At 40.7% G+C, this 67,981-nt stretch overlaps 4 protein-coding genes across 4 annotated transcripts; 3 read left to right on the forward strand and 1 right to left on the reverse strand.

The window, feature by feature from the left end:
- Nucleotides 1-607: 607 nt before the first annotated feature.
- On the forward strand, nucleotides 608-6,316 carry LOC135161810 (uncharacterized). The gene is made up of 4 exons (XM_064119734.1): nucleotides 608-670; nucleotides 722-2,123; nucleotides 2,193-3,167; nucleotides 3,240-6,316. Exons 1-4 carry the CDS (start codon nucleotides 608-610, stop codon nucleotides 6,314-6,316), a joined length of 5,517 nt encoding a protein of 1,838 aa, XP_063975804.1.
- Nucleotides 6,317-31,660: 25,344 nt separating this feature from the next.
- LOC135161811 (uncharacterized) lies at nucleotides 31,661-36,923 on the reverse strand. Its single transcript, XM_064119735.1, has 2 exons — nucleotides 36,332-36,923; nucleotides 31,661-36,266 (listed from the first exon to the last, which is right to left on the reverse strand). Exons 1-2 carry the CDS (start codon nucleotides 36,921-36,923, stop codon nucleotides 32,086-32,088), a joined length of 4,773 nt encoding a protein of 1,590 aa, XP_063975805.1. The 3' UTR covers nucleotides 31,661-32,085.
- Nucleotides 36,924-41,815: 4,892 nt separating this feature from the next.
- On the forward strand, nucleotides 41,816-43,298 carry LOC135161490 (uncharacterized). The gene is made up of 2 exons (XM_064119094.1): nucleotides 41,816-42,198; nucleotides 42,395-43,298. Exon 2 carries the CDS (start codon nucleotides 42,473-42,475, stop codon nucleotides 43,295-43,297), a length of 825 nt encoding a protein of 274 aa, XP_063975164.1. The 5' UTR covers nucleotides 41,816-42,198; nucleotides 42,395-42,472; the 3' UTR covers nucleotide 43,298.
- Nucleotides 43,299-45,145: 1,847 nt separating this feature from the next.
- Nucleotides 45,146-46,591, forward strand: LOC135161489 (uncharacterized). Its single transcript, XM_064119093.1, has 2 exons — nucleotides 45,146-45,698; nucleotides 46,203-46,591. The coding sequence occupies exons 1-2, from the start codon at nucleotides 45,146-45,148 to the stop codon at nucleotides 46,589-46,591; spliced, it is 942 nt and encodes a 313-aa protein (XP_063975163.1).
- Nucleotides 46,592-67,981: the final 21,390 nt, after the last annotated feature.

Raw genomic sequence — 67,981 nt, forward strand, 5'->3', positions numbered from 1 at the left:
TCAACGATTTCACACGAGTGAAAATCAACAATTCTATACATTTTTGTATTGCATTTACAACAGATGACAATAAATCGCGAAGGTTTTACATCCTAGTGCTTTAGTGTTATTCAGTCATCCTCACGACACTAATCCCAATTTTCCGACGCCCGACCACCCAAAAATCACGTTCCTCAACTAAACATTGGTCCTTCGAGCCGGATGGTGCGCGAAAAAACAGTGAAAATTGTGAAAGTGTCGTGAAAATTCAACGATATACTAAAAAGGACGCCAAGTCCTATAGTAAAATCAACTACCCGTGGAATATTCTAGAACATTCCAACGATAAACCCAACAACATTCCAACGATAAACCCAACGTGAGAACAATAAGAATTTATTGCCCTCGACCCTTTGTATTGAGTTTGTTTACATTTCATCGGGTCTCAAATTTCTCTGACCGAGCGTGTGACCATTCGGGAGTGCTCGGCCCACTTCGCTCAACGTCGTCAGTAGTTCCCAACCTATTGGAACTGTGCCCAACGAGTGAGGTCGCACTCAACTCAACGCCAACTCAACGGTCGATAATACTCAACGGTCGGTAAAGTAGTTATATCTCAGTTACCAACATGGCAGATGATGGAGAGTATAAGTCAACGGAACATATCGAAACCAACGTCGAGGTCAACCCAGTACCTCCAATCATCAGCAACGCTCCGGAAACGCAAGCTTGAAAAACACAGGAGCATGAAGACTCGGCAAATGCTGTCGAAACTCTCCCTCCAATCAACCCCTCAACAATTAAAACGAGGAAATCAGAAATTACAACGATGCCATCAACCATAAGCACACCAACGCAGCTCTCAACAGGAACAACCAACCAATTAGAGTTTCTACAGGACAGAATTAGAGAATTCAACGCAATCAACGAAGAACTGAGTGAATTAAGAGCCTCAGATACAACGCTGGAAGAACTCAACGGCCAAGAGGAGTATCTAAAGGACGCCTGGATCGAATTTGCTGATCGATCACAGGCATTGATTGCAACTCTACCCGCAGATCACAGCTATATGACGGGAAAAGTATTTCTCAAAACAGGAGAATTGAAACGTCAGACGCTGAAGAGGATTTGGAAACTCAAAGGGGAAGTATCAACGAAGGAGAAATTATCTGCTGGGAGAACAACAAATAGTCAACTTAAACGAATCGACCTCCCAACATTTCAAGGTAGATTTTCTCAATGGAAAGAATTTTCTGATCTTTTCCAGAATCTGGTTGGAAGAAAGCCAGACGTGTCGCCTGCAGAAAAGCTGGTGAGGCTGAAGGAGGCTCTTAAGGGACCTCCAGCTGAGCTCATCTCATCCTTTACCGCTACGGACGTCAACTATGAGAAGGCATGGGACAAACTTCAACGACATTACGAAAATCCACGTCTCATCGCCGGACACTTATTCAACAGGGTGGTTAACTTGCGACCAATGGCTAAGGGAGATGCCAAGGCCATGATCGACAACGCTCATATTGCTCGTGAGACGGTGGATCAGCTGATAAGCACCGCCGGGATTTCCAAAGAAGATCTGGGCGAGCAATTCGTATTTCACTTGCTCAAACGTTCCATGGAGGCTGACATACGCACCACATGGGAACAGAAGCTGGGAACTTCAACGAATTTCGTACCTCTGCAGGAGTTAGTCAACTTCCTGGAGTCAACAGCAAGAGGCATGACTCCAGATGATCAACATGACTCAACAATTCCTCACAGGCCTAAGGAAAAACCTCAACGCGCAACACCAACTAGTGCACGTGTTTATCATGCCGCCGAAGCAACAATTCAACGTAAGGAACCTCAGCATATTAAGCCTGCTGATTGCTGTGGGTACTGCAACGCCAAGCACTTCATTGAAAAGTGTCCAGTATTCCTCAACCTCCCACCGCAGAAAAAACTGGAGCATCTCTCAACAACACGGCTATGCTACAACTGCTTCGGCACACACCTGGTGTCGAAATGCAAGTGCACTAAATCTTGCATGAAATGTCAACACAGGCATCACACGTTGTTGCACATGGACCCAACAGACAGAGAGAGACCATCGACATCAGCAATCAACAGCAGTCCAGAGCAACAACCAACGAGGGAGGAATCAGGTTTGAGTGTTTGATTTATTATAACTTCATTCATCACTCAGATCATTGATCCTCACTCGTTTTCAACAGGTCGTCCAACATCAACTCAGTCAACTAGATCCAACGAGAAATCAACAGATTCAACGACTGACAAGGGGATTTACGCCCCCCGAAGTCAAGTCGAAGAATCGACTCAACGGAATTCGAGCAACGTAGAGGACACTAAGTTCTCCCACAAATCAACGGATCAACGATTAGTGCTCTTGGCTACGGCTAACGCCAGGGCATTCTCCAATAGCGGGTTCTACACCATCGCAAGAATCCTCATCGACCAAGGCTCAGAGCTTTCATTTATTTCGGAAAGCCTGGTTCATCAACTTCAACTACAACGACGACATTCAACGATCGAACTCATCGGAATTGGTGGAAAACACGCACGTTCAACGAGAGGGATTGTGGCAGTCACGCTCCAATCAACGAAACAGCCATTTCAACAAGTTGAGATCAACGCCCACATCCTACAAAAGCTAACCTCACGGTTATCAACGTTCTCATGCTCATCTGCATCAATCGGACCACTGCAGCAGCTTCAACTGGCAGATGAGAAATACTCAACACCTGGACCTATCAACATAATTATCGGAGCTGACAACTACGGGAAAATCATCGGCAACGGGATTAAAAAATCCAACGATGATCAATTAGTTGGCCAACTAACAACATTCGGATGGATCCTATCCGGTCCATTATGCAACACAAAGTATTCAACGAGGACCTCCTTACCCGCGGCAAGGGGATCTTCTAACGAACATTTAACGGAGCTTCTACAAAGATTCTGGGTCCAGGAAGAACCACCAATCTCAACAAATACAACCAACGAGCTCACACCAGACGAACTAGAGTGTGAAGAACACTTTCAACGCACTCATCAACGAAACACGTCAGGGCGCTACATTGTGCGATTGCCACTTCGCACATCAACAGCAGCGCTCGGAGAATCGAAGAGTAAAGCGCTTCGTCAACTCCAGTCGGTGAAACGAAGATTAAGCGCTAATCCTGACTACAGCAAACTCTACTATGACTTTATCAACGAATACGAAGCACTTGATCACATGTGACGTATACAACAAACATCAGAACCAGCAACAAATTACTACCTGCCACATGATGGGGTTCTGAGAGAAGATTCGCTAACCACGAAGCTTCGAGTAGTCTTCAACGGCTCCAACAAGACATCAACGGGTATCTCACTCAACGACATCCTCCACGCGGGCGGAAAGCTCCAAGTGGATGCAATGGATGTACTCACATGGTTAAGACGACATCGACTCGTCTTCGGCACCGACATCGTTAAGATGTTTCGACAAATCAACGTACACCATGACGATTGGAATCTTCAACGCATTCTTTGGATAGACGAAAATCAACAACTTGTGACATATCAACTGACAACGGTCACATATGGACAGAAATGCTCTCCATGGCTCTCTTTGAGAGTTCTTCAACAACTCGTCAACGATGAAGGTCAACGATTTCCTGCAGCAGTGCTACCGTTAACTAAAGGCCGTTATGTCGACGACATTTACGGTGGAGCGGACTCTGAGGAAGAATTCAAAGAAATAGCAACTCAACTTCAACAGATCTGCCAGGCAGGCGGATTTCCACTTCAAAAATGGACCAGCAATCACCCAGAGATACTCAATCAACTCAACTTGTCAACGGGACCGGCAGGTACAGTGCAATTCGAGGAAGCAGTCATCAAAACGCTCGGATTGTGCTGGCATCCAGCAACAGATTTATTTCAATATAAATCGAGAATATTCAACTCAACGAGCTTCACCAAGAGGGTACTGCTATCGGAAATACCTGAAATTGTCGATCCTCTTGGATTCATCGCACCAGTCATTGTTGGAGGAAAAATATTCATCCAAGAACTATGGCTGCTCAAACTTAATTGGGATGATCAAGTTCCATTCGACTATGTTCGAAGGTGGAAAGAGTTCAGGGAGGAACTCGCACAACTAAATCAACTTTCCATCCCAAGATGGCTAAATCTATCGCCAACTATCATCAACGTACAAATACATGGATTTGCCGACGCATCAACAGCTGCCATAGGAGCAGTCGTTTATCTACGAGTTCAACGAGACAACGAAACACGAACAATCAGCTTGGTGTGTGCAAAAACAAGAGTTGTACCACTGAAAAAGCTGACGATTCCACGTCTAGAGCTAACCGTGGCCCTTCTGCTAACAAAAATTGTGAGCTGGGCACAACAAACATTGGAAGTCAACGCAGAAACGTACCTCTGGTCTGATTCGTCTGTAGCTTTGGCATGGATCAACAGCCATCCATCGAGATGGAAGGAATTCGTTAACAATAGAGTAACGAAAATCCAGGAAGCATTACCAACAGCCGTATGGAGACATGTCGGTGGGATTTACAACTCTGCTGACTGCGCTTCACGTGGCATCTCACCGAGTCAACTCAACGAACATCACCTTTGGTGGAAAGGTCCTGACTGGCTAGCAAAACCGCCGTCAGCCTGGCCACAAAATACAACCAGTTCTCCAACGGAGGTGTCTCTTGAAGAGAGACCAGCAACAGCTCACCCAGTAGCTGCTGAAGCTAGGCAGCATCCACTGGCAGAGTTCCTCTACAGATATTCTACTTTATCCAAAGTATTACAAGTCACCGCAACGATGAATCAAGCCATACAACGACTTCGAAGACAACCAACGCCCGAATCACCAGTATTAACAACGATAGAACTCAACGAAGCGAGGACATTCTGGGTTAAGGTAACACAAACCCAATACTTTGAATCTGTGTTTCAGAACCTCAACAGAGACAGCCAACTACCTCGCCAACATCCATTGGCCAAGCTCACACCGAGAATTGATGATCAAGGAATTCTCAGGCTTGGTGGACGACTAAAGAACTCATTGCTTGATCCAGACGAGACTCACCCAATTATCTTACCACGACAATCTCGCCTGACAACGCTCATCATCAACGAGGCTCACCAGAAAACACTCCACGGGGGAGTTCAACTCACCATGGCTCATATCAGACAACGAAACTGGATCGTTGGTGGCAGAAAATCAGTCCATGCATTAATTCTGCGCTGTACTGTCTGCACCAGATTCAGGGCAACACGAGCCCAACAGTTAATGGGTCAACTTCCAACATCTAGGGCAACGCCTTCAAGACCATTCCTGCATACTGGAGTAGACTATGCAGGGCCATTTCCAATCTTCAAGTGGAGACCAACGAACGCGCAACCATCATCAGTTCATATAGCTGTTTTTGTGTGTTTCACAACCTCAGCGGTTCACCTTGAACTAGTCACCAGACAAACAACGGATGCATTTATCGCAGCATACAAACGATTTACTGGAAGGCGAGGCATTCCAGCTGTTCTGTACAGTGACAATGCAACGACATTTGAAGGAGCAGCCAACGAACTCAACAGACTCAACAACCAACAATCTCCAGAAAATCGACAAATTAAAGCTGCTCTTGCCTTCAACGGAACCCAGTGGCAATTCATCCCACCAAATGCCCCTCACTTCGGAGGCAAGTGGGAGGCCGCTGTCAAGTCAACGAAGTATCATCTACGACGAGTATTGGGAACAACAACGTTAACATACGAAGAGCTCAACACGATCCTGGTACAAATCGAGGCCTATCTCAATTCACGGCCTATTGTCCCGATGAGGGATGATCCAGATGACCTTCAGGCTCTCACACCAAGGCATTTCCTCATCGGAGAACCTCTTCAACTACTCCCGGAGCCATCTCAACTCAACACAAATATCAACAAAATCACACGATGGAATCTGGTGACCCAGAAAATACAACAATTCTGGTCGAGATGGTCCAGGGAGTGTCTTCAACGTTACCACTCCATATACAAGTGGAATCAACAGCAACGTAACATCAAGGTGGGAGACATGGTCCTGATGACCAATGATGATCTCCCTCCAGCACGTTGGCCACTGGCACGAGTCATTGTGGTAAGGCCAGGGGCTGATGGACTAGTGAGAGTCGCAGAACTGCTCACAGCAACCGCAGAGATCCCAACGAATCCAGATGGATCACCATCAACGCAGAACATTCGGGTGCAACGACATCAATACACCCGACCAATAGCAAAACTTTGCTTGCTACCAACGAACCCAACACCAGCAGACCAACAAGATGACAACTAGAGACTACCATCAACAGAGAATTCATCATGCTTGATGAATGCGGGCGGGATGTTTAAAGTAGACATGAAAAAACGCCCCCCACCTTAACGACAAGTGATCGATGAATTTCGGACACTTCCGGAGTTCATCGGGTCACTGGTCATCCGCCTCGGTAACGGACTTGAGACCCCCCCCCCCCCAAGTCAGTTACTCACCGTATAACCAACGTGTCAGTCAACCTATTTTGGATATTTTCTTTCCTCAACGACGCTCAACGTACTTTTTTGCAATTCAACAATCAACGATTTCACACGGGTGAAAATCAACAATTCTATACATTTTTGTATTGCATTTACAACAGATGACAATAAATCGCGAAGGTTTTACATCCTAGTGTTTTAGTGTTATTCAGTCATCCTCACGACACTAATCCCAATTTTCCGACGCCCGACCACCCAAAAATCACGTTCCTCAACTAAACACAGGATTTCCATTGACCATTGAGTTTCACGAATGTATAAAAACATGGGAAAGTAGTTCCCCAAAGATTTTACAGTGTAGGCTTACCATTAGTCACGATATTCTGAAATTTCTCGTAAATTATTACTTTTTCCCCGTTTTGCTGGAATTTACTCTTTCTATTTTTCTCTCCTCCCATACATGTCCAGCATTCCATCTACTTTCATTCTATTTGAGTATTTCTCCCAACTATTGTTATTTAATTGTCCATTATTCAAATAATATTTAATTTGAGCCTTACGCGCCCAAATATAGAAAAAGAATGGAGGAATCTGGGGAATTCTAGTCGCAACTGGCTCATTCTGCGACATCTTTCCCGTTATTTAAAAAAGGGGTTTTTGTAAACATCCTTTCTGCCTATTATACATTTTCTTATCTCATAAACAGAAATGATTTTGGCTAATAATCAAGTCAATGTAAATTTGAGTTTCTTAGACACTATCTTCATTGGTTTCTGGACGTATAAAAGCTAATTTAAGTTTATTTGTATGAACTATCTTTCTTTTTGTGTCATTAATGGCAAGTTCGGCATTTAGTTGCTCATGCGGACGAATGGGGAACTTGCATGATTTTTTTTAATTTTGTTTTTACATAGTTAATGGTCCTAATAATGGATTGTTCATGAAAAAACATTTCAAAAATCTATTAACAATTAATTATCGATTGTTCAAAAAGTGAAATTTTCAAATGCTCCAAAAGTTGTCATGACGTCATCAGGCGGGTCCTATACTGTGGCAGCTCGACCGTCGGTAACTTCGACTCCTGCCACAATCCTGACACCCAAGCGCCAACGTCGGAAGCAACAACTATCTCCCCGACTTGACTGCTAGCGCTGGGTGTCTGCCTTATCTATACTCCAGTAACGACGCCACAGCTATAGTGGATACTGGACCCTTTGTATTCCTAAGACTACTTACCTTTTGTGTTGCCTAAGTTAGATGTACAATAAATATCTAGTTTATCATAATCCTTTAGTGCATTATTATTATATACAGTGAAACCCAAAGAAACACTATAATACTTCCGCATGTGGCGCCATCTACCGGATCATAGATTCCTACCGTCGGTATATCAAATTTACCTAACCCTAACTGATTAAACCTATTTAAACTGATTTAACCTTAACTGATTAAAACACTCACAAATACTCCAAAATGTCAAATGACAGTCAAAAAGTTAAAAAACAACCATACAAATATTGTTTTGTACCATCGTGTGCGAACTCAACTGTGTCAACACCGAATAAAGTGTTTATAACAGTTCGTGCGTGCAAAAATATTCGAAAATTGTGGTGCGAAGCCGCAGGTTATTCTCGCCCATTACTGGGCAGAAGTGACATTTAACAATATAACCTCTACTGTTTGTTGACACCGGCTGACGTTTAGAATTTAGCTTCTTGCGAGGGTTCCCCAGGGTAAAGCAATCACCGCAGTATCAATTAACATTAATATTTATTATTGACAAACGAAAGGTTATTACACTAAACTTTGGAAGATACACGGAATCAAGTGCTTCACGTGTGGCGTATCAGTTAGGAATAGAATACTTTTGGTATCAAGGCTTGTTTTCGTGGGCGACGGATTGCGCCTTTAGCTAGATGGGCGCGCTGCGCCGTGGCCGGGGTGGGAACTGCTGCGGACGGGGTCGCCACAACCACTCCCCCCCAGTGTCCTTCGGAGGAAGCGAAGGGAACGAAACAGTCTTATCTCTCCTGGAGTATGTGCGAAGAGGTTGATCCATGTTTGTAGACGATAGCGGGGGTCTGATGTTTTCAGGTGGATCAGGTCTCTCAGCCTGCTGAGAGAGTTGGGGACTTTGAGGGTCCTTCTTAACCACGTAGGCTGGTTTCAGCCTCTCCACCGACACGACCTTCTCGATCCCATCAATCTTGATCTTGAAGGTGTGGTCGTCAATCCGCTCGATAACCTCGTGAGGTCCAGAGTAAGGTGGTTCCAGAGGTCGTTTGACTGCATCGATGCGGAGAAATACGTGAGAGCAGGAGTAGAGGTTTTTTAGGATGAACATGCGCTCTTTGATGTGATGAGCAGTAGGGGTAGGTCTCAGGCTTCTGATGTGTTCGCGAAATTTTTCGACAAAGATCTGAGGATCTGGTGGCATGTCCTCTGAGACAAAAAATTCTCCTGGAACGCGTAAACCTGTCCCAAAGACTAGGTCAGCAGGTGAGGCGTTCAAATCTTCCTTGTAGCAGGTGCGAAGACCGAGGAGGACTGTCGGAAGGATTTCAGGCCAGGGAGCTTGTGAGTTGCACATCAGAGCGGCTTTGAGAGTTCTGTGCCACCTCTCAACCAGTCCATTAGACTGTGGGTGATACGGTGTGGTTCTGATGCGGTTAGCACCAATGAGCTGAGTTAGGGCTTTGAAGAGTGCGGACTCGAACTGAGAGCCTTGATCGGTGGTGATGGTCAACGGCGTGCCAAATTGGGCAATCCAGTGGGTGTAGAAGGCGGTGCTGACGGTGTCAGCTGTCATCTCTTTCAGGGGAATCGCTACTGGCCACCTGGAGAACCTGTCGATGATGGTCAGACAGTACCTGAGCTCGTTGACTACAGGAAGCTCGATCAGGTCTAAGTGCACATGATTGAAGCGCGTGTCTGGCACGTCGATGTGTTTGGGGGTCAGACGATTGTGACGCTGGATCTTTAAGCGTTGACAAGCGATGCAATTGCGGGACCACTCCAGTGCGTCTTTTTTGAAACCGGGCCAGATGTATTTCTGCTTGAGGGTGCGAACTGTGATTCGTCCACTGGGATGGGACAATCCATGCACAGTGTCGAAGGCTTCTCGCCGTAGATTTCGGGGAATGTAGGGTCTTACAACGCCTGAGGATATGTCACAGTAGATCGAGTGAGTGCCATCGATCGATAGTTTCTGAAGTCTCAGGGAGTTGTTGTTATTGTCACAGATTAGTTGGAACTCTTCGTCTTCCTGCTGCTCTTTACAGATTCTCTCGGGACTGAGGATGGAGGGCATGTTGATGGTGTTGATCCTGGAGAGTGCATCTGCGACTACATTTTCTTCTCCTTTCAGGTGCACCATCTCAGTGGTAAACTGCGAGATGTAGCCGAGAAATTTGAGTTGACGGGGCGAGGCCTTTTCTGCTCTTTGTGAGAAGGCGTAGACCAAGGGTTTGTGGTCAGTCCTGATGACGAAGTGGCGTCCCTCGAGGACATGGCGAAAGAATTCAACAGCGGAGAAGATCGCTAGCAGCTCTCGGTCGTATGTGCTCCATTTTCTTTTTTCAGGGCTCAGTTTCTTCGAGAAGAACCCGACTGGCTTCCAGGTGTTGTCCTCAAGCTGCTCCAGTGACGCGCCAATAGCAAAATCAGAGGCATCAGTAGTGAGCAGGAGCGGTGCAGAGGGTGATAAAAAAACTGTGCGAGTAGCATCAACTAGGCTCTGTTTGCAGGCCTCCAAAGCCAGCTCTGTGTCCGGGGTCCACTGGATTTTGGTTTTGTCATTTTTCTTGGAGTGAGTGATGAAGCCGTTAAGCGGTGCTTGAGACTCAGCAGCGTGACGGATGCTCTTGCGGTAGTAGTTGACCATTCCAAGAAATCGGCGGAGGTCAGTGACAGTCTCTGGCCTGGGGAAGGAGATGATTGCCTCGACCCGTGAGCTGGGGGGTTTGTATCCATCCTTATTGACTGTGTAGCCCAGGTAGGTCACTTCCTCTTTCCCGAAGTCGCACTTGCTGGGGTTCAGCGATAGCTTGTGCTGGAGTAAGATGGAGAAGACTTGACGGAGATGCTGGAGATGCTCCTCATGGGTTTCCGAAGCCACAATGAGGTCGTCTATATAGCAGCCAACGAAGTCTAGACCTCTCAAGATGTTGTCCATGTGCCGTTGGAATGTCTGAGTTGCGTTGCGGAGTCGAGGAGGCATTCCGAGAAATTCGTAGAGGCCAAAGGGTGTTGTAATTGCCGTCTTCTCGATGTCCTCTGGAGCCATGGGGATTTGATGGTAAGCACGTACCAGGTCGATGATTGAAAATATTTTGTTGCCGTGTAGGCGCTGAAAAATATCCTCAGGATACGGTACAGGGTAACGATCTGGAACTGTCTGTGCGTTGAGTCGGCGAAAATCACCAGTGGTACGCCAGCCTCCGAGTTTCTTTTCGACCATGTGAATCGGACTGGCCCATTGGCTACTAGACGGCCGGATAACGCCAAGCTCTAGCAACATGTTGATGTCGTCTCGTGCAGCTTTGAGTTTTTCACCAGCTAGTCTGCGAAATCGCTCCACGACCGGAGATCCTGTAGTGACGATGTAGTGTGCCGCGCCTACGGTGTTGCGGGAGTCTGTACTGACAGCTGGCTTCGTGATGTCGATGAACTGCTTGAGGAGGTCTGAGTACTGATTCTCATGAACAGAGTTGGGGATTGTGTGCTGGTCTACCGTTGAAATGCCGAAATCTGAGGTTTCTACAAGTTCTCCAGTTGTTGTTAGAGAAGTGAAAGGATCGATGAGGCGATGTTTCTTGAGATCTATCATCAACCCGAAGTGTACGATGAAGTCAGCCCCTATGATCGCAGACTGTACATCCGCAACGACAAAGGGCCAAAAGAAGGCTCGGCGGAGGCCAAGATTGAGTGTGATTGGTTGCAGTCCATAAGTTGTAATGCTGGTGGAATTGGCAGCAAAGAGTTTGAAGTCTGATGCTTGAGGTTTGTGTTTGACTAAGGCTCGTGGTAACACTGAAACGACGGAGCCAGAGTCAACGAGGAACCTGATGTGTAGATGTCTGTCATAAACGTGAAGCCGTTGCTCTTTAATGGGCGGAATGACCTGAGCGCTGCCGCCAACCGCCTGGATTCACGACAGCTCAGTTAGTTTCCCTGGTTTGGTGATTTCCACGAGCAGGGCTGAAGGCACCTGTTGGCTTTGACACCAAATCTCTGGTGGTAAAAGCAGTGGTCTGGTGGTCCTGGAGTTCGCGAACGGGATCGAGGTCGTGATCTTCCACTTGCTAACTTGGCAGTCAGGCTTCCGACCGATGCTGCTAGGTTGGCTACCGTTCTTTCAAGTTCACTCATCCTCTGCTCAACTGTGACGTTGCTGGACTGTCTTGGGTAGGGAGTGTGACTGGTTGCCGAGACCTGACCCTCAGTGAGGTTAAGGTGATTGGAGGGTGTGAAGGCCTGAGTGTTGAAAGGCATGGGCTGCTGATCACTGAACGCTGAGGACTGATTGTTGAGAGCCATGGACTGAATGCTTGTTGACAGGACCTGGGAACTCGTGTGATTCTCCATGACGCTGTCAGCTGCCTCAGCAAGTTGATCGAGTGTGGAGTTACTTGCAACTGCCTTGAGAATCTTGGACACCATGTCGGGTAGTAGAGCTAACCACCTGCTGCGAAGAAGCTCTTCACTAGCTCTCGTTCCAGCGAGAGTTCTCATCTCTCTGAGGAGTTGGCTTGGTTTCCTCGTGCCAAGGTGCATTTCTGTCAAGAGTTTGTATAGCTGGCGGTCAACTGAATCGGTGAGACGCTTGGGAAGTGTGGTTTTAAGGTTTTTGTACTTATCTGTGGGTGGTGGTGCCCTGAGGATGTCAGACATCTCCTTCAGGACTTCCGAACCGAGGGCAGCAACTACAGCTCCGTACATCGTTGCGTCACTTCTGATATTGCGTGTTGAAAACAGGGCTTCGATGTGAATGAACCATAGTTCAAGATCATGGGACCAGAAATCTGGGAGTTTGAACTGTGTGACAGCCATGATCTGAGCTTCAGTATATCCCAGTGCTTGATTGACAGGCATCAGCAGTGTGGGGTTTTGTTGATGGTGCATGCCTGATGTGCCAGGTTGACCACTGTGCTGATCAATAAAAATGTTGGGGTGAGATACTTGCTGTGGTAATAATTGTGGATTTTGTTGCTGTTGCTGCAGTCCTTGTTGTTCGTCACGCAGTTGTTGATTTGTTGTATCAACCCCTTGACTCGATGGCGAGTGGGTAAGCGTCATGACTGATGCGGTGACACGTGCTCAGTGGGGTTAACCTCTTGTTGAAAATCGTAATCTGTTGCAATCACGTCGGGGTCACCAATTTAGCTTCTTGCGAGGGTTCCCCAGGGTAAAGCAATCACCGCAGTATCAATTAACATTAATATTTATTATTGACAAACGAAAGGTTATTACACTAAACTTTGGAAGATACACGGAATCAAGTGCTTCACGTGTGGCGTATCAGTTAGGAATAGAATACTTTTGGTATCAAGGCTTGTTTTCGTGGGCGACGGATTGCGCCTTTAGCTAGATGGGCGCGCTGCGCCATGGCCGGGGTGGGAACTGCTGCGGACGGGGTCGCCACAAGAAAAATATCAGTGCTGTCATCTAGCGGCTACAATAAGAACCCGGAGTCACCGCCTGATAACGTCACGAGCGTTAAAAAGTGGTTCAAAATTATGCAATTTTCGATTGATTGTTAAAAAAAAACTGCAATGAGTTAGAATGCATTTTTCATTGGAGAGTATTCCATAGGCGTTAAACGATTTATTAATACAGTTATTTCTCAAATCTGGGCCGCATGTAAGTTCCCCATTATTTCGTATAGTCCACTCCAATTCTCATCGAACTTTGAAATCTTTGGTTCTTTAAGTAAATAAACGTGTTCTCCTACATGGAATTCTTTTGGATTCACATTTTTATCGTAATATTTTTTTTTTACTTCTTTGTCTTGCTTTTTCCAAATTTTCTGCTGCGGTAGCCTGGGTGGTAGCTATCCTAGTGAAGAGGTCATCGAGGTATTGAATGAATGTTGGTGATACTTTTTCTTTCGCAAATTCAGAGAGAATTATGGCTTTCACACCAAAAACAAGTTCGTGTGGGCTAAATCCGGTACTTTCATTGATTGAGGTATTATACGAGAACATTCCGAATCGAATCCATTCGTCCCAATCCCTTTTTGTGCAATAATGTTTCAAATATTCAACAAACACCCAGTGTACCCGTTCTAATGAGCCTAACGTTTCAAGGTGAAATACGGTAGATGTGATTCTTTGAATACGGAAAATTTTACAAACGTTTTTCATAACTTTACTGATGAAATTACTTCCTTAATCTGTGTGTACTGTTCTGGGGCATCCGAAACGGCTAATAAATTGTTCTGCGAGAGCATGAGCAATTGAAACTGTGTCAATTGTTTGAAGAGGGAATGCATCCGAATATTTTGTGAGCTTGTCCTGTATCGTTAACAGGTATCGGTTAGTTCCCTTTGTTTTCGGCAAAGGACCTACAATGTCCATCTAAATATTTTCAAAAGCGCGTTTAGGAGTATCTGTAATTTAAATTGGTTGTCTTGTTTCTTTACCTAGGATTTTATTTCGTTGGCAACTAACACAGGTACGGACGAGGTCAGCTATATCTTTACGCATTTTTGGCCAATAATAGTTTTCTCTGATTTTATCATATAGTCTATTTACACCGTTATGTCCACCGGCGACTGATTCGTGATATTCAATGATCATTTTTGGTATTTGATCGGAAGAAGGAGTTTCGATTTCCCCTGTGCAAACTGAAATTTTGTATTGTGAACTGTTGAATACGTCTTTGAGAAGATTTCCTATTTCATACCATTCAAATGGCGCAACTTCTGAGTCGTAGGCAGCAATGCTGAAGCTTTTTTCGTTAGGATTATCCAATAATGTTTTGAGATTGATAAAAGAATTTTTAATGCTACTAATATCTGTTTCTGCATCAGAGTGTTCTCGGGTAATCAAATGGAAAACGAGATGATTTCTTTCGGTTCGATACGTTATTGCCTGTCCTATCTCTATCGAATCGGTTTTTAATTCTTCCAAAGAGAAGAAACTTCTATCGATTAATTCCTGGCTCACCTGGGAACTGGGATTTAAGTCTCGGGGGATGAAGTGGATGAGGTTATCCTTGCGCATGTAGAGGTAATCGCTACAGTGAAAAATCGTGGGGAATGGTTTTGGCGGTTGAGTCTGTCCGTCGGGTGGTTTGTCCTTTTGAGTTGACTCTAGATTGATACTATTAATACAGATCGGGTTCAAGGTAGGTTGATGAGGTTTGTCAGGATGTTCTTGGTGATTTCCCGCGTCGGTGGAGGCTGAACACCCGCCTGAGTCCAGAGCCCACTTCTTGGGGCATGCTTCCACGGCTCGCAGGTCGAATCGTTCAGTGGCTCCACGTTTCACTCCCCTGCCCAGTTCCTGAAGCGGTGACCCGGAGGAATTCACCGTTAGCCAACAGGAAGATGGAACAGAGCGAGGTCGCTGGAGTGAAGTTGATGTATTTTCTTCATTTTTCCCTGCTGATTGGCTGTCGTCGTCATTGTCGATATGACGGATTAGTGATTTTATATTATATGTTTCCAAGGGTTTGTCCCCGATCTCATTACTACTAGGTACAATGATTCCGCCCGCCAGGAACAAAGCACCGACTGATTCTTCAATATTATAAAAGTCCTGTTCTCCACTTGAAAGCTCACCCTCATTGAGTTCTGGAAGGGGTGACTCACCTGCGCATGTGAGCATCCCTTTCAAATCCCTGGGATAAGAGGTTTCAGATTCTACATTTTCCGTCCAATAGGGGTGGGTTCAGGTAAGTTATACTTGTCAACAGGGTTGCGGGACAGGGCATCGGCATTGCAATTCATTTTTCCAGGCTTGTAAATGACGGTATGATCGTATTCATTCAACCGAATTTTCCAGAGCATTAATTTAGATGTAGAGTCCGTGGTGTTGTTGAGCCAAACCAGTGGGCGATGGTCTGTGATAAGGGTAAATTGGTGGCCATATAGATAGGGTCGAAAAGGTTCTACTGAGACAATGATAGCCAAAATCTCCTTTTCAGTGGTAGAGTAGCTCGTTTCCGTCTCATTCAAAGTCCTCGACGCGTAGGCAATTGGAAGGTCTTTACCTACAGGACCTTGACTGAGTACAGCCCCTATCGCGTAGTTTGAGGCATCAGTTGTAACGAGAAAGGGCTCTGTGAATTTCGGGTATTGAAGTAGGGGTTCAGAGCAAAGAATGTCGCGTAGTTTTTGAAAAGCACCGTTTGCTGAATTATCCCAGACAAAAGCGTTTTGTTTTTTCAACCGGCAGGTGAGTGGTTTGGCGATTCGAGCCAAATCTTTAATGGAACGTCTGTAACAACCATCGAGGGCAAGGAATTGTTTCATGTTTTTCATAGTTTTGGGAATAGGGAAATTGTTGAGGCGACAGCCTCATGTGGCGAAGGGTGGCAGCAAATGTTCCGGCGAGAGCACACAAAAAACCGGTAGAGAGGGGGATGCGGGTTAACGGGGGAGAATAAACGGTGACACGAGACGCACTGTGTTTTGTCACTCAAAAACTATTTATTTCACGTCAATGTCAGTTGTTCACAAAAACTGTACCGAAATATAACTATGTGCGTTGCACTTGAGCCGCGAACAATTACTTGAATATTGAGCACGGTAGAGACAACTTTGGTGACAGAGAGGGAACGTAGCGATAGATCACCATGAGAGCACGTTGAGAAGTGACCCCCGGAAGGGCCGAGAGTATTCCAACGGATATATGGAACGTTCGAGATCAAAATCGAACGTTCCAGATAAATCATCGGAAACGGCGACAAGGGCAGCGCCTCAGGTGCGTAGTTACGCACCTGGATGACAGCGCGGCCGGGCAGGCAGACCTAGTCCAGGAGGTGCTGCCACCCTTAGCCAAATGAGGCTGTCGCCTCAACAGAAATGTTTAACAGCTTTGATTTTTCCCGGATCAGGTTTGACAACTTGGTCTGTGATTTGATGACCTAAGTAAATTAATTCCTTTCGAAAGAAATGGCATTTTTCAGGTTGAAGAGTTAAACCTGTGTCTCGAAGACTTGCCATTAGCGATTTTAATTTACGAGCGTGTTCTTCTAAAGAAGTCGCATAGACAACGATATCGTCCATGCAGACAAAAAGCTCAATTCCTTGAAGCCCTGATGGCACCATGTCCATCATGCGCTGGAATGTAGCTAGCGCGTCTTTGAGCCCAAAAGGCATTTTACTAAATTCGAAGAATCCAAAGGGGGTTGAGAAAGCCGTTTTATGCCTCGATTATTGCCTCGCGGGTTATTGGATATTCTCGCTTGACGCCGCTGAGAACAAATGCGCGTCACGCTGCATTTTTGTTGTGTTTAAAGTTATTGCAACAGACCACTGCAGCATGTACTCTTTGCATGTTTCATTCGTTGCTATTCCTTATCGGATCGTTGGACAATCTCGCAATTGGTTTTGTACAATTATTTAATTTTTAATCATTGCACAGAAATGAAATAGAGATTATTTATTCCAATTCTCCTATTTACCGTCATTGATATCCCATTTATATGTATGAAATAAAATTTATATTTAGGGAATGAAAATGAGAAAAATAACATAAGTTGACACCCGGTAGAATCGCAAATGCTTGTTCGATAGCCAATTCTCTCATTGTGTGAAGGGGGGCTCCGTTCGTACTTGTTCAACTGTACAAATGGTAAACTGTACACAGAATCCCCCCAAAAACAAAAACAAAAAATACGCCAATCATATATTTCGATGTTGTTCATTTGAAAAAAAAAATTGATTCTGACCATATTGCTGAATAATTTTTTGATTCACAATGGACTTTTTACCTCTTTCGATTTGAGTCGAGTATTTGATTTGACTGCGATGTCCTTTGTAGGATATTATGGGACTCGTCTTAGTCAAGATATTCATAGAGAACTCAAAACGATTTATGGACTCCTATCATCACCAGCTTTCTGCACTGGTAAATTCAATCAATGAGCTTGGCATCTTTTTTTATTTGTGTATTTTTTTCAAATTTCCATAATTGTGGCTTCTATTTTTAAGTAATTGTTGTTTTAAGTTTTTTTTCATTTTTTTTTTCAAATGAACAACATCGAAATATATGCTTGGCGCATTTTTTTTAAAAAACATTTTTTGGTTTTGTTTTTGGGGGGATTTCAAGCATTTTTTCAAAATGGGCAAGAGATTTTACATTTCTTTTAGTAAATGTCGACAAGTTACCTGGTCTAACTCTCTCTAGACTAAAATTAAACAGTATTTTCAACTTGTCGCATTTCAAGATTCATCCAGTATGATGGAATCAGCTGATCCCTGGATGATTTTAGTAAATGTTGGCATGTTTCCTGGTCTAATTCTCTCTAGACTAAAATTAAACAGTATTTTCAACTTGTCGCATTTCAAGATTCATCCAGTACGATAGGATCAGCTGATCCCTGGATAATTTTAGTAAATGTCCACATGTTACCTGGTCTAACTCTCTCTAGACTAAAATTGAACAGGATCGTCCTGAAGACAATTCCCGCTTCCCCCTGACACACCGCGTTGCTACTGTGGTGCTGGTCTCCGTCCTGGTGGCAGTGGTGGTGGTGGTGGTGGTCTTTTTTTTACTGCTGCTGCCGCTGCTGTCAGTGGCGGCGAAAGCCCAGCGGCGTGGTTTTGGGCCAAACGCAGCTAAAAAAAACTATAATTAATAATATATTCTAAGCAGTTGGCAATAAGAGTGTGTTAGTCGTGTGACAGCAATGAAATTAGAAATATAACCCATTTGAGCCGAAAGAGAGGGGAAATTACATTAAAAACACTTCTATATATTTAATTCTCGATATTGAATTCTCTAAATTTATTGAAATGATTTAATGACATGAATTGCCCCGAGAAAATGCACAATTACTCCTTTCCAATACGGAATTAGCTCATAGACGTTTCTAATACCCTACACATTAATATATTCATGTATTAGCAACTTCTACGAGCTAAGAATGTAATGACAAAGACTATTTGTGCATTTTCTTGGGTGAAAAATTTTTTTTCTTAATCATTTTCAAAATAAGGCATTATAAAAATGAGGCATATGTAAAAAAATCCGTTGCTATGCCCCGATCTCTTTAATTGGGCGTTTAATTCGAAAAAACTTAACATAAATGAATATAGCATAGGCGGTTTAGATAATGTAACTAAGCGTATTTTTGCTGCAAATTGCCGCGTTTTCACTCAGTTACAGAAATTAGTTTTGGAGGTAGTGGAAGGGGTAGTTGTGTCGTGTATAGATACTGGGGAGCACTCGGCCTGTTTGTTCGAGGTTTCGAAATTTATTCTTGGCCGATACGCTACCGCGTATCTCCTTTTTCAGACGGTGAGAGCACCACTGTGCAGGGATTCAACTGTCGAGACAAAAAACTATCGATCTCTACCTTGTCCACGCTGTTTCACCCACCCTGCGCCGTATGTACAGATGTGACTGTGATGTCCTGACATCTCGAGCGGTCAGGCGGGCGCGTGTGTTGCTTGAATCACCGCGAGATTCAAATTGCGTAATTAAATTTGATTTTTTGGAAAAGATTATTCCACCACACAATGGACAAAGGGAACAAAAACATTTCTCGAGTGTGAAGAAAATCATTCAATTTGATATGTCAAGTTGAAATTCACGTCAAATAAACACATTTATTATAGAAAAATTTAGAGGGTCGAGTTTATTTTAAAGTCGGTCTCAGGTCGTACAATATTACTTTATGTTTATCTTAAAGGTTTCCACTGCATGTGTATAGCACGTATGGAGACACATTATTCATTGTATTCGCCAGGCTGACTTAGAGTCCTAACATAGAGGATTCATGACACGTCGCATGTTCCTCTTCTCCCTTTTTTTGTTCCGCTTTTCTCTTGTGTGTTACACTTGTCCCTTTTCGGAGGGCCTAGTTTTGCGTGCGCAACTTTAGTGAGTGGGAGTTGATGGGCCCAACCCTACGAAACAAAGTTAAGTTAGTCAGTTCATCTTCCACAACCCCTCTGCGTGGACTTTCTCTCTTCGAGTAAGTAAATTAAGTTATAACGAGTATAAAGTGTAATTAAAAGCTGAACTTAACCAGATACAAATAAAACATGTTAATGTGCTCTCTTAAGCACTTGCATGTAATTAATTTATTGAAGTGAAACTTCTTTGCGCTCGTTGGGATGTAAATCGAATATCGTATGTAACGAAAAAGCGACAGGAAAAGGGAGGGGATAGCGCGCGTGGTAGGGCAGTCGGACTGAAGGAGACATGAGAGAGAATCGAAAGCGCGATAGATTCGGAGTAGGAACATGGCTCATTTTGTTAATATGATGAACAATACTAATAAAAATAAAACCTTTTTATTAATATCGGGATAATTCACTGGGAATTACCACTCCAGTAGCGTCAAATGCTTTTTACCCATATGAAAATCATGAAATCTCCGGTCTAATTTATCCTTAAGGGGTTACATGGGTTTGAAGGTTTCAAAAAATCGATTTTTTTCGTCTTATTAAATTCTATAACATCTCTAGAATATTGTCCTAAATTTTCAAGTTGATCCGAGTAATAGTTTCGGAGATACAGCCCTGAAAAGACGGACGCTCGAGGTCAGGTAATTCAAAGTGTCTAGAGCCGTTTAAAGTGTCTAGAGCCCAGATAAGCCAGGGTTCGTCATCGACAGGAGCAAAAGGATGCCCTGGACATTGCAGCTGCAGCAGGTTCTCTACTTTATGGCCCAGGAATCGACGATTCAATGTAAGTTGAAAAAAAATTTTTTTTCCCACTTTTATTGTCTCCAAAACTTTAAACGCGTTTTTCTCAAAACTATATTTTCAAAGTCGGTTGTCAAGATTTCTCGCGTACTACTCAACCGATCTTAATGAAATTTTACACAAGTTTTCGAGATATCATTTACAAGGTCTTGAACGAAGGATTTTTTTTTTTTAATTACAACTATTTAAAAATAAAAAAATTTCGAGAAATTTTCATCAAAATTTGCATTTTTTTATAAAAATGTCTGCCAAAAATCGAATTTTCATTTTTTTTTTCCTTCGTCCAATACCTAGTTTGTTGTCTTTACTAAAACACGAATTTTTTCCTTTCATTTCAGATAATCCTGAAAGAAGTTCTGCTGACAACGCGGAGGCACCTTTTTTCCGAGGGACTGCCGGAAATGGCGTCGTAATGGCCGCCATCTTGATATTTTTTTTTGAAAATTTCACAAAATGTTTATTAAATATGTATCTTTTAAATAATAAAAAGTTTCATCTAAATATTTCATTTTTTATATGCAAAAAAAATTAGTGAAAAAAGGCCGTTTTTTGCCCGAGGAAACCCATGTAACCCCTTAAGTAAAATTCCCGAATTTTAAGCGGCACGAAAATGAGAATTTCGTAATTTATTACAATATATACTCTAATATAAATATTGGAGATCAATTTTCTTGATTTTTCAATAAAAACGTAAATTTCCTGATTTTTTGTCCTAAATGGGCTTCGGTGTCACTGTTCCCCGAATTAAAAAATGCATTGACAGCAATTTCCTTGTTTTCTGTTCATTTTCAGGGAAATATGGAACAGAAATTGACTATTCTATTTGGTTTCTCCACGAGATTTCGAATTTTCAATGACAAAATGTTCTGAAATCTTCCTGTGTGGCTAAATAAAAATTTCCAGAAATTATCACATATAATACCACAAGTGGTTCAAAATTATCGAATATTTCCCGATAGATTCGTTGCAAACAAATGAAGGAGTCAAGTTTTTCAGGCTAAAAAATCACGAGTGCGAAGCACGAGTGATTTTTCCTGAAAAACTTGACGACTTCATTTGTATGCAGGGAACCTAGAGGGAAATATTCTATAATTTTGAAGCTCGAGTGGTATTCAGGGGATTATTTTTCCCACCCAAATTTCAGCCAATAGAATTGCACCATTTGTTGATATTTTGTATAGCCTACCTCGAATATCAGCGATAATTTTTTGAATATTTTGGTAAACAAACGACACTTAACCAAATAAACCTCTTTTCATGTCATGGCACAATTCTCTTGGCCGAAATTTGGATAGGAAAAATAATCCCCTGAATACCACTCGAGCTTCAAAATTATAGAATATTTCCCTCTAGGTTCCCTGCATACAAATGAAGTCGTCAAGTTTTTCAGGAAAAATCACTCGTGCTTCGCACTCGTGATTTTTTAGCCTGAAAAACTTGACTCCTTCATTTGTTTGCAACGAATCTATCGGGAAATATTCGATAATTTTGAACCACTTGTGGTATTATATGTGATTATTTTTCCTATCCAAATTTCGGCCAAGAGAATTGTGCCATGACATGAAAAGAGGTTTATTTGGTTAAGTGTCGTTTGTTTACCAAAATATTCAAAAAATTATCGCTGATATTCGAGGTAGGCTATACAAAATATCAACAAATGGTGCAATTCTATTGGCTGAAATTTGGGTGGGAAAAATAATCACATATAATACCACAAGAGCTTCAAAATTATCGAATATTTCCCGATAGATTCATTGCAAACAAATGAAGGAGTCAAGTTTTCCAGTTTAAAAATGATTTTTCTGGAGAACTTGACAAGCTTATTTGTTTGTAGGGAACCTTGAGGGAAATATCAGATAATTTCGAAGTTCGAGTGGTATTCGGGGGATTATTTTTTTAAGTGAAACTTCTTTGCGCTCGTTTGGGTGTAAATCGAATATCGTATGTAACGAAAAAGCGACAGGAAAAGGGAGGGGATAGCGCGCGTGGTGGGGCAGTCGAACTGAAGGAAACCTGAGAGAGAAAGAAAAACGCGATAGATTCGAAGTAGGAAAAGACGAGAGCGGGGTAGCTTGTGTAGGGGGGGGGGATTGGCTCCGACGAAATGAGCCATGAGTATCATGGGAAGGAAGGGGAGAGCGCGGTAGGTAACACCACAATGTACGTACATGTACGCACTGTAGCGGCTGCCATCTCCACGTGCTCCGGGGCGCCTGCGCAGACCGCGCATAGCTCACTGACTGGCAGCCATTCGAATGCGCCGACGCAAAGGAATGGGACTGATGCGCAAGCGAAGCGTATGCGTAGAGCGTGAGCTGAGCGCGGGAGTATAGCGAGAGATTACAAATGGTAATTTCCGCCTATACTACACGTATAGCGAATATTGTTGGAGACTCCTTGTTTTATTAAGATATACATATATTTCAAGAGTCCTGCAGCATTTGTTGTTTATCGAGGTTATATAGTGTTTCTAAGTGTTCAAGGTTATATAGAGAAGTGAGAAGTGTTATTAAATAGTCTAACAAATATTAATCAGAGCTGTACATCATACCTAAATCTGATGCTCAGTTGTGGAAGGAATACAGAGATCGACTGCGTTCAAACAATAAACTAAATAAAGTGAAGAAAATCCCGAAAACCAGTGTTGAACGTGTCCGGGAATACCGAGCAAGGAAGAGGGCTATAAATTTACAACCACCTCCGAACCCTTCACTGGTAGACGAAATCGAACAGACCAATAATTTGGGTGATGGTAATGAGCCTTCCGCAACGTTAAACGCTGCAAATAGAATTTTCCACGGTATGTTTGTTCCACGGGTTGATGCAGACATCCCAGGGCCATCAGCAAGAGAGGATGACGTAAGAAGCATAACCATAAACCCTAACCTTCCTTACAAAGACTTCACTCAATTTAAGAATATACATAAAGAATTTGATATAAAATTCAAGCATAATTCTTTCGCTTTTCCTTGCTCTATCTGTGATCGATTGTGGTTCCAAGAGGATTCGAGAGCTCCAGCCAATCAACATCGTGAGATTTCAGACACAATTGCACCAACAATGAATAGAGATGAAATGAAAATTTGCTACACCTGCCTTCGAACACTCAACGCTAATTCTATCCCAATATTGTCAGTATATAATGGCTTCTCATGTGTACAAATACCTGCCCATCTTCCACCCCTCGATTCGGTATGAGAAAGACTCATATCACCGAGAATTCCATTCATGCAAATACGGCGATTACGGCATGGACATAGACAATATGGAATATATGGACAGATCATCAATGTTCCAGTTGAAGTGGAAAATAATGGTGAAACATCGTCCACGACATCTTGATGACGATCATTGCATCAATGTACACATTAAGAAAAAGAAAATTCACAAGTCCAGTCATTTGAGTGGTCTCATCAACAAGAGAACAATTAAGGCTTGGCTGCAGTATCGAACCAAAGAATTAACGATATCATAAAATTTATACATAGAGCATTATTGGCATATACTGCCTCTGGCGCAGCAGAATTAGAAGAAGATTTGAACACTATGCCCATGATTTTAAGTGGTGATTTTAATGTAAATTTTGCCTTGAAAGAAGCTCAACCACTTGTCCAATTTTTAGAAAGTAAATTTAATGTAAAAATGAATAATAATCCCAAAGACTCAACAACCAGATCAGGCACTACAATCGATGCAATTTTCTCAAGATATTTAAATAATTTACAATCCCGAGTTTTCATTTTATATTTGTCAGATCACAAACCAATTGTATCTTTTCTTGAACATGAAAGTATGGAAGTGAATGAATAGATTTTTTATAAATGGCGGCGAAAACGTCAACTAACTTTTTTTTCATTAACCTAACACCCTTAGAAATTCCCCAATAATGAATAGTGGCTTCGGTTATCGGGGAAGTAATTCTATCTCATAAAACTTGCTGGCTAGGGTGTGTATTTTCATTTCAAGTGCCCATCGAGATCCATGAAGTTTCACTTCTATCGCCTAGCTTTCTAGGCTGATAATTTTTTTTATTTATACAACCTTCAACCCCTCATCTACTATCTTCAATGGAGTCCTCATTAGAGGTTTAGCGGCTAACGAAACCACATTCGAAGATTGGCGCTAAAATTACTCACCTGGCGCCACCGTTCTCCTAGTTACCTAGGGAGGACATAACAATTGGGACAGCGGTGGGATAGCCGCATCCATTGAACTTGCAATTTGAATTCGAAAATTCACATAGTTCTTCTGTCAACAACGGCGCTGATCTGAAGGGAGTTCCAATGTTCCAGCCAAGCAGCCTACTGATAAGACAACGCAGTTCCAGCCAATCAGCTTACTGATAAGTCAATACAGTTTCACCGAGCAGAATTTAGTGTAGTGTTGAGTGAAATTCCAAAAGGTCAATCAGTGAAGTGCAAGTAAAATTATAGTGAACAGCGCAATATTTGGCATAACTCAAAATTGTAAGTTTAAATATAAATTTATATTTGAGGGTGGACAAGTCAGGGTATTACCCAGGTTTTCTGCGGTTTTACTGGGTAATAGCGAGATACTCCGATGAAAGGCCGCAGCCTGTCCATACCTTATAAGGAGAGAGAGCACAAATAATTCAGAGATTTTGATCAGTTGATTCGTTTTAGTTAGTTTAAGAGAAGAGAGAAGCTTTTTAATTGACTTAACGAAATTATTTAGAATACATTATTTGAATTGATAGAATTTTAAGAGTAGAAATGCCGCACCCCAGGAAACGTAGTAGAAATATGAGAACTGAGGGGGAATCTGCATCGACGGGAAATCCTAGAGATTCATTGAATTCAGTGAGTAATAGTAATGCGAGTATCAATACAAACAGTACAGATACAATACAGAATTTAGCATCGGGATCAGGGAGTCGGGCGGGTTCGAGCACTCAACAGTTACAGCCCTCAATATCAATCAAAGACATATCTAATTTGGTTCCGCATTTTAAAGGAGAAAATAGTCCAGTGAATAACTCCATTGATTTGTGCAAACAGGCAATCGCGCTTGCACCTCCATCCTATCACATGTACTTTACACAATTGGTAAAATCAAAGATTTCCGGTAAAGCTAGCCAATATGTTGCGAATCAAGCTACTCTGACTCTTGAAAATATTTTTGCTAATTTAAAACAAGCTTTTGTGCCGCGTCAAACATTATCTCAGTGGCAAGGCCTACCTGCAACAGCTTATCAAAAGAACAACGAGAAGATAATCGATTATGTTCCGCGAATTAACGTTTTAATCCAAGGAATTACGGAATTGATTCAGGAGAAATATCCTGTTGACATTGCTGTTATGTCCTACCTGAGTTACCAGGAGGATAGTGGCGCCTCTTACCAAGTTGAACGCCAAAGTTTTAAAAATCGTAGCTTCGTCAGCCGCTAAACTTCTAAAGAGGACTCCGTCGAAGTTGACTGGTTCACTCTCCGGATGCCAGGGTTCGAAATTTAATTATAAATAAAACGATAATGCAAGCTCTTAGGAGAGCACACTTTAGTTTATTTAAACTTCTGTTGAAACTTCAAGAAGACTTTAAACATAAAAATCTGTAAAACTAAATAAGGCGAAGAGAGAAGCTCAAAGTTGTGGAAACCACTGCCACATTGGGACTAACTTAAAAATAATAATTAAATCTAAGGGTTGGGTGATACACCCCCACCCGTCTATATGTTGCGCGCGCAATCTTTGTGCGTAAGGAACATAGGAGGATAACTCCTAGAAGAAAATGGGAGGGGGAAAAGAAAAGAGGGATGGATTTTGAACAAGGGAACCATGCAACGTCATGTTTACGTTGCGAGAAACACTGGTCCTTTGAGCCAGCAGAATAATGAACAAGGGAAACAACATGTGTGGGGCACATGTAGCGAGAAACCTTTCTAAATATTTTGTAACAGAGGGTTTACAATTTCCCGACCGTGACCGTTGAATGCATTTCCATCTATTATTTTGCCACTTTCGAGGAAAGTGTTTTTGAGATAAATTTTGGAGAGTCATAAATCCAACAGGCAGACTCAAGTCGTGAGATTTATGACTTCCGGTAGTTTTCCACAATTAATGGCATTATTTTCCATTCCTTGGTTATTCTTCCCTAGCTGGACCTCCTCCTGACTTTCTAATTTATCGGAATACATTTTCAAATTTCGCGGATAAAATGGTGAATTAATAGTGCCATCCATGTAATTCTGGCCGCAGGACATCACATGACAACCGGTGTTCTCGCTACCACACACGAAGGAGCTCGCAACAGCTTCATTAGAGGATTGAGAGGTGAATTGAGTTCGCACGTTGTAAATGAAAAACCCCTAAATTTTGAAGCCGTCGTTAAAGTCGCAATTGAAAAACAAAATGACATTGAGCAACAGAATGAGCTTTTTAAACTTGAGCAGGTTAAAATTTTTAACAATCCGCAAGCTACGACAAACAATCCACGTAATTCCCATGATCGTAATTTCCGTCGTTTTAGAAGTTACGGACCATATCATTCGCAAAATCGACCTCAGGAACAGATCCCTGCTAGACTCAACGCTGTACGGAGTCATTCGCCAGGCTCAGATAATTCATTGAGAAACGGAAGCCTCTGTTATGCATGTGGAAAAACGGGCCACATATTGAGTCAATCCCACAGTAAATTCCAGCCGGGATATTGTGTAAATTGCAAAATAACCGGGAATTCTACTCGTAATTGCCGTCGTGGTAGTTTCCGAAATGTTAACGCTTAGAATACTCGGTTGAGCTCAGATGATAAACTTCCAAAAACATCGATTAACGTTAATCAGGCAGAGCAAATGACACTCCTCTGTGTCACTATCACGAATGATGATTTACAAAATATGAAAAGTTGACTCCGGAGTGGACATCAATTTGTTAAAGGAGGATGTATTAAAATCGGGTATCCATATAAATTCAGATAAACGTTTTGAATTGAGAGGAATCACCCCAGGGTGTGATGAGACAATTGGAGAGGCTCGAGTTACGTTTGATTCCATTCCCTGCAATTTTCAAATCGTTCGTGCAGATTTCCCAATCAAATATGATGGTATATTAGGTGCACAATTTTTACGAGATGAGAAAGCAACACTGTGTTTCTCCGATGATAAGTTGCATATAAATAATAAGGGAATCGCCATTCCACTGATGCAAACTAGAATAACAACTCCTGCTCGTTGCAAGAAAAAGGTAGTAATTAAACTATTGAATACAGACGTGAAACAAGGGTATTTACCCAGATTAAATTTGGGAGCTAAGATTTATGGGGGAGAAGCATTAGTTTCGAATAATCAAGGAGTTATATGCAATTTATATAATTAATTGTGACGAAAGAGAGCGAGAACTGAATAGTCCTGCGCAATATTTAGAGGAAATTGATAATTATTCAGAAAAACCGAGAAAAACATGTTCCATGCTTGAGACAGAAGCTGTAGATAAACGGATAGAAAGACTCGCAAATAGCCTTCACCTCGAAAACCTTAATTCAGAAGAGAGAGAAAGTATTTTAAGAGTTTTTATAAAATACCCCTATCAAGTCCAGCTTCCAGAACATTTTTTTCACACTTTGTAGATGTAGTCTCCAATTACCTAAGCGTTCAGCTTCTAGAAATTGCAATGCAATAACAATGCTTTTGAAATATTGAATCCATAATTTGGATGTTGGACCATTTCCTTCCATCACCGCCAACTGTTGTACAAATCGTTCACACGTATCAGCAATCAGTGGTTCCTCATCACAATCTGCTAACAGTGAAGGTTCTGAATCCGATGTATCGAAGAAGATTTTAATGCAGTTTTGGAATTCATTCGAAGGGTTCAAACTTCTGCAAATGATGATACCGAGTGCAGTGAATGACATGATGTGAGCTCGCAATGCTCGAGCATAAGCATGACCCGTTATCATTTTTTTCACTGAATCTGGTGCATATACAGTTGACCATAAATCTTCAATTCCACTTCCAGACATAATGTAACCAATTGCTCCCAGGTATGACATTAATAAGTGAAATCCCCCAAGACGAACCACCACATTCTTTAGTACTTCGCTATTTGACTCTTCGACTATCGAAAGAGCTTTAGCATATAATGGCTGATCAAATGTAACAAAACATGTCTGTCTATTGAGCTTGCGGGTTTCAGCTGCTTTATAGTGTAGAGAACTGTTTAATGTTGTCAAATTTGATGGTGGTCCATTAATCAATGGTAAATAAACAATTTGTGACATTGTATAAGGAATTCCGGCAGACAAAACTTCCATATATCCTTTCCATGACGGTATGGTGTCAATGTCAAAGAGTTTGGCCCAAAGGTGCGCTGAGTAATAAGTTGATATTGTAGGTGACTTTCCCAGCAAAATATCTCCCACCGCAACATATTCTAGTGACTGTAAGGCTTTTGTATCGAAAGACCCGTATGGAACTTGTGAAATAATATGTTTTGATACTAATTCCTGAGGTTTTGGCATTTTCTTGCTTTTTACGATATTGTCTTTAAAACCTATAGACCATTCAGGCGTATACACTGCTATTCCACCAAGGCAATGAAAAGTCTCTTTACCATCCAAAGTTATTGCGTTGTGATCTGTATTGTCGAATACAAATTGTACAAATGGCTTATCACTATTAACTTTTAAAATTGAAGGATACATTACTGTACATTCTTCATGCAATTGAATCTGATAGTATGAAGCACAAATACCTAATGCATTCAAAAGATCAATAAGTAGTCTTGAACCAGTTTTTCTGTGTATATATGAACCAGCTGCTAGTTGTAGAGATGATATAAATTGTTTTGGACGTAAATAATTGACAATGGAATGAGCTATTGTATCTCTGATAACGAAATTTTCACTGCATTCTTGAGTAGTATTCTTACACAGTAAGTTTCCAAGGACGGAAGTGAGCAATGGCGGAATTGACGATACGACATTGTCAAGAAAAGTAGATGCAGGCGAATATGATGCATCACGATAATCGTATTTTAAAATTTCCTGACGGAGTATCCTAGCAGCCAGATTCAAAACAGTTTCTTTTTGTAAATTATCCATTTCATCGCCTTCATTAGAAACCCAATCGCTGCAAATTTTAGAAATAGCAAATCTTTTATAACAGATGATAGGCTCTTTACCTCGATTATGTGATATGAAGATATTGTCGTTATATTTTTCTTTTAACATTCGAAATAAAACATAATTACTCAAAACATCATCTTTCATGATATCTTTTAGTTCCCATAAACTAAATTGATACTGGCGACTTTCTTCAATGTATTTACAAATTTTGTTAAAAATCTCACCAGTATGTGCTTTTAGAGCAGAGATTTTTGGTTCCTTTACGGTCTTATGGACAGTTATATAACATTTATGATGATAACTTGCTTTACAGTCAACTAAATTTATGTTTTCAATGCGATTAATCAAGTCACTGCCAAACTCATTATTCTCTCTCCTCGCAACATCTAGTATCTGATCTTGTGTATACTTATTACCAACCTATGGACCTGTTTGTGCCTATGATCTAATGGCAATTTACAAAAAAAACATTGATTAACAAAATCAAAATTTTGTTGAGCAGTTGACACAGACGGCATCTTTGGCGTAGTTGCTGGTGATGTTGGATTCCATAAAGATAGTTCTGCTGACAATTTCCGTTTTTTTGCAATTGAGGTAGACATAGGATATGATTTCCTACATTTTTCATGAAAATTCATTTCACATCGTCCAAGCCATAATTCCAATTTTTTATCAGATTTCTCTATACTTTTTTCAATCAATTTTTTTAGTCCTTTTTCTTTTACGGAAACAACGTTGTCGGTGTTACTATGCAAAATTTTGTCACAAATACTGCATAATAGTTCGTCATCCATGTTGAAATTTAATTGACACACAACACACTGATATCGAAAGAAAGGAAGGATCTCCGTCGAGATGTTCCTACAATGATGGTCGCGAGAATACTGGCGATGAAAAATTATAGAAATAGGAAAATGAACTTGAAATGTTTTGGGGTCGAGAAAAAAGCAATAATCCTGCTAATAAACAATTTTGTAGTAAGCTGAAAAATGATTATTGCAGTGGACAATATAATCATTAGGGAAAGGAATCTATAAAGTAATTCTACGCGCAGAGTTTACCTTCAATGAAGAGATTAACGCGGTTCTTTATAGATGCTGGAAATTGAGAGTTATTTTAACAAAACGATGGAAATTGTTAATGAAAAAAGTACTGAAAAATAAAATGAGCAATATTCCGAAAATATTCGAAGGAATTCTAGGATTTCATTAGACTCTACGGAATGCGCCTGAACATTTTAAGTTTTATAGATTTATTGGGCAATTTGTTCAAGGTAGAAATTTGAATTGTACAAAAGAAAAACTGGAATGAAAAGTAGCATTTAAAAAGTCTACCTCGCATGTTTGACACACAACAATATTTATATTCAAAGCTTGAAATTTCTCCATATTTTTTATCATTCTGAATTATATAAAATTTCTAATATTTATATAAAATACATATGATTTCTGTAAAACAAATAGATAGCAACTATAGACGTTGTGGTTTCTCGGAATAATAAAACATCACTAAAATAATTACCTTTTCCAAATTTACGGTGATTGTTCACTTATAATCACAATTTTTTTAAAAACACAAAAAGCACATTCACAATTTTAATTAATATTATCAAAAGACGAAAGAATTGTTCAAAATTTACTACAGACAAAAAAAACGCAAACACCCAGGGTCTCATTGAGCCTGACTGGCGCATGCGCTTAAAGTACGTGACAGTCCGTAGTAAATGCAAAGGCGTCGCCTCTAAAACTATTTCTTCATGTAAATTTCCGTCTACCACCTTGGAACGGGCAGGTAGAAGAAAAAATCAATCGCATAGGGGAAATTTATGAAACAATGCAATCATTAGTTGAAGAACAAAATCAATTTCGTCAAGGACAGCTAATTTAATTAAAAGAAAAAATTTCAAATTGTCATAACTTTGTTGCAAACAATAAAAAAAAAATCATCTCTAGAATTAACGTTTATAATTTTCTGAGTAAATTGCAAAAAAAAATCGTAAATATCTCTATTTTTCAGCAATTTATGGTTTTTTAATGTATCTGCTATAACCCCCTATCTGCTAGCAACCCTACCTCGGTTAATTTTGATTTTAAGAGAAAAAGTATAAAAATCATGTTTGTTGAGGGAACAGTTGAGTAGGGTGGATCCGGAGATTTCAGGGAAACTGGTTGATTGTGTAAAGAATTTAACTCACGGAAATTATCACACACAACGATTTGTTAATTTATTAAAACGCGTGGTCAATTTCAATGCGGGTTATTACAGTCTTTACAAGTTGATTAGGTGATGTACGGTTAAATTATGTTGATGTACAATTTAGTTGATTTCGCGGTGAGTTTCGATAGCGAACCTTCTGCGGTGAAGGTCGATGATAGACTCTAGGTGAGTGGGGTGATTTTTCAAAGATGAGTGATAGATTTCGGCTGGTGACCGTTGACCGACAGGTTACGATCATTGCCGGAGTTTTCCGATAATTATTTTCCGTTGAAACTGCCCGAGATTATCTTAATTCTAAACATCCCGGGGGCAATTCACAATCGGAGGTGGTGAATTTATTCTGTTGATTGACTGTCGAGTTTCTGAGTTGATTTCTGGTGGGTTGAGTTCTTGTTTGATGATATCTCTCAGTCCTGTGATTCCTGGGAGTCCCCTTGAAGTTCTTGTTGATCTTCTTGCAGTTGTTCTGTTGGTAGCAGGCAGAGTTTGGTGATGGGTCGATCCCAGGTGCTGACTCGTGTTTGGTACCTCTCTGGATTAGGCGTACCGTCCGCGTGCCTGGCTACTTCTGAGTAGGCTGTCTTGACAGTCGCTACTCTGGTGAGTCCGTCGTCTCCCGGGTGAACTGCGGTGACTCGTGCTAGTGGCCACCTTGCTGGTGGAAAGTTTTCGTTCACCACTAGCACCATGTCTCCAACCTTGATATTTTCCTGGCGTTGATTCCACTTGTAGATGGCCAGGTATCGTTGAAGACATTCTTTTGACCATCTTGACCAGAATTGTTGAATTTTCTGGGTGATTACGTTCCACCGATGCATCTTGGATGGATTGTCATCCAAGTAGGATGGCTCTGGGATCAGTTGAAGTGGCTCACCTATCAGGAAGTGTCCTGGGGTGAGCGCTTGAAGGTCGTCTGGGTCATCAGACATTGGTGAGATCGGCCTGGAGTTTAGGCAGGCCTCGATCTGGATCAAGATGGTGTTGAGCTCTTCATAGGTGAGTGTCGTTGTTCCCAGCGTACGTTTCAGGTGATATTTCGTTGATTTCACCGCTGCTTCCCATTTGCCACCAAAATGGGGTGCTCGTGGTGGGATGAAGCTCCAGCGAGTTCCATTTGTGGCAAGTGCAGCTTGGATTTGTTGATTCTCTGGTGATTCCTCGTTGTATAATCGATGTAGGACTCCAGCAGCTCCTTCAAAGTTGCTTCCGTTGTCACTATACATCACTTGGGGGATTCCTCTTCTCCCGGTGAATCTCTTGAATGCTGCGATGAATGCGTCTGTGCTTTGACGCGTGACCAGCTCCAGATGCACTGCTGATGTGCTCAGGCAGACGAAGACTGCGATGTGCACCGCGGCTGGTTGAGCATTTGTTGGTCTCCACTTAAGTATGGGCATTGGACCAGCATAATCCACCCCTGTGTGGAGGAATGCTCTTGATGGTGATACTCTTGCTGTGGGAAGTTGTCCCATCAGCTGTTGGGCTCGTTGAGCCCGATATCTGGTACAGATGACACAGTGTAGGATGTGGGATCGAACAGTGCCTCTGCCGCCAATTATCCAGTATTTTTGGCGGGTGATTGCCAACGTGAGTTGAGTTCCTCCGTGGAGTGCTCGTTGGTGAGCTTCGTTGATGACCAGTGTGGTGAGTCGCGACTGGCGAGGCAGTATGATGGGGTGCATCTCGTCAGCGTCTAGTTGAGCGTTTCTGAGTCGTCCTCCGACTCTCATGATTCCTAGCTCGTCTAGGAATGGGGTCATCTTGGCAAGTTGATGTCCCGTTGGCAGTTGATGGTCTCTCCTGAGGGTCCTTATTGCTGAAGCAAAGAATTGTTTTTGTGTTAGTTTTACCCAGAATAGCCGAGCCTTATTGAGTTCGTCAGGTGTGAGGACTGGTGTCTGGGGTGTTGGTTGCCTTCTGAACCTATTGATTGCCCTGTTGATGGTCGCTGACACTTGCAGCACCTTTGATAGTGTTGAGTATCTGTCTAGCAACTCTGCTAGTGCGTTGACGTTGACCTCAGCTGCGACTGGATGAGCTGGTGATGGTTTCGCTTCCATTGAGACCTCTGCAGGGACGTCTATTGTTGATTGTGGCCACTGGTCTGGCTCTAGATTAAGCCAGTCAGGTCCTGACCACCAGAGTGGATGTTCGATGAGTTGATTTGTTGAGATCCCCCTTGAGGCACAATCTGCTGGATTTTCCTTTCCACTGATGTGCCTCCATGTTGCTTCTGGCAACGTCTTTTGGATTTCTGCTACTCTGTTGTGGACAAATTCCTTCCAGCGTGAGGGATGACTGCTTATCCACGCCAGAGCAACAGATGAGTCTGACCAGAGGTGAGTTTCCACGTTGTTGAGTTCTAGCATTTGGTGAGTTGTCTTTGCAAGGCGGGTGAGCAGTAGTGCAGCGGTGAGTTCGAGGCGAGGGATGGTCATTTCTTTGAGTGGTGCCACCCTCGTTTTTGCACATACGATGATTGTTGAGGTCGGTTCGTTGAGTTTCTTTGATCTGATGTAGACTACTGCGCTCATTGCCGATTTGGATGCATCGGCGAACCCGTGGAGTTGTATGTTGATCGATTCTGTTGACAGTCTGAGCCATCTCGGGATTGAGATCTTATCTAGCTCGTTGATTTCCGCTCGAAATTTCCTCCATTGTCGTACGTAGTCCGTTGGCAAGGGATCATCCCATTTAAGTTTCAATCTCCATAGACTTTGGATGAAGATTTTGCCAAGGATGACAACTGGAGCGATGAATCCCAGTGGATCAAAGATTTGGGCGATCTCTGATAGCACTGATCTCTTGGTGAACGTCTTTGAGGTGAAGTTCTTGGCCTTGTATTTGAATGTATCGGTTGACTGCTGCCAGCAAAGGCCTAAGACCTTGGTGATTGCTTCTTCGAAATGCACTGTTGAGTTCTGTGGTGAGAGGCCTAATTGTTGAAGAGCTTCTGGTGAGTTGCTGCTCCATTTTTGGAGTGGGAAGCCACCGGCTTCGCAAAGTCCTTGTAGTTGAGTAGCGATTTCTTTTAGTTGATCGATGGAGTCGGCACCGCCGTAGATATCGTCTACGTAGCGACCTTTTCTGAGTGTCTCTACTGCTGCTGGGAAGCGGTGACCTTCATCCTCCACCAGTTGTTGAAGGACTCTTAGTGATATCCATGGTGAACAGTTGAGCCCATAGGTGACTGTGGTCAGTTGATAGGTGATCTCTTCATTGTCTTCATTGAGCCACAAAATTCGTTGCAGATCCCAATCGTCTTGATGAACCCGAATTTGGCGAAACATCTTCACGATGTCTGTCCCAAAAACGAACTGATGTTTCCTCACCCATGTGAGGACGTTGACTGCATCCACTTGCAGTTTTCCTCCAGAATAGAGAATGTCGTTCAATGAGATTCCTGTTGAGCTCGCGCTGGAGCCGTTAAATACGACTCGTAGTTTCGTGGTGATGGCATCGTCTCTCAGAACCCCGTGGTGCGGTAGATAATAGGCTGGGGAGGGTTCTGGAGTCTCTGGTGCTTCTTGAAGGTGATTTAACTGATGATACTCTCTGATAAAGGCCTTGTACAGGGCTGAGTACGGCCCATCCTTTTGTAGGCGTCTCATTACCGAGTGTAGTTGACGTGTTGCTTTGAGCCTCGAGTCACCGAGGGCTGTTGCTGAGGTTTTCAGGGGGAGCCTCACAACATAGCGCCCGGTCTCGTCTCTGGAGTGCGTCGATTGAAAGTGCATCTCGCACTGGTGATCCTCTGGTGATAGCTCATGACACTCCATTGCATTGTTGATTTCTTCCTGGACCCAGAATTTTTGGAGAAGCTCTAGTAGCTGTTCGTTCGCGGAACTCCGTACTGCAGTTAAGGAGATTCTCGGTGAACAGCCTTGGCAGTTGATTGGACCTGATATTATCCAACCAAATGCTGTTTGTTGGCCAACTAGTTGAGTTGATGTCGATTTGATAACCTTTTCTTTGATGATCCGCCCATAGTTGTCTGATCCGATAATGATGTCGATTGGTCCAGGCTTTAGATAATCTGGATCGGCTAGTTGAAGATCCTGTAGTGAGCCGATCCTCGCCGTTGAACATGAGAATGATGGCAGTCGTGTGGTGAGTTTCTTCAAGATGTGTGCGGTGATTTCAACTTGTTGATTTCCAATCGGTGAGTGCAGCACGACTGGCACCACTCCTCTCGTGGTCCCTGAAGGTGTTCCACCGATTCCGATTAGTTCGAGCGTTGAATGTGCTCGTTTCAGGTGGAGTTGATGAACTAGATTGTCGGTGATGAACGATATTTCTGAGCCTTGATCGATTAGCACCCTGGCGTCGATCAGATATCCTCGTGGTGATGCTGCTTTTACTAGCGCCGTGGCTAGCAGCACAGATGGTTGCGTTGAGTGCCGTTGATTACTGTTGATGGCTGGTGATTTCTGATTCTCGTTGATGTTCTCTTGCGCACTGATCCGCTGATTGTTGAGGTTCACTGTTGCAGTTGATCTCTGCTGTTGAGTTGATTCTTCGACTTGACTCAGGGGGGCGTAAATCCTCTCAGTGGCCGTTGAATCCGTTGATTTCGATAATTGATGTGCTGTTGGTGATATGGATCAGTGAGACAGAGGACGAGTTGTGAAACGGTAATTGAAATTCACTCACTCGATTCCTCTGCCGCTGGTGTGGGCGCTGGTGTTGCCAGGTTGAACTTCGTCAGCTGCCCAGCGTCTTCCATTAAATCCACGTGGCCTCCGTGGAGTAGAGTATGGTGACGTTTTTCCTGTCCGAAGGCCTTGCATTTGTAGCAGCTCTTCAGGCAGGTGCACCTGCTCAGTAGGTGTGGCCCCAAGCAGTTGAAGCACAACCGCTTGCTGATGATGATGTCGACTCGTTTGATTGGTGAGAGTGCGATGAACTTCTCGCAACTCGCGATGTAGTGTCTTCCTGTGCAGAAGGCACAGTTATTTCTCGGAGGAGCCTTTGTTGATGTCTCTGTTGTTGATGCCTTGCGTAGGAGAAGTCGCGTCTGGAACTCCTCCTTTTTACTCAGGGGAGCTGACATGTCTGCCCAGCTCTCTCGAGTTTTGATATGTGGGTATACTGGTTTGTCCTTTGGGATAGCTCCAGTATTCGTCTTTGGTTGATGCTCCTTGTTGATACCCTTTTCGGTGGTGATGAGCAGTTCAGGGATGATTCCCTGGTTCTCTGGATCCTCGAACAAATCTTCGTTATCGACCAATGTCTCGGAAGGCATGTTGATGTTCTCAATTACCGACCGGAGATTATTAAACAGATTTTAATTTTGATAGATATTTGAGGTGTCGATAATTCGTTGAAGGTAACCCGGATTAGAGAGAGATAGATAACGTTGCCCTTGAATTGGGATTAACCGTGTATTGCCTAGCGCGGTTGTTTTGATTTCGAGTGTCTGCTTTCGCTCACAAACACCTATTGTCTTGATTTTATTACTCTCAAAATCCGTTGAATTGCTCGTGTGAACCCCGAAACCCGTTCACAACGAGGCGTTCCTTTGATTTTCACTATGCTGAATCACTTGATTTGCACTAATTATTCGTTGATTTTCGCAGTTTCACTGAATTTAATCCCGGTATCCGGCTCGAAGGACCATATGTTTGTTGAGGGAACAGTTGAGTAGGGTGGATCCGGAGATTTCAGGGAAACTGGTTGATTGTGTAAAGAATTTAACTCACGGAAATTATCACACACAACGATTTGTTAATTTATTAAAACGCGTGGTCAATTTCAATGCGGGTTATTACAGTCTTTACAAGTTGATTAGGTGATGTACGGTTAAATTATGTTGATGTACAATTTAGTTGATTTCGCGGTGAGTTTCGATAGCGAACCTTCTGCGGTGAAGGTCGATGATAGACTCTAGGTGAGTGGGGTGATTTTTCAAAGATGAGTGATAGATTTCGGCTGGTGACCGTTGACCGACAGGTTACGATCATTGCCGGAGTTTTCCGATAATTATTTTCCGTTGAAACTGCCCGAGATTATCTTAATTCTAAACAAATCACTTTTATGCAATATTTGATGCTTTACAACTTCTATTAAAAATTTTTTTTCCTAGTCCTTACCATTTTCCTAAAATTAATAAAAAAAAACCCTTTATTTATTTATTTCTTTAAATCTTTCCCAATTCGTTTTTATATCTGTCAAAGTAACTTATATCGAAAATTCAAGTATTTACCCCAAAATTCGCATTTCCAGGTCTATTTTCTTGGACTAAAGGTAGCCCTTGATATCGTTGGACCATTACCTACTACCAGTTCAGGAAATAGATATATTTTGACTATTCAAGGCAATTTAACGAAATATTCATCAGCAGTTTCTTTAGCTGAAACGAAAGCTATTGATATTGCAAAAGCTTTCACTGAAAATTTTAGTTGTGTTTTTGGTTGTCCTGAAGCAATTCTAACTGATCAGGGCTCAAATTTCGTTGGTGAGGTAATGAAACAATTAGCCAAATTGTTTAAAATCCAGCAATTAAAGACGACCGCATTTCATCCTCAGACGAATGGTTCCCTCGAGAGAAGTCACTTGGTTTTAGTCGAGTATTTAAAGAATTTTATCAACTCTGACCGGGATTGGGATACATGGATAAAATAGGCAATGTTTTCATATAATACGGCTGTATCAATCCAGGGTTGATACACTCGAGCTATCAAATTAATATCACTCGAGATATTAAGTTCATTTTAAAAGTCTCTCCAGGTATTAGAATTGGGGAGACGAAATTTAATTGTTAAAGGAGATTAATAATTACTTCACGTGGACACTAGGTGTATGAAACACTATTTGCTGTTTTTTATTTATTTAATTTTGCGTACAATGTTAATAACGAGACTTATCACTTCACACCGCTTTAAGTCTCAGAAGCGAACTGAACTCCTCCGTTTTTCCTCGTGCCTGAGATTTTGCCAGCGTAGGGCAAAAGGTCTACCACAATTATTTTTTATTGGCTCTGATTGGTGGAATCTATTAATGGTAGGAGTAGAGAGGGTGTCAGGTAAAGAACGGAAATATGCCATTTTATAGATCTCTGGCCAAACTCTTCTCGAAGGGTGTCCAGCATCTGGATGCTAGTAAAATTGGGGAGTTCCCCACCATAAAACCGGGGAGTTCCCCACCATCAAACCGGAGAGTTCCCCACCATCAAACCGGAGAGTTCCCCACCATAACACCGAGTTCGGAGGTTCTGGGTCTTCGCGCGATTTTATGGTTCTGAGACAACAAAACGATGAGCAATTGATGGAGACGAAACAACGTCAGTTCATGAGTCAACGGGTTTTACACCTCATGAACAAGTATTTGGTAAATTAGCACGTATTCCCTCTAGTTTTGTAAAAGAAAGCACTGCACCTGTATACACCGATTATTTAGGCGATTTAGTAAATAAGCTACGTGCAACACCGCTGAATGCAGCAAACAACGTTGATCTGGCAAAATTTAAATCTAAGTTGTATTATGTAGAGCTGTGTACCAAAGACATTTCTAGCCTGGTGATTGGGTATTTTTGATTAATGATGCTAAGACATGTAAATTAGATGCTAATTATCTGGGACCTTATGAAGTGCAGGAAATTACAAACAACGAGAATGCAATAATTAAGTTGACGGATTATCGAACAAAGACAGTACATATAAATAAGTTGAAACCAGCTGTTCTACAGAAGAAATAGTTATAGTGATGTAGAATTTAAGGCTATAAACAATATGCGATAGAAAGTTAATATTAATGAGTATTAAATTTAATAAGATTATGTGATCCTATCAAATAAGAGTTTTTGTTCAAGTGCTTAAAAATTAGACTCTTGTTGAGTCTACGTGGAGTGTTACGTGTCCCCCTTCGAATACTCTTTCATTTGTCTATGATTTGAACTTCGTCAGAAGCACGACTGTCTTTTGATTAACATTCGTCTTTGTGCGGGGTAGTTGTCGCGATGATTAACCAAAAGAAAAAGGAATGTCTCCTGGTTTAACCCTTCCCTGCGGTTGTAAATCGCAGGTATACCCTTGGTGCGGCAACACTGTCTCCTACACTGCTGCTGATGAAAGGTGATCCAAGAGCAGCGAAGTTCTTAATTTATGTAGAGGGAATAAATAATCGCACTCTATTTAATATGTTTAACGAATGATTATAATTTTGATATTTGGAGGATCGAGATCAGGACAAACGGCTGTCTCGACTAATCTCTCCAGTTTCCAAAGTTGAACTGACTTAAACTAGTGGTCTTAATTTTAAGTTTTCACACCAAAAGAGTGGGGATGAAAATAGGTTTGTGGAAAAACGATTGGGAGGGTATGACATACAATGAGGGGTCTTTGTAATAGATTTTAGACTTTCTTACGGCCATAAAAACAAGTGAAGATAGAATAGACTGGCATGGTCTGGCAATTCTCAAATTCTGTCATATGAAATGTTGACTAATTTGTGTCGTGTACAAAGCTTCTTTCATTAATTTTAGTATTTCTCTGTTTGTTTATTTTAGATCTACGTGCCAGACCTAACATAAATATCCGAAATTATGAAATTTATGACCTGTAATGGTCGGTTTATGGTTTAAGCAATATTTAACGATCGGCTTACAGTTTAAACAATATTTAACGGTCGGTTCCAAAATTCTAAGATATTTAAGACCGAACACACTCCCCCTTGAGAGACTATACTTTAGTGTATCAATTAACCTAGTAAAATACCATGAGTAAAGTAATGAACAACTTATCTAAAACATAAGGTAAAAATATAAAATATCATAAGAACGTAAAAATTGGTTAAATGGTTAATGTCCAGTTTAGTGTCCTTTTTCACTTCTTTTCACTGATTAATAAAGGTGAAAGTTTTCGAATATTTCTTTGGAATTCACCCTTTGCAGTTTTAACTTTAACCACACGTATGACACCATCACTACCTGGATACGTCTCGATGACTCGACCCAATGACCACTGTCGAGGTGGCAGGTTATCCTCTCTTAAGATAACAATAGTCCCTTTTTCGATGTCATGGCTGCCTTGGTTGCATTTGTGCCTGAGATTTTGTTCATTGATATATTCTTTATTCCATCGTTTCCAGAATTCCTGTTGTTTTTTCTAAATTAATTCCCCAGATGACAGTCGGTTGTTTGGTGTCTTGCTGAAATCTGATTCTGGTAAACTCATTAAAGAATCGCCAATTAGGAAATGTCCAAGAGTGAGAACGATTAGATCGTTAGGATCAGTAGAAATAGGAGTCAAAGGGCGGGAGTTTAAAATGGCTTCGATCTCAATGATTAAGGTATTAAATTGTTCAAAAGTAACTAAGTCATCACAAATTCTTTTCAAATGATGCTTAAACGACTTGACACCAGCTTCCCAAAGCCCGCCGAAATGAGGAGAAAGAGGAGGAATGAAGTGCCAAGTGATTCCTTCGTTAGCTAAATTTCATTGAATTTTGTCGTTATGTTCGCTGGATTGAAGGAGCGAATATAATTCTTTAATTTCATTATTTGCGCCAATGAAGTTGGTGCCATTGTCAGAATGGATATTTTTCGGTTTTCCTCGGCGAGCAACAAATCGTTTTAAAACGGCCATAAAACCTTCGGTAGTTAGGTCAGTCACTACTTCTAAGTTAGCCTTTATCACCAAGCAGACAAATACTGCAACCCAAATTTTGATTCTGTTTCTATTGCGAAATTTCTTTTCTTTTATATAAAAAGGTCCACAATAGTCTGCCCCAACGTTTGCAAAGGGTCTGGCTTCTGTAATTCGTGCTTTTGGAATATTGCCCATAATATAGTGGTTTTTGGGAGGATTAGCCTTGACGCAGGTAGTGCAGTTATTTATCACCTTTCATACCTTGTGACGTCCGTCGATTAACCAGTATTTCCTTCGAATAGCGTATAAAGTTGTTTGAGCTCCAGAGTGTAGATTCGTCATATGTTCATTTTTTATAAGAAGTGTAGTAATATGATGCCCCTTCGGAAGTAATAATGGATGTTTCTGGTCATATGGGATATGTGCGTTTTTTAATCGTCCACCGACTCGTAATAATTCATTTTCATCTAAGAATAAATCAAATTTCTTCCATTTGTGATTGGGAGATAATTGATGATTATACTGTGAGTCTCGTTCTCGATGATAATATAATGTAGTATGCTTGTCATGATCACATCACAACGTTTCAACGCATAATTTAAATTGTTTTTCCCGCGACCTGGGTCACCTGGCGCCTCCTATCCCTAACCACCTTCATATTGTTTCGTTGTGTCAACGCATCGGAACGTTCTTCAACGTAAAGTTCATTAAAAAATAAATATTATTAAATTAGCATGCCCCATCGAGACAAAAAACGCTCAAGATCACGTTCGAGATCACGTGACAGGTCCAGAGATAAGCAACACAAGAAGAGGAAAGACGATGGATACAGAGTTCCACAGGATCAAATAACTAACCTAACAAATGTGGTTAACTCTCTCGTGCAAGAGAAAAGACGTACAACTAACTAAGTTAACACGTCTCAAGTGACTGGTGAGTCAAAAATCAACATCGTTTAATTCTCAATTATCTCCATACGAGTATTGAGATTCAGAATCCACACGAATCTGAAAAAAAAAAAATGGGACAGTGAAATAACTCAACAAGAGTCCATTTCCAGTAACACAACAAGTGTTTCCCTGAAAGGAATGGTTTTCCCTCTCAATAAGATTCTCTTTCCCTTAAAAAGCTCCAGAAACAAGGGATAAAGAAAACACACCATCGCCAGAGAAAAATTCTCGGGAAGAAATTGGCGTTGACATACCTGATGATCCAGAGGAAGAAGAAGCATGCAGAGGAAGAAGAAGGGGAAAAAATCACGGAAACCGCGCCAAATGAAACAGTTCTGAAAGCATTTGGACTAAATGCGGAAGACACACCATTTAAAGAGGTCAAACATAATCCAGCATTGATCAGCTCCTGGGGAAAATGGAGTAAGCAAGGACTCCCAGAAGAAAAGAAAAAAGAAATCTTGGAGCAGTACGATCGAAAAGGTGAGCTGTACTGTGAGGCCCCGAAAATAAATTTGGAATTGACCCCTCTTCTCACCGAAATAGCAAAAAAGAGAGATGATCACTTTCTCCATACACAAAACTGTGTTGGAACTGCCCTGTCTAGCTTAGGGGCTGCTATTTCTATGATGATTGATCCACCTGAGGAGGGAATCAGAGAAGAGGTATTCACTGATTTGCTGAGTCATACGGGTCAGATTCTAGCAGATATTTTCCATCAGCAGAGGGTAGCTCGTAGGTCGTTCATTACTCCTCTTTTCAACAAGAGTATCAAGTCGACAGTGGATTCATTGGGCTCCGATGAATGGCTGTACAGCGCGGCACTTAGAGACAAGGTGAAGGATGCCAAGGACATGGAAAAAATCTGCTCCGAGATTAAGGAAAAACCAAAGGCCCCTCTTAAAAAACCGAATCAGGGAAAATCGAGGTACCCGCCTGCGACACACAGACAGGCGGGTCAGCAACAGAAGCCTCGATACATGAGATTCGGCAAGCCAGCACCACCCCCAGCACGAGCTGCGACACGGAGTCAAACCAAGCCACAGAGACGGACGTCGAGCCGATCATCACCCAGGAAATAAATCAGGTAAACAAACCAGCAGGCAGGCTGCAATTCTTCGAGGAGGCTTGGCAAAGCATCACAGCTGACAAAGTGATCTTGGACTACATAAAATGCTACAAAATTCCATTCAAAAAGCTCCCAATACAAATGTACTCCCCCAAAGAACGAATATATACCCAAGAGGAAGCAAAACAATTCAAAGCTGAGATTGATAAACTCCTGGAGAAAAACGTAATAGAAGAATGTTTACCAACTGAAGACCAGTTTATATCTTCGTATTTTCTTCGCTTGAAGCCAGACAAAACTTTTAGATTCATTTTTAATTTGAAAAAATTGAAAAAATATGTCAAGAGCCCACATTTCAAGCTGGAAGATATGAAAACGGATCAATTCATCTTAAAGATGCCTACTTCGTAGTTCCAGTTCATAAGGATTACAGGAAATTCCTCAGATTTGAATTTCAGGGCAAACTTTTCCAGTTCACGTGCCTTCCTTTTGGACTAAGCACAAGTCCATATGTTTTCACTAAAATTCTAAAACCAGTCGTTGGTGCATTAAGAAAGAAGGAAATGTATTTAGTCTTATACTTGGACGATTTCCTCTTCATAAATTCCTCGAAGAGTCAATGTGAGGAAAATATGAGAGAAGCGATTCAAATGGTAGAACGACTGGGATTTATAATAAATTACGACAAAAGTTGTTTAATTGCCCATAGAACATGCAGATATTTGGGTTTTATAATAGACTCAGTCAAATTTTCTTTGAATCTTCCGAGGGAAAAAAGGAAACTCATTGTTGAACTCATTGATAAATTCAAAATAGGTAGTGCACATAAAATCAAAGAGTATGCGACCCTATTAGGAACATTGACAGCAGCATGTCCAGCAGTGGCATATGGGTTTATCCACTGTAAACGATTAGAAAGACAAAAATTTCTATACCTAAAATTCAATGGGGGAAATTATAACGGAAGAATTTACATTAACGACGTTATGAGTAAAGACCTAAACTGGTGGAAGAAAAATGCACTTATCGGTTCACAACCAATCAGAAGGCAAAAGTATAATTTGGAAATTTTTTCGGATTCATCGTCAACAGGTTGGGGTTGTTTCTGTAATGGAATAAGCACGTCTGGTTTCTGGAACGACGAAGAAAGAAAGCATCATATTAATTATCTTGAGCTATATGCAGCATTGCTGGCATTGAAATGTTTTGCTTCAGATTCAAATGATTGCGAAATTCTATTGAGATTAGACAACACTACGGCCATTGCGTACGTGAATAGAGCAGGAGGTGTTCAGTTCCCTCACCTCAGTGAGCTGGCCAGGAACATCTGGGATTGGTGCGAGGAACGTAAAATCTGGGTCAGAGCATCGTATATTCGTTCAACTGAGAATGTGGAAGCAGACATAGCGTCCCGTAATACCAACGACGACACCGAATGGGAATTATCCCAGACTGCTTTCAAGCAAATCAAAAGCAAATTTGGGCCCTACTCAGTAGATCTTTTTGCTTCACGAACTAATAAAAAATGTGAGAATTTCTACTCACGGTTTCCAGACCCAGAGGCGAAATTAGTTGAAGCTTTCACAACATCCTGGCAAATCGAATATTTCTATGCTTTCCCGCCATTTCCACTGATTTTACGTACCCTAAGAAAAATCATAAATGATAAATAGACGGGTCTAATGGTAATTCCCTTCTGGCCAACCCAGCCATGGTATCCTCTGTTCACCTCGCTTTTGGTTGAACCTGTTCTTACATTTACGCCCACTAAATTGTTGTTAAAATCCCCTTACAGGAACAAAGTTCATCCGCTGTCGTCCCACCTTTCCCTGGTGGCCGGGAATTTATTCGGAAAGCGTACATGAAACGCGGAATTCAAGGAGAATCAGCGGAATTGTTCGAAAAATCGATAACAACATCAACTCGGAAACAATACGAAAGTGGCCTAAGAGCGTGGTGGAATTTTTCTTATGAAAATAACTTAGATGTATACGATACAAAAACTCCACAAATAATAGATTTTCTACACAAAATGTTCAAAAAGGGAGCGAGTTACAGTTCACTAAACACTACACGGTCAGCCATTTCATTAATTTCAATCAACAACATCAATAATGATGGAATGATCTCAGGTTTCTTTAAAAGTGTTTTCAAAGAAAGGCCTACGAAGCCCAAATACACAACAACTTGGGATGTCAGTCCGGTATTAGATTTTCTTGAAAAACTTGCTCCCTTTAAACAACTGAAACTCAAAGAAGCGGGTGAAAAACTCTCGACTCTTTTAGCCCTTACATCAGCACAAAGATTACAGACGCTAGCTCTTATCAATATCGATAATATTGTAATTGATTCGACGGGACTAAGTATCAAAATAACCGAGCGGATAAAAACGTCAAAAGCCGATGCTTATCAACCTGTTTGAGGAGCGACTATGTTTTTTGCCGGGATTTAGGGGAAGTGGGACAATTGGTGGTAGAAAATAATGGTTTATCACAAATGGTTTACTAAACCTAGTGCTGATGTACTTTTATTAGGCGTGAGCCTTGTGTCCTGATTATACAAACTATTCCTCGTGGAAATTTATAACGTTGCGTATCTCAATAATAATCCGTTCAATTATTAACACTCCGATGAGTTTACAAAATAAGGTTTGAATAGATGATGTACTCAAAAAAAACCGCTGAATTTATACGTTCCTTATAACAGGTCTAAACGCCCGACTCTAGATTATCGATAGGGACGTTAGATATAATTGATAGATAACAACTGCTCTGATTGAGTTTCCGTAACGAACTGAATGCTTTGAGGTTGTTCTGCGTGAATTGGTCCCGAATCTCAATACCCTCAAGGTCGCCAGAATTTTCTCGAATGTTCTGATGCTAAACCTGGCGATTTTCTGTTTACGTTTCAAACACAACCGGAACTAATTTTACCTTTCTTTCAAGAAAAATCAAACTTATGTGTGGCGTCGTTGATTCTAGAATATCTAGATATTACCAAAGAATTAAGAGATAAAAATGCAAAGTACTTGCTCATCACGTCAACGAAACCACACACATCGGCTAAAGCAGAAACAATTGGACACTGGATCAAAAATACTCTAAATAAAGCCGGTATTGATACAAATAAATTCACAGCATACAGCACCAGACTTGCTGCCGTATCTGATGCCCATAAGAAAGGGGTTGACGTTAACATGATTATGAAAACTGCCGGATGGTCTCAGGGGTCGCAAACCATTTTCAAATTCTATAACCGACCCATAGAAGCACAGAGCGGCACATTCGCTCGTACAATTTTCGGTTAACCGTACTTTAATACTTTTATGATTCAAATTTTCTTTCTAAGTCTGTACAACAGCGATCAGTCTCTTGTTTTCTGGGCATCTCATTTAATAAAAAAAAAAAAAACAATAATGAAGTGAATTATCACATCCTCTAAAAAGCTACATTATATTATCATCGAGAACGAGACTCACAGAATAATCGTGGGATCAAACGAGCCCACCGAAGGCGGGCGACGTTTGATCGAAATTATACGCAGAGTCTCGTTCGAAGATGATAATCACCCACCCTAAAAATTCCCAAAATTGAACCCTTTATCATCTTCATGATATTGTGTGATAATTCAAAATCACAACAAAACAATATGAAGGTGGTTAGGGATAGGAGGCGCCAGGTGACCCAGGTCGCGGGAAAAACAATTTAAATTATGCGTTGAAACGTTGTGATGTGAGCATGACAAGCATACTACATTATATTATCACCTTCGAACGAGACTCTGCGTATAATTTCGATCAAACGAGCGATTTTTCTTGATGTCCTTTATTTCCATTGAAAATTCTGAATGCTGAACAATTTTAATTATCTGATTATTTGCTTGATTTAATTCGGAAGCTGAAAGTAGACCCTTCTGTTTATTTTTAAAGCGCAGCGCAATGGCGAACAATCTTCTCATGTAGTCGATGGAGGAAAAGCGTAATATATATTATACTAGAGATTTTTCTTCAGCCAAAGTGCCTGGGAGTTTGTCTTCAATTTTTTGGGTGGTCTCAATTTCTTCACGGTTCTGTAGATCAACGAGTAGGCATTGAGTTTTCTTCATTTACGGAATTTCAGCTAGAAGAATCAATTCACTCTTTGGCCAGTTGTCCTCATGCGTGGAAAGCCAATCTGGTCCAAATTTCCAGTTAAGGTCATCAGTGAATTCGCCGGGGAAGAGGCCACGAGAGATGTGATCTGCTGGATTGTCCTTGGATCGGACATGTCTCCACTCTGCACCCTCGGTTTTTTGCTGGATTCCTGCTACTCGGTTGGCCACGAAGACTAATAATTTATTTGGACGAGTCTTGATCCAGTGTAAAGTTATCATTGAATCTGACCAAAAAATTACTTTACTAAATGTATGAGTAAGAGCTCCCTTGGCGGCTGTATAAAGATTAGCTAATAATAGCGCTCAACATAACTCGAGTCGAGGCAATGACACAGGTTTAATTGGTGCAACTCGATATTTTGCACAAAGCAGACGTGTTTGAATAGTGCCGTGGATATCAATGGATCGTAAATAAATGCACGCTCCGTATCCCACTGTGCTGGCATCACAAAATCCATGTAATTGAATTTCCTTTGCCTCAGAAATAATTGTCTTCCGATCAAAAACTAAATTGTTTAACTCATACAGTTGATTCGCATACGTTTTCCAATCTGGGAAGATACTTAGAGGAATTGCATCATCCCAATCCAATTTTTCTAACCACAAGCGATGAAGAATCATTCTGCCTTTAATTATGACAGGACCAAGAAAGCCTAAAGGGTCAAATATCTTGGCTACTTCGGATAAAATCGTTCGCTTTGTGACTTTTTTAATGGATGGAATTGGTTTCACTGTGTAGACAATTAAGTCTCGTGCTGAATCCCAATGTTTTTATAGTTGCGTCATTTGACGCATTCAATTTCAAATTGACGCTCCCCTCTGGTAATCCCTTTAAAAGTCGAGGATCATTGGAGGCCCATTGACGTAGGTTCAACTGTGCCTTCCCTAACAGTGAAGTTACTTCATTCCGCAATTGGAGAGCTTCTTCATAAGTGACAGCACCAGATAACAAATCGTCAACGTAAAAGTCGCGTTTGAGGATTTTTGATGAATGGGGAAATTCGTGGCTTTCATCGTCGGCCAGTTGATGAACACAGCGAATGGCTAAATAGGGAGCCGCTGAAAGGCCAAAGGTGACGGTGTTTAACTGAAATAATGTTTCATTGCCATTTTGGTTTTTCCACCAGATCCGTTGATATTTTCTATCCTGTTCGCGAACTAAGAATTGTCTATACATCTTTTCTATATCGGCTGTAATCACGTATTGGTGAGTAAGAAAGCGAGTAAGGAGAGAAAAAATGTCCTGCTCTATGGTGGGCCCAACCATAAGTGTGTCATTGAGGGAGACTGAGTTCTCCCCCCTGGCTGACCCATCAAATACAACCCTAACCTTCGTAGTGAGGCTAGTCTCCTTTACTACAGCATGGTGTGGCAGGTAGAAGCCTGTCCCATCCTCGGGGTTCGCTTGAGTTTCGGACATATGGCCCAGGTCAATGTACTCTTGCATGACGGCGGTGTACTGTCTCTCCAAGTCTGGGTCACGCTGGAATTTCCTCAATAAAAGTTTAAAGCGTTTTTTGGCCAGGTCATGAGAATTTCCCAGCTGGGCTTCCTTTCCGTTGAACGGCAAGGCCACTATATAACGTCCATTGGCGTCACGAGTAGTATTTTGCGTGAAATGATCTTCACAGGCTTGTTCTTCTTTTGACCACTGCTTCGACGGGTGAATATCGTCCATTTCTCAGGAATTTTTCAATTCTCTTTCAATCGAAGTTAAGTAATTGTGGGCTGGATATCCCTTGGCTGGTGGTTTACTGGACAGCACGCTTCCTCCGATGATCCATCCGAAACGAGTTTCTTGTAAAATCAAGTCTGGATCACCTGGACCATTCAATTGCCTTTGGCCTAGACAAAATGAAGCGAGTGTCGTGCCCACGCTCAAGATCATGTCGACAGGTGCAGGTTGGTCAAAATTTGGATCTGCTAGCAATAAGTGCTTAGGGATCCTTAGACTATTTCTATTTATGGCTTCAACAGGAAATACATTTCCAATTTGAGGAACTGTGAGGAAATTAAGAGTTCTAGAATAATTGTTGAGCCTAGAATTGATCGTAGCTATAATCAAGTGGATCGATGAAGACTGAGAATTTGTCATTGCTTCAATTGACAGTTCCATTTTATTAAGAGGCAATTTTAATTGTTTAGCCAAATGTTCTGTCATGAAATTTGAGCTTGACCCGGTATCTATTATTGTACGACAACGAATGGGTTTATTAGCTACGTTCAATATATATATTACTGCTGTGACAATAGTGTCTCTGGTCGGCAAAGGGGCGACGAGGACCGAAACAGCAGGTATGTGCGACGGAGTGGTCGGAGTTAGTCATGTCGATGAAGTTCTAAAGTTGCTCAATTCTTCCCCGGTCAGATGTAATAGAGTATTGTGACGTTTTTGACAGATTGAGCAGGAATTTAATTTACAGGCGCGAGTTTTATGATTATTGCGGAAGCAGCATAAGCATAATTGAGCACTGCGTGCCGCTTGGATCCTGTCTGAAATACTCAGCGCTAAAAATTTCTCGCAATTATCCATAAAATGCTGATCTTTGCAAATGGGACATGATTTTGAATCCGTAGCCGTAAATAGTGACTGGACTTTATCATTTGATTGGGCTTTGAATCCTCCATTCCTTGATTTTCCTTGTGAATTAGGATGCGATTGTATATTTTGGCTCCCCCCTGATGATTTCATCGACGTGAGACACATAGACTGGTCCCGTAAAAATTTTAAAACATCTTCGTATTTGGGAACTTTGTTGGTTTTTTGGGATCTACTCCATTCTCTTTCTGTGTCGCGATCCAATTTACTCAGAATAATATATGAGAGAATGGTATTCCAATTTTCTACCCTTTCTCCCATTGCTTTCATGGCATAAATTTGTGTTTGCACATGATTGACTAATTTCCGAAGGTCTTCAGATGAACTTTTTCTCATTGGTGGAGTGGATATGAGCGATTCGCAATGACGAAACAGTAAAATATACTCATTGTCATAAGTGGACTCGAGTAATTCCCAGGCGAGATTGTAATTCTCACCTGTGGTTTGAAAAGCGCTAATAGTTTTTTCGGCTTCTCCCGTGAGAGTTCTTTTTAATAAATCAAGTCGTTGATAATCGGTCAAATTCTCGCGGTCATGAACAGAAATCCTAAACCAATGGCGATATTGTCGCCATTTTTCAAGAGTTCCATCAAATTTTCTGACTTCTGCTCTTGGGAGAGATGATAAATAATCTGCTGATGTGAAATGTGCAGGCGTTGGTTCAGCTCTAGGGGCTGACCTGGCACGACCGGCAATTTCAGCTTCGAGATTTGGTTGTTGTAATTTTCGTACCAGAACCATCATATCCTCATAATCGAAATTGATGTTTTCTGATTCTTCCGCGTGATCTCCATTTGGCTCAAGTCTCCGTAAGCCTTCTTCGATATTGGCAAGATTGGGATAATCCTCATTAAGAGCTGTTGAATGGCGTTCAATGTGATCTATGTCTGCATAGACTCCTGATCTTTCCAAGTAATTTGTCAACTTAGTTATTCTGGTTTTAATGAGAGCACGAGCTTTGATCAATTTGGCTATTTCAGCCCTTTGAACATCTTCGGGAGCCATTATTTTAGAGATGGAAAAAATAAATGAAGAGAGGAAGGAAACTAGGAATTGGCGATTCTAATATTTTAATGAGCTTACCGATGTCGTCTCAGGATTCTCTAAGGTCGGTTGATGTGGTATCACTATCTCAGCTCCTTGTTGATCGTGGATTGCATCTGCTCCTCACGTAGTTGGGTGTCGTGGACGTCAAAGTGGTCTTCAGGACACGCACTCGTTAATTAAATAGTTCACAAAAAACTTCCAGAGAACTGTTTACACTGAGTTATTTTCCAAATATCCGGCTCGAAGGACCAATAAAATGTGCGGGGTAGTTGTCGTGATGATTAACCAAAAGAAAAAGGAATGTCTCCTGGTTTAACCCTTCCCTGGGGTTGTAAATCGCAGGTATACCCTTGGTGCGGCAACACTGTCTCCTACACTGCTGCTGATGAAAGGTGATCCAAGAGCAGCGAAGTTCTTAATTTATGTAGAGGGAATACATAATCACACTCACATCAATTGATATTTTTACATTAATTAGAGATCTTTAATCAAAAAAACTGTTATATTTAATATGGTTAACGAATGATTATAATTTTGATATTTGGAGGATCGAGATCAGGACAAACGGCTGTCTCGACTAATCTCTCCAGTTTCCAAAGTTGAACTGACTTAAACTAGTGGTCTTAATTTTAAGTTTTCACACCAAAAGAGTGGGGATGAAAATAGGTTTGTGGAAAAACGATTGGGACGGTATGACATACAAAGAGGGGTCTTTGTAATAGATTTTAGACTTTCTTACGGCCATAAAAACAAGTGAAGATAGAATAGACTGGCATGGTCTGGAAATTCTCAAATTCTGTCATATGAAATGTTGACTAATTTTTGTCGTGTACAAAGCTTCTTTCACTAATTTTAGTATTTCTCTGTTTGTTTATTTTAGATCTACGTGCCAGACCTAACATAAATATCCGAAATTGTGAAATTTATGACCTGTAATGGTCGGTTTATGGTTTAAGCAATATTTAACGATCGGCTTACAGTTTAAACAATATTTAACGGTCGGTTCCAAAATTGTAAGATATTTAAGACCGAACAGTCTTGGTGTGTCTCTCTTCGGAGCGCTTAGGTGTCACATTGTAATACTCCTTGTAAGTAATAAACCGCCCCAAACATTTGTCAACCTGTGTTATCTTTATTCTTCGCTGGATATAACATTGGTGTCAGAAGTAGAATTAATCAAAACCTACGAGCCTAAAAAAATCTCTCTATCCTTCCGGCAATTTTAACTGGACTTCCTACATTTGGATTCCTGTTAACAAATCTTTGGAATTATTAAATTTGACGTCAAGCTGTGGAAAATTAGTTTTTTGCCCTTCATTGATGAGTCACTTCATTTAAATAATTATGTCGGGGAGAGGAAGGCGAAGACGAGCCATCTTGGAAGAGCGTCATGCTCCACTGGCTCCCCCCTATCGCCCTCATTCACCTCTGGATGACGAAATACTCCACCATAATCCGACTTCCCGAGAAATTGAAGATTTGGGCAATCAACTTCGCAATGAATTCCAAAATCAATTACGGGACGCCGTAACTAGTATCAGAGAAGTTATTCGACAAGAGAGAGAGGAAGAACGCCGAAGTGGTCGCAATGACATTTTTAATTCATTTAGAAATCTTCCAGGCAATTCAATAACTCAAAATATCCATGGAACTCTTCAAAACTGCCTACCAGGAAATCAGGCAATTCCTATCGTTGTCGATATCCACCAGAACCCTACACCAGAGATCCCAGGAAATTTTACAGCCGATAATAATCAAACTGTTCCTGTCAATCCTCAACAACATCTTTCTGGGGAACTTCCTCATCCAAACGTTCCAAGAATGAATGCAAGTCAACTTCCAAATGTAGTTCAACCTACAGTGATACTTCAATCCCCTACAATGTTTTCTTCGGCTCTGCAACCGCGTACTTCGAGGGAACCAAACACGTCACAATCAGTTCCAGCAGTCCTAGACATGACTCTTCAACATGGAAGGGAAGCGCCGATTCCTCCTGGTCCTTCCCAGTTTACCCCTGGTCAATCCCAGTACCCTCCAGGGAACCAAGTGCCACCATACCCTCCTCCGAGGAATCCAACAGATAACACTCTAAATTATTTCCCTTCTCACTCTTTTGCTTTTTCTAATTGTAGTGATGCTACACATGCTAACGCTAATCCTTCTCCTCACATCAATAATTTAGCCTCAATCAAGCAAAACAAAATTTCTCAAATTAAACCAGACACGCACGACGGTTCAGAACTTTGGTCTCATTACTACCTGCAATTCGAAATTGCTTCTTCACACAACCAGTGGTCAGAGGAGACTGAAGCTTCACAATTATTAACGCGTCTCCGCGGAAAAGCTCGGTTGATTTTGAGTAAAATCGTAGATCAAAATAAATCAGATTACAAAACAATTACAAAGATATTAGCTGAAAAGTTTGATGAAAAACCTCTTTCGCGGATGTACTACCACGAATTACAATCTCGCAAACAGAAAAAAGGTGAAAGCTACGTCACTTATGCAGAAGAGATTGATCGACTCAGCCGTTTGGCTTATTCAAGTTCTTCTGAGAAAGAACGTGATCGTGCTGCCTGCCGCGCCTTTATCGGTGGCATCAATAATCCACAAATGGAATTTACATTAAAATCTGAGGATATTGAAAATTTCCAACATGCAGTTAAACGCGCAACTCAGTTGAGTTCTATTTCCAATTCTGTGATTAACAAACGCCAACCTCAAAATTCATCACATTTTCGATCACAAATGGATTATCGCGATCTCTCATCAAAACATGACATGCATAAGATATTTTTCAATACGGAAACAAATATACGATGCTACAAATGTCCCAGTTTTGGCCAAGATTCGCTAAGCATTGCAGGAGCTTTGGTAATAATCCAAATCATAATAGTCCTAGGACTTCTCGCAATAATCCCTCACAAGAATTCAACTCAACTCGGGTCAATCACCATCCCTACCGTCATTTTAATAATGGCAGTAGAAATTTCAAATTAAAATTTCCAAATAATAACAAACATTCAAACCAAAACGGATCGGCTAACACCCACACACATTCGGAAAACTGAATGGAGTCGATTCGTTGGGGGACGAATTGACTCAATCAAATTTTAATATTTCTAGATGTTTTCAGGTGAAAAATGAAACTCAAGATCCAATTCTTGCTTTGGAATTGAGAGGAAAAATTAATGATCATTCTTGCTTTATGACAATTGACACAGCTAGTGACATTACATTAATTAACCCTAAACTTTTGAACAACAATCTGACTGGTCTAAAAAACTCTACCAGAAAGATCATTATTATCACTGTTTCTGGCGAACATTTCCCTTATCAAGCTATCAAAGAAATTGATATTTCCATCGGAAATTTTTCTATTGTTCTTGACGCGGTCTTCGCAATTATAAAAGAAGATGGTATTCTTGGCTTAGATTTTCTCTACAAATCTGGCCTCTTACAAGACTTCCAGTCGATTGTTAAGAGAAAATTTGACATTGATAACCCTAAGCAAACGGTTTTTATCAAACGAAGGATTTCGAAAGGAATCTCTGGATTCTCCCCAAATATTCCTGAATTTTTGCTTCAACTATTTGAAAATTCATGTGAGTTATTAAATCCGAAAAAACGGGGAGTATTCAAAAGCTTTCTTCTGACTTATCAAGAGCGCTTTTCCTCCGGTTCTACTGACTTAGGCAGATATCCAGGAACTAAACACGTAATCGACACTGGGAACTCGAATCCAATCAAACAAAATCCTCGCAGGGTCCCATTCCATTACCGCGACAAAGTTTTTGATCTCCTTGAGGAAATAAAAGAACAATAGGTTATTGAACCTAGTTCCAGCCCTTGGACTTTTCCTGTTGTCCTAGTTAAGAAAAAAGATGATAAAAACACCCCGCGGTTTGTGTCGATTATCGCGAACTTAGCAACATCACCAAAAAAGATTCCATGCCTTTACCTCGCGACGAAGAAATTTTTGATGCTGCCTCTGAATCTTCTTGGTTCTCAACAATCAACTTAAAAAGCGGATATTGGCAAGTCGAACTGGATCCTAAAGATAAAAAGAAAGCTGCTTTTACAATTGGCGATTAATTATAGCAATTCAAAATTCTCCCTTTTGGTCTTTGCACCGCGCCTGCAACCTTCGTTAGAATAATGAATGAGGTTTTACGAGGTTTGAATGGGAAAATTTGTCGCGTATTACTTGATGACATCATTGTTTTCGGTCATGATTTTGACGACCATTTACACAATCTCAAATTAGTATTCTCTCGCTTAACTGAAGCCAACTTAAAAGTGAATACCAAAAAATGTAAGTTTTTCAAACACGAAGTGCTTTATTTGGGTCACACAATTTCAAGAAATGGAATCAAATGCTCTCAGGACAAAATTTCATCTATTATAGGTTGCCCAATTCCTAAAACTAAACGTCAACTCAGAAGTTTCCTTGGTTTATGCTCCTACTACAGGAAATACGTGAAAGGTTTTGCTGCCATTGCTAAGCCCTTACATACTCTAACTGAAGATCGAATTCCCTTCAAATGGACCCCTGAATCTCAAGCTAGTTTTGATCAATTAAAATCCGGCCTAACCTCTCCACCTATTCGATCGATCGCAATTCCCAATGGCGATTTCGTTCTAGATACTGATGCATCATTATTCGCCATTGGAGCCACCCTTTCCCAAATTCAGAATGACGAAGAAAAAGTCATTGCTTATTTCAGCAAATGTCTAAACAAATCTGAGAGAAATTATTGCGTCACTCGTAGGGAATTATTAGCTGTAGTTCTATCTGTCGAACATTTCAGTCATTATCTCCTCGGAAGAAAATTCTTAATTAGAACAGACCACGCAGCTTTAAAATGGCTGCTTTCATTTAAAAATCCACAAGACCAAGTAGCTCGTTGGATCGAAATTCTATTCACTTACGATTTTGAAATTACTCACAGACCAGGCCATCTTCATGGAAATGCCGCTGGTTTGTCGAGACGCCCTTGCTCTTGTAAAAAAATGTGAAAAACTCAATATAAGAAACGAGGAAGAAGAGAAACGCGTTTTTCGAACAACTTGCATTACTACTGATGACGGCAATTGGTCCACTCTGCAGGCTCAAGATCCAATCCTCCGCATGTTGATCGATTCAAAAAAACGGAATCAACATCCTGACTGGCATGAAATCTCTCACCTTGGCTCAGATGTCAAGCTCTACCTCCTATATGGGGATTCTCTTGAATTGATAGGTGATACTCTCTACCGTCAATGGGAATCCGACGACAAATCCAAAATTACTCTTCAATTTATTATTCCTAATTCTTCGAGAAAAGAAATACTCAAGACCGCACACTCTTCTCCCCTCGGTGGCCATTTCAAGGTCAACAAAATGCTAGATAATATTCGGAAACGTTTCTATTGGACTTCTTGTATACTTGATGTTGAGAATTGGTGCCGCAGATGTTCTGTTTGTTTCAGTCGAGATGGCTCCGCACAACCGCCGAATCGCAGTTGACATTTTAGGTCCTTTACCAAGAACGATTAGTAACAATCGGTTCGTCCTTGTAGTCACTGACTATTTTTCTCGTTGGCCTGAAGCAATCCCACTTCCAAATCATCGGGCAGCTACTATCGCTGAAGCTTTGGTAGTCCATGTCGTTTCACGTTTTGGAATACCTCTAGAAATCCACTCCGATCAAGGAGGAGATTTCGAATCCGGAATTTTCAACTCATTTATGAAGCTATTAGGTATTCATAAAACGCGTACAACCTCATTGCATCCACAATCCAATCGTATGGTCGAGCGTTTAAACAGAACTATCCTTAACTACCTCGCTAAATTCATCAATGACAATCAGAATTCATGGGACAAGTGGCTTCCATTATTCCTTCTCGCATATCGTTCCTCCAAGCATCAAACCACCCAGTTCACTCCAGCAAAGTTAATGTTCGGTAGAGAATTGCGACTTCCTCTAGATTTGCTTCATGGTAACCCATCATTCCACAATTCTAACAATCTCGTTAATTTACCTGATTACATACATCAGTTGCAAGAGCAATTAGTGAATACCCATAATCAAGTCAGAGAAAATTTGAAAATCAAAAGCGACAAAATGAAGTCTAAATTTGATTTAAAAGCTCACATGATTTACTTTACACCTGGTCAGAGAGTTTGGCACTCCATTGGCCTGGTCTGTGAGTAATTTCAAAATCGTAAGTGAATAGAATTTCGATCCAACGAGCTACTTGGATTTGTGGATTTTTAAATGAAAGAAGCCATTTTAAAGCTGCGTGGTCTGTTCTAATTAAGAATTTTCTTCCGAGGAGATAATGACTGAAATGTTCGACAGATAGAACTACAGCTAATAATTTGCTACGAGTGACGCAATAATTTCTCTCAGATTTGGTTAGACATTTGCTGAAATAAGCAATTACTTTTTCTTCGTCATTCTGAATTTGGGAAAGGGTGGCTCCAATGGCGAATAATGATGCATCAGTATCTAGAACGAAATCGCCATTGGGAATTGCGATCGATCGAATAGGTGGAGAGGTTAGGCCGGATTTTAATTGATCAAAACTAGCTTGAGATTCAGGGGTCCATTTGAAGGGAATTCGATCTTCAGTTAGAGTATGTAAGGGCTTAGCAATGGCAGCAAAACCTTTCACGTATTTCCTGTAGGAGGAGCATAAACCAAGGAAACTTCTGAGTTGACGTTTAGTTTTAGGAATTGGGCAACCTATAATAGATGAAATTTTGTCCTGAGAGCATTTGATTCCATTTCTTGAAATTGTGTGACCCAAATAAAGCACTTCGTGTTTGAAAAACTTACATTTTTTGGTATTCACTTTTAAGTTGGCTTCAGTTAAGCGAGAGAATACTAATTTGAGATTGTGTAGATGTTCGTCAAAATCATGACCGAAAACAATGATGTTATCAAGTAATACGCGACAAATTTTCCCATTCAAACCTCGTAAAACCTCATTCATTATTCTAACGAAGGTTGCAGGCGCGGTGCAAAGACCAAAAAGGGAGAATTTTGAATTGCCATAATTAATCGCCAATTGTAAAAGCAGTTTTCTTTTTATCTTTAGGATCCAGTTCGACTTGCCAATATCCGCTTTTTAAGTTGATTGTTGAGAACCAAGAACATTCAGAGGCAGCATCAAAAATTTCGTCGTCGCGAGGTAAAGGCATGGAATCTTTTTTGGTGATGTTGCTAAATTCGCGATAATCGACACAAACCGCGGGGTGTTTTTATCATCTTTTTTCTTAACTAGGACAACAGGAAAAGCCCAAGGGCTGGAACTAGGTTCAATAACCTATTGTTCTTTTATTTCCTCAAGGAGATCAAAAACTTTGTCGCGGTAATGGAATGGGACCCTGCGAGGATTTTGTTTGATTGGATTCGAGTTCCCAGTGTCGATTACGTGTTTAGTTCCTGGATATCTGCCTAAGTCAGTAGAACCGGAGGACAAGCGCTCTTGATAAGTCAGAAGAAAGCTTTTGAATACTCCCCGTTTTTTCGGATTTAATAACTCACATGAATTTTCAAATAGTTGAAGCAAAAATTCAGGAATATTTGGGGAGAATCCAGAGATTCCTTTCGAAATCCTTCGTTTGATAAAAACCGTTTTCTTAGGGTTATCAATGTCAAATTTTCTCTTAACAATCGACTGGAAGTCTTGTGAGAGGCCAGATTTGTAGAGAAAATCTAAGCCAAGAATACCATCTTCTTTTATAATTGCGAAGACCGCGTCAAGAACAATAGAAAAATTTCCGATGGAAATATCAATTTCTTTGATAGCTTGATAAGGGAAATGTTCGCCAGAAACAGTGATAATAATGATCTTTCTGGTAGAGTTTTTTAGACCAGTCAGATTGTTGTTCAAAAGTTTAGGGTTAATTAATGTAATGTCACTAGCTGTGTCAATTGTCATAAAGCAAGAATGATCATTAATTTTTCCTCTCAATTCCAAAGCAAGAATTGGATCTTGAGTTTCATTTTTCACCTGAAAACATCTAGAAATATTGAAATTTGGTTGAGTCAATTCGTCCCCAAACGAATCGACTCCATTCAGTTTTCCGAATGTGTGTGGGGGTTAGCCGATCCGTTTTGGTTTGAATGTTTGTTATTATTTGGAAATTTTAATTTGAAATTTCTACTGCCATTATTAAAATGACGGTAGGGATGGTGATTGACCCGAGTTGAGTTGAATTCTTGTGAGGGATTGTTGTGAGGGATTATTGTGAGAAGTCCTAGGACTATTCTGATTTGGATTATTACCAAAGCTCTTGCAATGCTTAGCGAAATGGCCAAAACTGGGACATTTGTAGCATCGTATATTCGTTTCCGTATTGAAAAATATCTTATGCATGTCATGTTTTGATGAGAGATCGTGATAATCCATTTGTGATCGAAAATGTGATGAATTTTGAGTTTGGCGTTTGTTAATCACAGAATTGGAAATAGAACTCAACTGAGTTGCGCGTTTAATTGCACGTTGGAAATTTTCAATATTCTCAGATTTTAATGTAAATTCCATTTGTGGATTATTGATGCCACCGATAAAGGTGCGGCAGGCAGCACGATCACGTTCTTTCTCAGAAGAACTTGAATAAGCCAAACGGCTGAGTCGATCAATCTCTTCTGCATAAGTGACGTAGCTTTCACCTTTTTTCTGTTTCCGAGATTGTAATTCGTGGTAGTACATCCGCGAAAGATGTTTTTCATCAAACTTTTCAGCTAATATCTTTGTAATTGTTTTGTAATCTGATTTATTTTGATCTACGATTTTACTCAAAATCAACCGAGCTTTTCCGCGGAGACGCGTTAATAATTGTGAAGCTTTAGTCTCCTCTGACCACTGGTTGTGTGAAGAAGCACTTTCGAATTGCAGGTAGTAATGAGACCAAAGTTCTGATCCGTCGTGCGTGTCTGGTTTAATTTGCGAAATTTTGTTTTGCTTGATTGAGGCCAAATTATTGATGTGAGGAGAAGGATTAGCGTTAGCATGTGTAGCATCACGACAATTAGAAAAAGCAAAAGAGTGAGAAGGGAAATAATTTAGAGTGTTATCTGTTGGATTCCTCGGAGGAGGGTATGGTGGCACTCGGTTCCCTGGAGGGTACTGGGATTGACCAGGGGTAAACTGGGAAGGACCAGGAGGAATCGGCGCTTCCCTTCCATGTTGAAGAGTCATGTCTAGGACTGCTGGAACTGATTGTGACGTGTTTGGTTCCATCGAAGTACCCGGTTGCAGAGCCGAAGAAAACATTGTAGGGGATTGAAGAATCACTGTAGGTTGAACTACATTTGGAAGTTGACTTGCATTCATTCTTGGAACGTTTGGATGAGGAAGTTCCCCAGAAAGATGTTGTTGAGGATTGACAAGAACAGTTTGATTATTATCGGCGGTAAAATTTCCTGGGATCTCTGGTGTAGGGTTCTGGTGGACATCGACAACGATAGGAATTGCCTGATTTCCTGGTAGACAGTTTTGAAGAGTTCCATGGATATTTTGAGTTGTTGAATTGCCTGGAAGATTTCTAAATGAATTAAAAATGTCATTGCGACCACTTCGGCGTTCTTCCTCTCTCTCTTGTCGAATAACTTCTCTGATACTAGTTACGGCGTCCCGTAATTGGTTTTGGAGTTCATTGCGAAGTTGATTGCCCAAATCTTCAATTTCTCGGGAAGTCGGATTATGGTGGAGTATTTCGTCATCCAGTGGTGAATGAGGGCGATAGGGGGGAGCCAGTGGAGCATGACGTTCTTCCAACGTGGCTTGTCTTCGCCTTCCTCTCCCCGACATAATTATTTAAATGAAGTGACTCACCAATGAAGGGAAAAAAAACTAATTTTCCACAGCTTGACGTCAAATTTAATAATTCCGAAGATTTTTTAACAGGAATCCAAATGTAGGAAGTCCAGTTAAAAGAGCCGGAAGGATAGAGAGATTTTTTTAGGCTCGTAGGTTTTGATTAATTCTACTTCTGACACCAATGTTATATCCAGCGAAGAATAAAGATAACACAGGTTGACAAATGTTTGGGGCGGTTTATTAGTTCCAAGGAGTATTACAATGTGACACGTAAGAGCTCCGAAGAGAGACACGCCAAGACTAATGTTAATCAAAAGACAGTCATGCTTCTGACGAAGTTCAAATCATAGACAAATGAAAGAGTATTCGAAGGGGGACACGTAACAATAAGAAGGGAGGTGTGATCGCCTGACATTACGAGCTGTCAGGGGGGCGCGTGTTAGCTTGAATCACCGCGAGATTCAAATTGGGTAATTAAATTTGATTTTTTGGAAAAGATTATTCCACCACACAATGGATAAAGGGAACAAAAACATTTCTCGAGTGTGAAGAAAATCATTCAATTTGATATGTCAAGTTGAAATTCACGTCAAATAAACACATTTATTATAGAAAAATTTAGAGGGTCTAGCTTATTTTAAAGTCGGTCTCACGTCGTAAAATATTACTTTGTTTATCTTAAAGGTTCCCCACTGCATGTGTATAGCACTTGTGGAGACACATTGTTCATTGTATTCGCCAGGCTGAATTAGAGTCCTAACCTAGAGGATACATGACACGTCGCATGTTCCTCTTCCCCCTTTTTTTGTTCCACTTTTCTCTTGTGGGTTACACTTGTCCCTTTTCGGAGGGACACTACCGTTAGAAATCCAGTACAAGTTAACAAATTAAGTAATATTATAAATAATAACATTAGAAAACCCTGTAGAAATAACATAATTATTAAGCGGGAGAAACCCTGGCAATTACTCTCAATGACCAAGCGCACATTCCCGAAAAATCCCTCAACAATATTTTAATCCTATAATAAATCGATTCCCTTTATCCTAAATTTTTCCAGACACTTTGAAATATTCCAACTCCATCATAAACCCATTTCGTTTATCGCCACCTCTTCCGGACATTTTGAAATCCCAAATCCTATCATAAAACAACAATTTTATTTTCGAAGCTCCAAAATATTTGTACCATAAATGTAAAAGTGCCTCGCGTTCATTTCTTTAATTGTTCAACACGTGGGCGGTCAATTCAAGACTCTTCAAAACTGTTTCCATAAACCATAGCCTAAATCCCTTGTGAAAACCCCCTTCCCCTTACTTTATCTTCGTCAAGTGCTCGAACCTTTCGACCCCTCTCATTCTCCTTAAGGTTCGCTTCTTCCCCTCCCGCATTCCCTCTCTTCCACTTCTGTCACCTAGGCCCAGCGTCTCCGATGACGTAGACTGGGTAGGGGTTGGGCCCGAAGGGGAACAGTTGAGGGCGTGCGACCCCCTCCACCCACGCATCATTACCTGATTGGCTCTCTACCTTAGGTTAGGGGTGTAACTTAGTCTCAAGCGAATTTTGGACACTAGCATTAGAGTAAAAACTAATTGTAAGACAGCTCGTCACTTGTCTCCGATCGTTCAAACAGAACGCGACTAATTGTAAAAGTTAAACATTGAGTAAAGAATCGAATATTAACAGAGTCTAGTATTTCGATCATTTTTTATGTGAAACATCTATAGGCGCACTCCTAAACCGAATCGTTGGCGTGGCGATACTTGCCGTGGCGAGCAATCGCCACGCTATACTAAGGTATGCCTATCTATATTCTGTGTAGTAGAGTGTACGGTGTGGCTTCTCACTCAGTTCGACGTTGTTGTTTACTACGGTACACATAACCTGCGTTTTATTTAATTTTTCATTTTAATTTTTGACAATAAAATATGTGTGACAGTGATAACTCAGAAGATCAAACTGATCAAACTTGTGCAAAGAAAGTGAAACTACACTATGGTATACTACCAAGTCATCAGTAAGTAGATCGTATTTTTCAAGTCTCCTTAAATGTAATTATTATATTTTTATATTTAATTAATTATATTCATATTAATCATATTAATAATTTATATAAATTATATTAATATTATCTTCAATTAAGTATTCTTTTATTATTCATGAAAGAATTAATATAGAAAAATTTATTAATAAAATTTACATTCACAAATCTTTAGTCATATATTGCAATAATTAACTAAGATTTGAGTTCATGAGTATATTGAAGCCACACTTGAATATTTTTTTTTTTTGTGTATTTTAATATCATATTTTTTTAAATATTTCAGTTCCCAACAATCATCGCAGGGATCACAACATATTCTTATTGAAACTGGACGCCACCCTGATCATTCAAACACAAGGCATACTATCAATCTTGTGTAAGACTTTATTAATCGAATAGTACCAGACTATTTTAATTTTTATCTTAGATTTTATTAACATATTTATATTTTTTTTAATATAAATGTGTGTTTATATTTTTTAATATGGAACAACAATAGATGCTGTATTTGTGAGATATCTTGATGATGTTCCGTCCAATATTTTTGTAATGTACTTTAGTTATCATCGACCAATCGTCACAGTAATACCGGCAGAGGAAACATCAAATATAACTATTACTGAAATCACGAATGAAAATATTTAAATTGTGGCCACTTGATATTAATATCGAACTTTTATATCACATGTAAATAAATGTTTATTAAATAAAGTTACCATTTTCTGTAAGAAATTCGTAATACTTCATTTTTCCATTAGGCTATATTTAATTCCTGTAATAATATCATCTTATATGCATATTACTTGTACACACATGATGTTTCACATCTGCCAGGCGTCCCATGACGGCTTATTTTTTTTCGTCTTTCCCGCTTCCGGCGAGCAGAGTGGTTTAGCACTCCACGGGCAACTTACCTGCCTCCTTGCGGAATAAAACAACTAGCCAAAAGGCGCAACGCAACACAGTTGATCAAGTACGAACGGAGCCCCCCCTTGTGTAAGGGGGGGCTCCGTTTGTACTTATTCAAGTGTACAAATGATGAACTGTAGAGAGAATTTTCAAACGTTGAGAGCACCGGTGTGCAGGGATCCAACTGTCGAGACAAAAAGGTAAGCTGTACATGTGGCGCTGGGTCCACATGTACAACCACATTTTTGTCTCGATAGTTGAATCCCTGCACACCGGGGCTCTCAACGTTTGAAAATTCTCTCTACAGTTCATCATTTGTACACTTGAATAAGTACAAACGGAGCCCCCCCTTGTGTAACACATACTGCGATCTCTTAGTCCAAACCAGAAACTTTAGCTGATATCGATTACAGGCAACACGGAACCAATCTCTATCTTGTCCACGCTGTTTAACCGACCCTGCGCCGCATGTACAGATGTGACTGTCATGTTCTGAGTTTGATAGCCAGTAGATGTCACTATATATGATCAATCTTACTCCGTGAAATGTAAATTAATCTTAATTTTTAATTTTACTCAGTGTCGAAATACACAGAAAATAAGTAGATACAATGGACAATGAAAACAACACCACCAGTGTGGGAAAAACCGTTACGCATAAATCTTAACCTCTTGAGTTTAAACATTTAAAAACATTTAACATTTAAACATTATAAACATTTTCTCCAAACCCGAAACTTGAGAAGGAAATCATAAATCTTCGAATCAATACAGTCTAAGTCATAAAGTACCAGTTCTGTTTTTGCTCATGTTTTGATTCAACACGTGGGAGGTCTTCTTTGTCCATTGTATCGAAAGCTGAGGGCCTGAGTCCCTTGATGGAGAAAACGCGATATCACGCGTTTTCCTTTTCACCGCTTTTCTTATTCTACCCCCCTTCCCTTTTCTTGACCAAGTTGCATGCGCAACATTTAGACTAGTGGGGGTTGTAGGACCCAACCCTTGGAAAATTAGTTGAGTTTAGTTCAGTTCGATTTTAACTTGTTTCTGTACCGCTTCTCTCTTCAATTAATTAATCTCCAAATTTCACAGTATAGTTTTGTTTTACTTTTTCTGTCTATTAATATTTCAAGACTCAACTTAAGATTTAAAAGTTATTGCATAAAGTGTGTGTTACGTGCTCTCCTAAGCACTGCTGTTTAGATTGATTTTATTTGCAAAAACCTGAATCCAACTATTTCCTTTCAACGAGTTGACATCGATGGAGTCCTCATTAGAGATTTAGCGGCTAACGAATTGCACGTTGTTAAAACTTGCCGCAAATATTCGTGAATGGCGCCACCGTGTTACGTCCCAATCGTTCCAGCTATGTAACTAGGGGGAACTCTAGCGCCAATTCAGGAATTTAGCGCCAGTTTTGAGTGTGGGAACGTTGACCGCCAAAGCTCTGATGAGCACTCCATCAAATTTAATTTAATAATTGAGGATTATTTATGTGGGGTAGGATAAATGAAATAAGGTAGACACTGATGATTTAGGGAGCACTGAACACACTTTATTTATTAAATTCGAACTTGATAAATGAACTAAAATAAACTCAATCCTTGTGATTAATCAAATTGAAGAGAGAAACAGCAAGCAGAAGGCTTGATCAGGGACTGACTTATCCTAAACTTAAGCTTCCAAGGGTTGGGTCTAACAACCCCCACTAATCTAAAAGTTGCGCACGCAAACTAGGCCCTGAAAAAAGGGAAAAGAAAAACGGAGAAGTGAAAAGGAGAAAAGGGGAGTATTTTGCGTCGCTGGCTTTCGTCCTGGAGGGACTCAGCCGAATACAATGAACAAAGGGCACCACACGTGTTGCGCACATGACCCCGTAAAACTGCTGATATAAACAGAACTTGAGATCGTGTCGAGTGAGGGACTCAACCTGTCAAATGAATCCGACCCCCCAAATTTAACATCTAGAAAAAATGTTTACTCCACAAGAATTTGGAAACCCATAAAATATTCTAACAAATCCCAGACCCAAACACTCAAGTCTAAAATCCCATCAACAGCTTATTTTCACTAAGAATTTATTGTTTTCCCTTGTTCATTGTATTTTCTCCCTCAATTCTCGACTCTAAATTACGTCTTATAATTTAAATTATTTAAACCTGATTGAAATTTCGCGGACTTAATCGGACGATCTATAGCGCCATCTCCAGAGTTGATGTCGGGATATTACAACCGTCCTACTAGTGAGCTCCGAGAAGTTATCAACTTATTATTCTAATCAATTATCCCGCTCATGCCCAATCGTTTGAAGGTCCTTTGCAGGTCTATGATAGATAAGAATTATTGTTTGATCGATCATCGTTTTTTTAAAATGAATTTTTCAAAAAAATGAAATATTTCTACGGAAGTTATCATCTTTTTTTTTTAATTTGGCCCTAGAATGTTGAATGACCGCTCAAACGATCGAGAATCGTTTGCAGGTGATTGATAGATAATCATCAAGCCCCTACAGAACACTAATTATGAATTATTGATTAAAAATCATTTTGAGGTTACTGAGCTCAGCGGCGGCAGGGTAGGGAGGTCGCCATATTGAATCCAACAGCTGATTGCTGCTGCCATTTGTATGCGTAGCAGAATGTTATTCACATCTCTATGCTTCTAATTTTCTATTATGTTTATTTAATTCATAACCAGTTTGCATGGCAACCGATTGAATGAAATGGATTATTCGAAAAGCCACTAAAAATGGATCAACGGTAAGCCTGTATACTTGTTCATTACCAATTATTTTTCATTGACGTTCTAATTTTTCCGGCATTTTTAGACTTTGATTTTCATTTGTAGTATAAAATTGCAATATTGCTTGATATGAGAAAGCTGTGAAGTGGCTGATCGACGAATAGATAATTATTTTCACATGCTGCCTATTTCTTACAGATTATATGTCAAGTCTTTTGAGCATTTTGCATCTGGGGAGCTGTTGTATACCCCAGTATTTTAATCTTTTTCCATAGAATAATTTTATTATACTTTATTCCTATATATATATTTTACTATGTTTTTTGTAGGTACACTATTCAAATATTGTCCGTAGTTTAATAACCTCCGAACCGTCCATCGTGGCTCTCACCCCAATAAACCCATTCCAGCAATTTCTAATATATTTCCCCCTATTAAGATAATCCCAGGGAAAAACCCCAAATTGAGAATCGTTCTAGCAAACCTTTTCCTACACAACCAAACACTATCTCCCCTCCACTTTTCCTAATTTCCTCAGGTAAATAAAACCGAGGAGTTCCTTAGATTTTAGTTAGTTCTAATTTTCGGATTGTAGCCGAATACTTCGGAAGCGACGTTACATTCAGAGTAACACGTACCTTTAGCTCCGTGAATAAAAATCAGTTTTTACTTTTAAAATCTGTGTACATAATTTATTCTACGGGAATCCAACAAAATTTGGCGACGAGGAACCGGATTGGTCTAACACTCGTGGAAATACCAGTGCATTGACGGAAATAACAAATTGTTCCAACCTGGACACGAGTGACAAAATTGTTAAAAATTAGACTACCACCCACATCTCTTCAAGGATAGACGACCAGGACTGGCTTCTCATCTGGACCTAGCACCTCCAGCACCACCTGGGAGTTACCCAACAACAACTGTAAGTACTGATACTCAGATGTTTAACGCCTAACTCCGAAAGAGAACTCCCTTACATCCTTTTCTTAAAAAAAAAAATCCTAATTCAAAATGCCCTTACATAATGAAAATACGGGAAATCTTCAAAATCGAAATCCTCCAAACGGTCCACTTCCACCAACGGAAGAGTTACCACTAAATTTCTTAACAAAACTAATCTCAGATACTTTCGATGGTAATCGTTTGCAAGTAACTAGCTTCGTCAAACAAGTTGATGGAGTATTTGAAATCGCGACAGAAACTCAGAAATTCCCCTTGCTCTTATATGTCAAGAGTAAAATCACAGGAAAAGCTAAAGAACAAATTAACATTCACTGCAATCTCACAACATGGCCAGAAATCTCTGCCTTATTATTGAGATTATTCCAAGATAAAAAATCCATGGACCAGTTATTAGAAGAATTAAACCACATTTCTCAGGGTCG

This window comes from Diachasmimorpha longicaudata, chromosome 4, assembly GCF_034640455.1.
Source record: "Diachasmimorpha longicaudata isolate KC_UGA_2023 chromosome 4, iyDiaLong2, whole genome shotgun sequence".
Taxonomy (NCBI): domain Eukaryota; kingdom Metazoa; phylum Arthropoda; class Insecta; order Hymenoptera; family Braconidae; genus Diachasmimorpha; species Diachasmimorpha longicaudata.

Coding starts and splice junctions, on each gene's coding strand:
- LOC135161810 (XM_064119734.1), top strand. CDS start 608: ATGGCAGATGATGGAGAGTATAAGTCAACGGAACATATCGAAACCAAC. Junction 671..721: donor CCAACGTCGAGGTCAACCCA/GTACCTCCAATC, acceptor TGAAAAACACAG/GAGCATGAAGACTCGGCAAA. Junction 2,124..2,192: donor ACCAACGAGGGAGGAATCAG/GTTTGAGTGTTT, acceptor CGTTTTCAACAG/GTCGTCCAACATCAACTCAG.
- LOC135161811 (XM_064119735.1), bottom strand. CDS start 36,923: ATGCCTTCCGAGACATTGGTCGATAACGAAGATTTGTTCGAGGATCCA. Junction 36,267..36,331: donor ACCAGCGGCAGAGGAATCGA/GTGAGTGAATTT, acceptor TATCACCAACAG/CACATCAATTATCGAAATCA.
- LOC135161490 (XM_064119094.1), top strand. CDS start 42,473: ATGATCCAGAGGAAGAAGAAGCATGCAGAGGAAGAAGAAGGGGAAAAA.
- LOC135161489 (XM_064119093.1), top strand. CDS start 45,146: ATGAAACGCGGAATTCAAGGAGAATCAGCGGAATTGTTCGAAAAATCG. Junction 45,699..46,202: donor AAAAGCCGATGCTTATCAAC/CTGTTTGAGGAG, acceptor TTCAAACACAAC/CGGAACTAATTTTACCTTTC.